The sequence below is a fragment of the Saccopteryx leptura genome, chromosome 2 (genome assembly GCF_036850995.1).
Source record: "Saccopteryx leptura isolate mSacLep1 chromosome 2, mSacLep1_pri_phased_curated, whole genome shotgun sequence".
NCBI lineage: Eukaryota > Metazoa > Chordata > Mammalia > Chiroptera > Emballonuridae > Saccopteryx > Saccopteryx leptura.
Genome location: NC_089504.1, coordinates 227,020,389 through 227,092,477, shown reverse-complemented (window position 1 = coordinate 227,092,477; position 72,089 = coordinate 227,020,389). Strand labels below are relative to the sequence as shown.

The window sequence follows — 72,089 nt, the reverse complement described above, 5'->3', positions numbered from 1 at the left end:
ATATGAAGAGAAACAACATCTACATAATAGGGGTTCCTGAAGGAGAAGAGAAAGAACAAGGACTAGAGAACCTGACTGAAGAAATCATAGCTGAAAACTTCCCTAAATTAATGCAGGAAAAAAGTCTCACAAGTTCAAGAAGCACAGAGAATTCCATTTAAATGGAACCCAAAGAGACCTACACCAAACACATCATAATTAAAATACCAAAGCTAAGAGATAAAGAAAAAATACTAAACGCTGCAAGAGAAAAGCAGTCAATTACCTACAAAGAAGCCCCCATAAGGATGACATCAGACTTCTCAACAGAAACACCTGAGGCCAGAAAGGAATGGCAAGAAATATTCAAAGTAATGCAGAACAAGGGCCTACAACCAAGACTTCTTTATCCAGCAAGGCTATCACTTAAAATTGAAGGAGAAATAAAAAGCTTCCCAGATGAAAAAAAAAACAACAACAACAAAAAACACAACTCAAGGAATTTATTACATCCAAACCAATGCTGCAAGAAATGTTAATGGGCCTGTTGTAAACAGAACAAAGGGGGGGGGGGGGGGAATCTAGTAAAAGAGGAATGTAGATTTAAAGAATAAAATGGCAATAAACAACTACATATCAATAATAACCTTAAATGCAAATGGATTAAATGATCTAATCAAAAGACATAGGGTAGCTGTGTGGATAAGAAAACAGGCTGTACATATGCTGTCTACAAGAGACACACCTCAAAACAAAAGATACACAAAGACTGAGAGAAAAGGGATGGAAAAAAAATATTTCATGCAAATAGAAATGAAAAAAAAGCTGGGGTAGCAATACTTATATCTGACAAAATAGACTTAAAAACAAAGGCTATAGTAAAGGATAAAAATGGTTACTACATAATGATAAAAAAAAGCATTCCAACAGGAAGATATAACCATTATAAATATCTATGCACTTAATATAGGAGCACCTAAATATATAAAGCAGGTTTTGATGGACAAAAAGGGAGAAATCAACAGCAATACTATAATAGCAGGGGATTTCAATACCCCACTAACAGCACTGGATAGATCCTCAAAAAAAAAAATTAACAAAGAATCAGCAGACTTAAAGGACATACTAGATCAACTGGATTTAATAGATATCTTCAGAACTTTTCACCCTAAAGCAGCAGAATATACATTCTTTTCAAGTGCTCATGGTACATTCTCTAGGATAGACCATATGTTAGAACACAAAATAAATCTCAAAAATTTAAGAAGATTGAAATCATATCAAGCATCTTCTCAAATCACAATGGCATGAAACTAGAAGTCAACTACAATAGAAAAACTGAAAAACACTCAAATATTTGGATACTAAATAGCATGTTATTAAATAACAAATGGGTTAACAATGAGATCAAGGAAAAAATCAAAACTTTCCTTGAAACTAATTAAAATGAATGTACAACTCAAAATTTATGGGACACAGCGAAAGCAGTCTGGAGAGGAAATTTCATAGCATTACAAGCATACCTCAAGAAGCTACAAAAAGCTCAAATAAACTATTTAAACCTGCATCTAAAAGAACTAGAAAAAGAACAGCAAGTAAAGCCCAGAGGAAGTAGAAGGAAGGAAATAATAAAGATTAGAGTGAAAATAAATGAAATAGAAACTAAAAAAAATACAGAGGATCAATGAAACTAAGAGCTGGTTCTTTGAAAAGGTGAACCTTTAACCAGACTCACCAAGAAAAAAGAGAGAAGACTCAAATAAATAAAATTAGAAATGAGAGTGGAGAAGTAACAATTAACACAGTAGAAATACAAAGGATTGTAAGAAAAACTATGAAGAACTGCACACCAAAAAATTAGACAACCTAGGTGAAATGGACAAATTCCTTGAAACATATAATCTTTCAAAAATCAATCTGAAATAATCAGTAAACCTAAACAGACAGATTACAACAAATGAGATTTAAACCATTATCAAAAAACTCCCCCCCCCAAAAAAAAGTCTTGGACCAGATGGCTTTACAGGTGAATTTTACAAAATATTCAAAGAAACTAACTCCTAGCCTTCTCAAGCTATTTCAAAAACAATTCAAGAGGAGGGAAGACATCCAAGCTCCTTTTATGAGGCAAGCATAATCCTCATTTCAAAACTAGATAAAGACACTACAAAGAAAGAAAACTATAGGCCAATATCCCTGATGAGTTTAGTTGCTAAAATTCTCAACAAAATATTAGCAAACTGGATCCAGCAATACATAAAAAAAATCATACATCATGATCAAGTGGGATTTATTCTAGGGAGACAAGGCTGGTACAATATTTGCAAATTAATCAATGTGATTCATCATATAAACAAAAGGAAGGAGAAAAATTACATGATAATATCAATAGATGCAGAAAAAGCACTTGATAAAATCCAGCAGTTATTTATGATCAAAACTCTCAGCAAAGTGGGAATACAGGGAACATACCTCAACATAATAAAGGCCATCTATGACAGGCCCACAGCCAACATCATACTCAATGGGCAAAAATTATCATAAAAACAATCCCCTTAAGATCAGGAACAAGGCAGGGGTGCCCCCTTTCACCACTATTATTCAATATAGGTCAGGAAGTCCTAGCCACAGCAATCAGACAAGAAAAAGAAATAAAAGGCATCCAAATTGGAAAAGAAGTAAAACTATCCTTATTTGCTGATGATATGATACTGTACATAGAAAATCCTAAAATCTCAGTCAAAAATTACTGGACCTGATAAGTGAATTCAGCAAGGTGGCAGAATATAAAATTAATATTCAGAAATCAGGCATTTTTATATACCAACAATGAACTGTCTGAAAGAGAAATTAAGAAAACAATCCCCTTTACCATTGCAACCAACAAAATAAAGTACCTAGGAGAAAATTTAACCAAGGAGGTAAGAGACTTGTACTTGGAAAATTATAAAACATTGACTAAAAAATCAAGGAAAATACATACAAGTGGAAGCATACACCATGCTCATGGTTAGGAAAAATAAACATCATTAAAATGTCTCTATTGCCCTGGCCGGTTGGCTCAGCGGTAGAGCGTCGGCCTAGCGTGCGGAGGACCCGGGTTCGATTCCCGGCCAGGGCACATAGGAGAAGCGCCCATTTGCTTCTCCACCCCTCCGCTGCGCTTTCCTCTCTGTCTCTCTCTTCCCCTCCCGCAGCCAAGGCTCCATTGGAGCAAAGATGGCCCGGGCGCTGGGCATGGCTCTGTGGCCTCTGCCTCAGGCGCTAGAGTGGCTCTGGTCGCAATATGGCGACGCCCAGGATGGGCAGAGCATCGCCCCCTGGGGGGCAGAGCACCGCCCTGGTGGGCGTGCCGGGTGGATCCCGGTCGGGCGCATGCGGGAGTCTGTCTGACTGTCACTCCCTGTTTCCAGCTTCAAAAAAAAAAAAAAAAAAAAATGTCTCTATTACCCAAAGCAATTTATAAATTCAATGCAATTACTATTAAAATACCAATGACATACTTCAAAGATATAGAAAGAACACATATTCCAAAAATTTATATGGAATCAAAAAAGAACACAAATAGCCTCAGCAATCTTGAAATGGAAGAATAAAGTGGGAGGTATTATACTTCCTGATATAAGTTATATTACAAGGCCATTGTACTCAAACCAACTTGGTACTGGCATAAGAACAGGCATATAGATCAATGGAACAGAACAGAGAACGCAGAAATAAACCCACATCTTTATGGACAACTGATATTTGACAAATGAGGTAAAAGCATACAATGGAGTAAAGACAGCCTCTTCAACAAACGGTGTTGGGAAAATTGGACAGCTACCCACAAAAAAATGAAACTAGACCACCAACTTACACCATTCACAAAAATAAACTCAAAGTGGATAAAGGACTTAAATGTAAGTCATGAAACCATAAGCATCTTAGAAGAAAACATAAGCAGTAAACTCTCTGACATCTCTTGCAGCAACATATCTGCTGATTTATCTCCCCGGGCAAGTGAAATAAAAGACAGTATAAATAAATGAGACTATATCAAACTAAAAAGCTTTTGCACAGCTAAAGACAATAAGAACAGAATAAAAAGACAAACTACACAATGGGAGAACATATTCAACAATACGTCTGATAAGGGGTTAATAACCAAAATTTATAAAGAACTTGTAAAACTCAACACCAGGAAGATAAACAGTCCAATCAAAAAATGGGCAAAAGAAATGAATAGACATTTCTCCAAAGAGGATATACAGATGGCCAATGGGCATATGAAAAAATGTTCAACACCACTAGTCATTAGAGAAATGCAAATTAAAACCACAATGAGATATCACCTCACACCAGTCAGAATGGCGCTCATCAACAAAACAACACAGAATAAGTGCTAGCAAGGATGTGGAGAAAAGGGAACCCTCCTACACTGCTGGTGGGAATGCAGACTGGTGCAGCCACTGTGGAAAACAGTATGGAGATTCCTCAAAAAATTAGAAATGGAACTGCCTTTTGACCCAGCTATCCCACTCTTAGGAATATGTCCCAAGAACACCACATCACAGATTCAAAAGAAGAAATGCACCCCCATGTTTATGGCAACATTGTTCACAATAGCCAAGATCTGGTAACAGCCCAAGTGTCCGTCAGTGGATGAGTGGATTAAAAAGCTGTGGTACATATACACAATGGAATATTATGGGGCCATGAGGAAGAAAGTAATCTTACCTTTTACGACAACATGGATGGACCTGGAAACTATTATGTTAAGTGAGATAAGCCAGGCAGAGAAAGAAAAATATCATATGACCTCATTCATATGAGGAATCCAATGAACAATGTGAACTGAGGAACGAAATAGAGGGAGAGGCAGGATCAAAAGGACCAGAGGGAAAGTGGACAGAAGGAAAGGGGATGATAGGAAGGGATCAGAGAAAAGAAAGAGATTGGTAAAATTATATATATACATATAACACAGCGTTATATAGATAGAGCAGAAAAGCAAACCCTGGAGTGATGGGAGGAGGGTGTTGGGCAGAGGGGAGCAAAAGGGATGTTGAGGAGAACATGGGGGGAATGCATTTGGGGGGACATTACAATCTATGTAAACACAATAAAGTAAAATCAATAATAAAAAAAGAAAGCTATTAAAACAAAACAAAACAAAAGAGCAATAAGAAGCTCTGAGATGGTCTCAGACTGCTGCAGGTACTGCTCTGCTATTGGACCTTCCAGCACAATGGGTTCAGTGGGGCTCATTGTGATCATGGAAGGGAGGATGGTGTTTAAAGTTTCCACAGGTCAGTATAGGTGAATCCCAGCATAGGCTTATAGGATTTGGGAGAAAATCTATAGTCCTCTGTAGACTTATATTATCCTCTGGAGAAACAGCTATGGATCGTTACTGCATTCTTTTTTTTTTCTTTTATATTTGTTTTTCCAGTTTTATTGAAATATAATTGACATATAACATCATATAAGTTTAAGGTGTACAGCATCACAATTTGATATATGTATAAATCATAAGATGATTGCCACAATAAATTTGGCTAACACTCATCACCTCCCATAGTTACAAATTCTTTTCTTGTGATGAGAATATTTAAAATTCTACTCTCTTTGCCTGTTTCAAATATACAATACAGTAGTGTTAACTACAGTCACCATTCAATATATGACATCCCCAGGACTCATTCATCTTATGACTGGAACTTTGTACCTTTGACACCCTTCACCTCTTTCCTCTCCCCCCCAGACCCCCTCATCCCCACCTCTGGCAATCACCAATCTGTTCTCTGCTTCCATGAATATGTTTTCTTGTTTGTTTTTAGATTTCTGAGTTTTTAACCATGAATCACCAACTTGAACTGCCCATTATGAACTAGATAATGTCTGGCCCTCTGAGCCACACATCCGAATTGAAACTTTACCTCTCCCATCACCAGGAGAAAGCCATGCGTATGAGGTCCAGCCTGGGGAAGTTCAGAAGCACACACAAATTACAGAAGTAAGTGGCTCAGACTCGCATGATCTCCATTCCCCTTTCTCAACACACACTTATGAACTCATGCTGATTTCTCAGCGGAAGGAAGAAAGAAACCAGTCCTGGCTTATGGATGATTCTTCAAGATGGTGGCAACCCCTAAATGTGAACATCTGCAGTATGGCAACCCAAATCAGGCATGGTCCTAGCTGGCAGTGCTGAAGGACAATTCTCAATTGTTTTCTACCATAATATCTAAACTCAACCTGCCTCTCAACACTTGTTTATGTATAGGTGCTTGATCTATCTGGAGCCCATATCCCTAAATTAATAGTTATGACCCCCCTCAAATTCAAGTCTCAACAAAGTCTAGCCTATGACCTTGGAGTCAAACAAGATTTTCAATGCTTTGCTTACCTGTGAATTAAAGTATATACTCTGGTGCAGGTACAAGATAATGAACTAAATAACTTTTTTAAGGAACAGGGAAAAAAAATAAATGATGCAAGCAACAAAATGGCATTAACTTTCAGGAGAACCCAGCAATACAAAAACCAAAAAATAAAATGTGATTGGAGTGGGTGGTATTTGCTCCTGAGATTTATATAGATAACAGCACAGCTGTGTTGATTGGGTTTTAAACCTGCATACAAGATGAAGGGTATTATTAGCAAAATCACCGGAGGAAGGAGGTGCTCACCTCCCCCCGTGATGTCATGCGGGATGGTTACGAAGATTAAATTCAGCATTGATGTGAGCAAGGTCAATGAATTCAGTGCTTTGCTCTTTCATTTAAAACACATCATCTGTTTAGGAGCATCCTAACCCACCAAGAAAACAGTCCCAACTTTCATGAATAGGTGGGAGTCTTTTTTATCTAAAGAAATGGGATTAATGGGATTTTTTAAATACAAGTTGGTCTGTATGAACAGGTCAGGAGTGCCTGTGTTTTGGCACACATACAGAGAGCCTGCATCAGACACACTCAACATTTAATGTTCTCAGTTGCTGAAACAGAAAGGACCCAACTGTGGCTATAGCCGGGAACACAGTTATGCCTGTTGCTTTGGTACCTTTACAATCTTGTGCTGTGATTATGCATGTGGTTGTGATACCTATGAACTTGACTACTGACTCCAATATTGTCATATTCTCAAAGAAGATATGTGTCCCCTGGTATCTGCTGAATATGTGCTACGGAGGTTATTCTTCGATGAGATGGATTCTGTTCTACAGAGCCTTTTTATTGCATCTGTTGTACAGTTTGTGTTTCTCATAATTCAATCCTAAATAATTAGTATAGAATATTAACTTGACCATGCATTCACATCAGTGTCCAAGATTAACTACTTGTTTCTCTTTCAAATTGATGTTTCGGTATTTTTTTTTCATGATTATATACCAGATATAATCAATTTTGGTATATTTCATGAGTAAGCAACTTTTGGCTCGTTTTCATTAAACTGACTTACTCTGGCCTGGCCAATATTGTTAGTTGTTTTTGTGGGTTTTTTTTTTACTTTATTGCTCACTCACTTGTTCAATAAATATGTATTGAGTAATTGCTATGTTAAGTGTCCCCATTAGATCTGAGTGTTACAAATGTGAAAAGATGTGTTAAGTTGGAAAACAAATGTATAAAGAGCCATGTGTACTACAACGTGACCAGTGATATAAAGGTCAACATCTGGGCACACCAAGAGAAAGCTCATGTCTGCATCCAAAAAAGAGATGTGGGAGCAAAGGGAGGAACCAAGTGTGTCCTCACTAAGGGCCGCATTTGAATCAACTCGTGCTAGAGGAGACCATCCTGAGTGCACGGCTGGCCTGAGGAACAGAATGTTCATGGGCTCAGAAAAGCATCGGATTGTAGAGCCATCGGTTGGTGTCACTCCCAGAAAGTAAAAGGAGGAAAGAAAGTGGCAAAAAGTGAGAAACAAGAACAGAAAGACCATGTATACCTCGCCACGGTTGCCCCAGGTGCTGTTCCTAAACGTTATCATTTCTTCAGAAATGTCTGTTTTATAAAAAATCATATGACAGCTGGTTGAAAAAGCAAGAGGGCCTAGGAGTGTAACCACAGACCAAAGGTCATTGAAGAGAGGCTATTCAGAGCAGCGGATGTGGGGTCTCAATAGAAGGAAGCAGTAACTAAGATTTTATAGAGGACCAAGATCAATTAGATACTTAAGAGAGAGAAATGAAAGGACCAGTGTATGTGGCGTGAGGGCAAAGGGTAAGAAGAAAGGAATTCAGGAGAAACACACAATGAGCCCCTGACTGGGGACAGAGAGCTAGATGCTGACCCGTGGTCAATGAGACAGGCATGTTGTCTCCCCTTGTGGGAGGTACAAACCGAAGAGATGACAAAACATAAAATAACAGAAGCTTCAGAGATTACTTAGGGAAGAGTCTCTCCAGCCCCTTGCCATGTGTGGGGATGGACCCCAAATTCCATCCACAGGATTACCAAAGAAGCAGCCAGTTTAAATATGATGCCCATGCTCTGGTCAATTTTGATGGGTTCAGCTCTAGCCCCTGGAACAAGATAAACCAGAAAATCCACAGGATTTGAAAACAGGGACCTCTGATTTTCTATTTGATAATGCTCCAAGGACTCACCCTTGGGATCTGTTAGCAGCTTTGTGTTCCTCCTTGTAGGGTTAACAGCTCATTATAGGGGATCTACCGAAGTAATCTGCTGCGTAATCCTTTATGAGTTCTACTCAGAGACAATTTGTTGCAAAAATAGTTTAGCTTTTCTAGGACAATATTTATTACCTTGTGAGGAAAAAGAAAACGTTAAATAAAGAACACTTCTAAAGAGTGAAGAGGTGCTTTTGACAATGGAAAACTGAACAAGGGACCCATAGAATTAGCAGCAGCTATAGGGAGCTGGCTTTCTTTCATTTCTGCTTCATTTGCAATTTATTTGTTAGTATTTATGTAGGAGACTTCCAATGTGTGTTTTTCACAGCTGTCATTCTATCCTTAATGGATCCATGAATATTTGGTAAACTTTGTTTACAGAGCCTAGAAGACAGAGGGTCCGTGCTGACTGCTCTCCAAATGACTGTTAACATGTCATTGTCGTAATATCCAAACAGATGCAGACACGGGAAATACACTGGGAATGAAAACATAAATTTTTAACAGAATACTCGGTTTTCATCCCAGGAGAAATCCTTTGCCTTTATTAGCACACACTTCTGCCATGCCACAGCAGTGCATAACGAAGCCCAGGATGTCTTTAGGAGACATAATATCATAATTTGAATTATGTGCAGCAAACTCCAAACCAAAACGTGCTGCTGAGCGAAGCCCCCTGAGGGCTGCCCGAGGCTATTAGTCAGGGGAGTGGCAGTTTTAGTCACTGACTAAAAGAGCTGCACCATGTCCTGGAGCCCTAATAACCTGAATTGATTTATAGTTTCCTTGTTTTCTTCTACAAACTCTGTTAGTGATAAAATGAGAGATATAGGGGAAGCTCTGGATGGCAACTGGGAGAAATAACCCCCTAGGACCTCAGTTGACTTCGTCCTCGCACGGTATTCCTGCATAGGGCGAGGAGGGGGTGGATGACCTCCACAGCAATGGGGACCCTGATGCAGGAGTACCAACTGGTAACGCTCAGTATGATTTTTTTTTTTAACTTTTTATTTTTTTATTTTTTTATTTATTCATTTTTAGAGAGGAGAGAGAGAGAGGGAGAGAGAGAGACAGAGAGGAGAGAGAGACAGAGAGAGAAGGGGGGAGGAGCTGGAAGCATCAACTCCCATATGTGCCTTGACCAGGCAAGCCCAGGGTTTCGAACTGGTGACCTCAGCATTTCCAGGTCGACGCTTTATCCACTGCGCCGCCACATGTCAGGCCTCAGTATGATATTTTGACCATAGGATATTGTCAGAGAAAACCACTCAAAGAGACTTCTGGCTGCTCGCATATGAAGTAACCAGTTGAGTGAATTTAGAAAGAAAAGAATAAAATACTCTTGACATAAGATACCATTTGTCAGGGTGTGAACAATCCTAATGTTTATTCATTGACGGGAGGTGGTCGGTAGTTGTTGAGTGTGGCCCACGTGTGTGCCTGGCCTCAGTACCTGCACTCACCCTCACTGCTGTGTGCTGTCTCGCCGTGGTTGGTTCTCCATAGAATACAGGTGGCATAAACAAAGAATACTTCTATAGTTAATTTTTTTTTTTACTTTTTCCATTGAAAAGTGGAAAAAACATAGATAAGTCTCTGAGGAGTCAATCATAAAATCATTAAAAAAGAAAAGAAAATACAGTGAAAACCTACAATATCCCCCTTGCTGTGAGGGAAAACATGGTACGTGGGAATTGATGTGTAGAGAGTGACCCACAGTCCTTTGGACAGATCTATTTCACAAGATATATTGGGAAGAACACCCAAAGAGTGTTCTGGTACCATGCCACTCTGAAAGGTATGTCCTCAACCCTTGAAACTTGTCTGATTTTTTTCAACAAGCTCTACCAAACAAAACCAGAAGTAGCACAATATTAGAGCCTTGAGCAATTTACAAGACGTCTCCCTCCAGGCTGATATGGTCCTAAGCTATATGATCATAGTCTAGCAAATGCAGAGGGGGTCATCTCAGGCACCACTTGATGGGCACCCTTGGGTGAGCACCCTTAGGAAGGCACAACCTGTCCAACATACTCTGAGGTACCACATGGAACACACACAACTATAGACAGGTGTTGTTCAAAAAAGTCCTTTCAGGCCTGGATGGGTGGCTCAGTGGACAGAGCATCGTCCCTACACGCCCCGGTCATGAGTTAGATCCTCAGTCAGGGTACATATGAGAAGCAATAAATAAGTACACAACTAAGGGAAACAATGAGTTGATGCCTCTCTCTCTTTCTCTCTCTCTCTCATTCTCTCTTTGTCAAATCAATGGAAAAATAAAAATTTTAAATCCAAACAGCCATTTCAGGTTCTTCTCATTTATCTTCCCTGGACACAGGGACCTTAGCAGCAAGCAGGTCTACTGGATTGCATTTCTCATATGAGTCTCTTTATGAAGAGCATTATACCAGCAAAAGATAAATCGAGTTAAGAACCACAGTATAGAATAAGTTATTTTTAATGAGCTGATTTGTTATTTTAAAATAAACATAGTATAAATATAACAGCACCTTGATTGTGGCAGGATTGGCCTCTTGTTAACTTCCGGCTCTATGTTCTAGGAAATCAGCAAGTTTCCAGACCAGTTGTAGCAAAGGGATGAGTCATTGTGCTGGTCCTTTATCAATTTATTTCTTCTCTGGATGCCTGCTCTTTCTTAATCATGCTTTATGCCTCTTCAAAATGCCATATTCTGTCTTTTAAATTCATTCACTTCAATTCTCATTAAGCTAGTCAATGCCTTGTGTAATTTCTGACATGCTGACGATAGAACTGCTGTTTTCAGACATCACTGATTCTCAAGATTTCTATAGCTCTTGCTACCCTGATCACCATTATTTGGACTGTGTGACCAAGCCATGCGAGAACGGAAAGGTGACTATTCTGCTCAGAAAATCTTTGGAAAGTTTCCTGCTACAGATGCATAGCAGAGGCCTGCCCTCCCACTCTCCCATGCTGCTGGGCCACGGGGACTTTGTGAAGATTACAATAATATTTTCCCCAAGAGACGAGGGGAGCAACTTCCTGGTAGAATTCATCCTCAAAAATACTTCCCAGTCACTCAGCTTTTTCTGATCAGTTCTTTAGGACAACAACAAAACCTTGTTATTACCTTCTTGTTACAGAATTGAATATTTTCCACCCACAGGAATTGTTTTTCCTCCACTTATTGATGAACCAGGGAGGCAATAATGAAAAGCCTCCATAAAGTTGGCGGATCCTGTCGTCTTGTAGACATGTAGGTACTTATCATTTTCCACAGCCCCGTGCAGTGGGCAGCCGGGTGTTTCAATTGTTGAAATCTTAACACATACACACACACATAAATAAATGTGTGTGTATCTAGCTTCTCTGTGCCCTCATCTCTGAATATTTCTGATGGGTTTTAGGTGACACCACTTTGCTTTTATATTTTTAAGTTTTAAGCTTCTTACACAGATTATGTATTCCCAACATCTTAGCTTAGAAACGCTGGATTTTGTATTCTCTTCATATTTTTTTTCTGTGAGTTTTAAAAAATGCAAGTGGAGTCATTATTTTTAGGAACAGTATCTCAACAAAAAATGAAATCCAATCATCTCAGCTAAAAAATACACCAGCACATACCCAGATGGCTGCTTTCAGCTTGATGGCAAGAGAGGGCATTAAGAAACAATGTGGAGAAAACTGTATTTGAAAATGCTCATCTTTCTCCTGATGTAAGGAGGTTACATCTGCTTTGAATATAAAAGAGAGAGCGGGCACACCCCTGTGCTTAGCTGAATTCTCAGCACAGGAAAGAAACGTATTCAGCCTATACATAAATTGATGGATTCATTTATGGGTTATGAGTTTTTCATTTTAAGCTATAGGAGAGGTGGAGATTTATAAAATTCTACCTTTTTTTTTTTTTTCTAATTGGACATAGAATTCTAACTTCGCTACAGAATTCCAATGCCATTTTAACTTTTTTTTCCTTCATAGGTACCAGAATTAGCTATCCTTTTGACACCGATTAATTTGGGCTTCTGCCTGAATCAATGATTTCCAGATTTGTTTTGGTCTCAAATAAGTGCTGTCGTTTCTCATTTTGAAAGTAGGTGACCAGGACTAAGGACGTGCACTTCTCAGGTGTAACAAAGCCCGCGGCCACAGCTATAGGTACAGCCGCATACTCATTCCCCAGGGTGTTTCCTTGTGTGGCAGGCAGCCTGCTAAGACACCTCCCCAAAGGTCTCCACCTCCTGGTACTCACACCTTCACACCCTCCTCTCTTTGAGTGTAGGACGGGCTTAGTGACCATCTTCTATTAGACAGAACACAATGTCATGGGATGTCCCTCCGAGATAAAGGTATAGAAATCTGGGATGCCTTGCTAGGATTTTTCATGACTCTTGTAATGCATGCCTTGGTGGCCAGATGGCAAGGAACTACAGTCACAAGTCATGAACTTCAGCCCTAGGGACAGCACTTGAAGAACTGAATTTGTCCCACAATCATGTGAGTAAGTGCGGAAGAGGGCCCTCTCCCAGTTGAGCCTTTATTTGAGACAGTAGCCACAGCCAGCCCTAGTTAGAGCCTCATAGGAAGCAGGGATCCCAGCTAAACCCCACAAAGACCCCTGACCTCCAGGCACAACAAGATCATTAACCTGTGTGATTTTAAGTGGCTACACGTTGGTGTAATTTGTTACACAGCAATAGATAACTAATATATGTTAGTAGTTGCAACCCATGATATCAAGAGTGGAGATCCCACTTAGACACCAAAGAACAAGTTGTTTGTGTTTAAATGCCATTTTTTCCCCCAGAAGGTTATATATTGATCTTCAGAAGTGATGTTCATGCATGAACAGTCACTTAGCTCTGGCTAGGTTGGAGCACTTTTTAAAATTGGTGAAGAAGCCCATTTGTGCAGCAAGACTGACTTCCAACCTATACCCACTACTTCTCAGGATGTCAACCTCTGTCCCACATTTGTTTGTCTGTGCTATGTAGGTAATGGCAGCCCCTGATCCAACATGTTATTAGGATTCAATTTCTCAGTACATGAAACACATTTAAAATCCTGTCTTGTATTATGAAGGGTTCAGTAAGCGATGGCTAGCTTTATTCTTAAAAATCTAATTACCTTCGATACGGACACCACAGGTACCTTGTAATCCATTGCTAGAAAGTTTTCCTATTTATTCTTAGCTAATTGGTGAAGGCTTCTTTCCTGAACCTTTTGTGGAATGAGAGAGGAGCACGCGGTTCTGGGCACCAGACTGATCCTCTGCATTTGGTATTCATGACCTCAGTGGAACTCACTGTGAGTTTGGCAACGACAACCTATACTGAGTCCCACTATGAGTGAGGAATAAGTCCAACAGCTCAAATGAATGACAAAAACACAGCCTGCCTTTTCAGAGGCATAAGTGAAAACAGATTGGAAATGGGAGAGATGTCACTACATAAGCACAGTCATTTCCATAGCTGGGTGTTCATTAAAAGCACCTGGGAAACTCAGAGTGTGTAGACAGCCATGCCAGAGCCCTGCTCAAGGACAGCCTAATTCCACTGGGGTGGAGCCTCAGATCAGATGTTTTTCACTGTCCTCTGGGAGGTTATAATGTACAAGCAGGGTCAGAAACCACCAATTTAGAACAAACTCTCTCATTAAAATATTAAGAAGTAGAGAGGTGAACCTCAGGTGACACAGATAGTTAACGTTAAAGCCAGAACTAAAATTCAGATCATCTGATACCGAATAAGTAATTGTTTAACTATCAGACAGGTTCCTAGTTTCTCCACATTTATTTATGCATTTGATAGTCACAAAACAAATAACTTTCTGAGCAGTTCCTCAGAATGCAGGAGATGGGGATACTCTAGTCAGGCTTTTAAAAATTATACCCACAGAGGTAGCCCTTTCTCGCCTCTCTTCCTCCACAAAAAGATCAATCTCTCTGAGTTTTGCAAAAAATATTCCTTAAAAAATTACTGGGGGAGGGGAGTAAGGAGGGACACATATATGGTGACCAGAAATTATTTGACTTTGGGTGATGGGCACACAACACAATCAACAGTTCAAATGCTATAGAGATGTTTACCTGAAACCTATGTATTCCTATTGATCAATGTCACCCTATTAAATTTAATTTCCAAATAAAAAAAAGTATGTAGTTGATAAGGGTAAAAATAATAACCAGTTGTTTTTCAACCCCTTGACTAAGTGCTTTGCATGCATTATTCCATTTGATTATTGTGTTAAATGGGTCCTGTAACTCCCCTCTGAACAGCTCTAAAATACCTTAATCCAACTCGGCATGACTCAGTGAAGGCTCAGCCAAAAGAAGCATCTTAGAAGATGCTTTGTTTTAACCCCCTCATCTCACCAGTGACACTCCTGCCCATGGAGTGGGGTCAGCACTTGCACAATGTCCAGCCACTCCCTCTGTGGACCTCGCAACCTAAGCATAACATCTGAGAAGCACGAAAAATAGGTGACAGAGAACAGAAGTCATACTGTGAGTGACACTATTCTATCACCCAAGGTGATGCATGAAGACCAAGTGCTGAAGGCAGCTCTAACCCATATTTCAAGATTCGGTGGGTGGAAGCAGGGACCCAGTTTCACCGCTGACAAGTGCCTTCACGAGAAGCAACACTGTGGAGCTAGAGACAGCCAGGATGGAACCTGTCAACAATTAGACTAAATTGTGATGCACTGGAGCTGATCATTTAGTTATTCAAAACCAACATTCATCCTCATCAGGTCCGTTGGGTTCACACACATACAGTTGATTATCTGAGTGTAACTGTGCTCCTCCAAGTCACAAAGAATGCATCTGTGATAGTCCACTCTGGTAGGTGGCAACATGCCCTGCACTAGGAACCTGCTCGTGGGGACCAAGGGGCACCAACATCAATCTACATAAAGGTAACCTAGAATCAGTCACATATTACCTAATAAGAGCATATTTCGATCCCTTTTTAGTACCTAAAGCATCAACTGCATGGATTTGTGCTTTCTCCCACGTAGTCAAAGCTTTGAACAACAAAACTGTGGATCTCAATAGGTTTTATTTACTGCAAGGCATAATATAAAACCATGGAAATAAATGTCAGGGTGAGGAAAGATTCCACAGAGCAGCCAGAGTTAAAATGTAGACTTGTTGTTTGGCAAAAGAACAAAGATAATTTGGGGTGATGGGAAAACATGAATAAACAAGAGAAGGCACCCCGGCTGGATAGCTCGGTGGGTTGGAGCATCGTCCTGAAGCACAGAGGTTGCTGGTTCAATCCCAGGTCAGGGCATGTACAGGAACTGCTTGATCCTATCTTTCTCCCTCCCCCTCCCCCACCAAAAAATCATTAAAAATAAACATTAAAAAAAAAGAAGAAGGCAAAGGCAAAAAGTTGTCCAGAGGGTTTATGAATGAACTGGTGTGGCTGCTATGCAGAACTTGAGGATACAAAAGTGTGACAGACGCTGATGTCATGGATGCAAAGCTCAAGTGGCATTGGAGACCTCCTAAAATGCTATTAGGTGAATCACACGATGATTGTTCCACTTTTCAACAGTGTTAATCTGACAGAGTTCATGGGAAAAATGAAGGAGAAAAGATCGGACCTAACAAGGTCAGTTGAGAGGTCCTTGTTTTAGTTACGTTATGATGACTCACAAAGTCACAGATGAAACTGATGGAATAGGGAATTTTAGGGGTCCCTAAGAGCCTCAATTTTTCTGAGACTGTGCACCTATAAATGCTTTAGAAGGTGTCTATGCCCCTATTTGCTTGAGGGACTCATTGGAACGATGCAAAGAATGAGGTGATTAACACAAAAGGTCTGCTTGTCGTGGTAAATGTGGCCAGTGCAGAATAGAGCTGTTGCCACAGCAATGACAACTGTAGAAGAAAACTAAAGTTGCCAGGTAAGTATCAGCTGAAAACAAAAAGAGGAAGCCCATTTGCCATATATTCCTCTTTCTAAAGTGGAGTGTATTTGTTCAGTTAGCAGCAATTCTCCTCAATTCATAACACTGTCCTGTACTTCCTTCCAAAGTCATGAGACCTGTAAAATGGAGCCACCATTCAGGCATCCCAGGAGATCTGTTCTAAAACTACAGCAGATGAAAGTGTTCGACTACAAAGCACATTGTTCAGAGACACCAGCTCATTCCAGGGAGGCTTGTGAATTTCCTGCAAACTGGCCTCAGCCTCCCCAGCCACACTGCCCAGGAGCGATCCAAACTGTATTTTGGACAGTTTAACCAATTAAAAAGTAAAGGAACTGCCCAGAGGCCCATGTTCTGCAGTCATCTCTCCGGTAGGATATAATAAGGACTTTAAAGCAGATACTACCATTCTTCCCTCTTTGGTCTTCAATGCAAACTCTCTTGTTTGAATGGCCTAAGGCTCTACAATCAAAACCATGCAAGATATAAAAGTTTGAAATTCCCTGATAGTCTCTGTTTACCAGAGAATATTGATTGATTTCAGACAAAAAATGAAACGTTGGTTACCCACCTTTCATCATGATAAAGCCCTTGGACTCTAGGTCATCGTATTATAACACCAGGAGCATGGTTTTACTTCATAGGAATTGAAGGGGATTTAAGAGTTTCCTTTTCTTATTGTTGATTGATTCCAGAGAGACAGAGAGAAGAAGAGAGGGGAGGGAGAGAAAAAAGAGAGAAAGAAAGAGAGAGAGAGAAGCATTTGTTTGTTGTTCCACTTAGTTGTGTGGTTATTTCCCATATGTGCCCTGATTGGGGAATCAGACCCACAACTTTGGCATATCAGAATGAGGCTCTAACCAACTTAGCTAACTGGTCAGGGCCTGAGAGCTTGCTTTTGCTCATGTCACCAACTCCTCCTATGAACTCTGTTGTTATACATGGGACTGAGTAGTGTGCCATGTTCCCAGAACTGGGAATACAGGGGTGAAGTGATGCTCATGAGAAAAGGAAAAGACCCTGGGAAGGAAGGGGACACAAACAAGCCATCAGCTGCTGGTTCTGGCTCCTGCCTTCCTGAGAGGTGTCATGTTCACATAACAGTTTCGTACTGGGCAACCCAAGTACTGCACACCTCAAACAAACATCTCCCTAGTGGAAGTGGGGAAAGAGAAAGAGAAGACATAGTCCAACCAGCCCCCCCTACAAACAGGCTAGGCCCAAGTGGGGACTTGCACCTATAAGAAGATGCAAAAATTCAATTTGCCTCTAAATCACAAAAATGATGCCTGACCAGGCAGTGGCACAGTGGATAGAACTGTGGATTGGCCAGGGATGCTGAGGACTGAGGTTGGAAACCCCAAGGTCACTGGCTTGAGCACAGGCACATCTGGCTTGAGAGTGGTTCACCAGCCTGAGCATGGGATCATAGACATGACCTCATGGTTGCTGGCTTGGGCTGAAAGGTCTCTGGCTTGAAGCCCAAGGTCACTGGCTCGGCTGTGCGCCCCGCCCCCCCCGCCGCCATCAAGGCACATATGAGAAAGCAATCAATGAATAACTACAGTGCACAACAAATAATTGATGCTTCGCATCTCTCTCCCTTCCTGTCTGTCTGTCCCCCCACTCTCTCTCACACAAAAAAATTAAAATAAAAATAGACATAAAAGATGCTAGCTAAAATTTTAGATTTTCTAAAGATTATCACCAAAACTCAAACCCATCACACACTTGAGAATATAAATGAGTTGAGAAGGGAGAAGAAAAGAGACATTTATACACAAATTTTCTAGAAAGTTCTGTTGACATGTTGTGAGTGCCCACCCCTAATGCACCAAAGGAGAGGACTTCTCCCTCCTTTACTTCAAACTTGGTGGGAGAGGTATGTGGGATGGCTTGGGGAGCATGAGTACTCTCGGCTGCAGGTGGGAAACAGACAGAACCAGTCCTGATGGACACTGAGACAGCAACAGCCTCCTGGGGCAGTGGTTGGAGGTGGGAGTTTTGGAATCTGTTTATGTGTGTTCTGCAGAAACCAGGTAAGGGCACATGGGAAAGAGCCTTCATTTGTCATCTATCCATTTGGGTCTTAGAGGACACAGCAGAAGCTGTAGGTGAATTTTAGATTCCCAAAGGCTGGACTCACAAGTCAGCACCATGCAGAGGACAGACTGGAAGAGACCTAAGCAAGAAAGAAGATAGCTTGGGGGCAGGGGAGGGGCAAGACCGAGGACCGAGGCAGAAGGACCAGAAGGAGATGTAAACTAAAAGAACATAAATATGGCTGTACAAAAGTGCAATAGAATCATGGGTGTACCAACCCATTACTTTTTAATTAAACATATTTTATTAAATGATATATGCATAATTTATTTCTCTATATCATTACCAAGAGAGAACATACAAAAATTAAAAGTGCTGTGATAATGTGGGGATAGTATTAGATTGTTCTATTGAAAACACATTTTTTTCCCTTTGCCCTTAAAATATACTAAAGCTTATCATTTGGTTTGGTATCACCAAGCTGCTCAAAATACAGTCTGTGTATCTGAATCAGCCTGTAACACAATGAGTTTAGTGTTTAAATCCCAGAGTAAGAGACTTGTGAGTGAAAGTATATTCAGTGCAAATAGAAGAATTACTTTGGAGTGGCTGAAATAATAAGGACATCGTGTCTAGCAGGAAAATTATTGTTTAGAAACAATAATGGGGTTTTTCAAAATCACATTGTTGAAAACTTTATTTTTGCTTCTACTTAGGCACCAGAAATAAGAGTCTACAAGGAGGAAATAGAGACATAGGTAGAAAACTTGAAAAGACAAATGGAACATTGTCTTTGTTTTAAAAGCAGCAAGTTTCTTACTAAAGAAAAGATGAAAGGCAACTTTGAAGCTTCCTGAGAAGGCTTTGTGCACACAGCTCATCGAGGTCTCTGAGCTAAAGACAAATGCTGGCTCTCCTGCTGAGGAAGGTGAAACTAGTTCTAGACAGAAGTGACACAGAGCTGTGCGAAGCAATAATTAGTAATCATTGACAATTTATAGGAAAAGTCTGGTGTTATATAGTTTTATTTTCTCATTCTTGCTCAAAATTGGATGTCAAATTTCTATTTTTTTTTTAGCAAGAGAAAGAGAGAGAGAGAGAGACAGACAGGGACAGACAGACAGGAAAGGAGAGAAATTAGAAGCATTAATTCTTCATTGTGGCACCTTAGTTGTTCACTGATTGCCTTCTTATATGTGTCTTGACTGGCAGGCTTTAGCCGAGCCAGTGACCCTTTCCTCAAGACAGTGTGACATTTGGGCTCAAGCCAGTGACCATGGGTCATGTCTATGACCCTATGCTCAAACAAGTGACCCGTGCTCAAGCTGGTGAACCTGTGCTCAAGCTGAATGAGCCCACACTCAAGCCAGAGAACGTAAGGTTTCAAACCTGGGTCCTCAGCATCCCAGGCCGATGCTCTATTCACTGCACCACCACCTGGTCAAGCAAATTTCTAAACTTTTTTATTTATTTTTTTAATTGAACTTATTGGAGTGACATTGGTTAAAACAATTATATCAGTTTCAGGTGTACAATTCTATACTACATTATGCATATACTGCATTGTGTGCTCACCACCCCAAGTCAAATCTCCATCACCAGCTATCTCTCCCCTGTACCCTCCTCTACCTCCTCCCACCCCTTTCCCCTCCTGCAATCCCCTCACTGTTGTTTGTGTCTATAAGTTATTTTTTTCTTTGCTTAATCCCTTTACCTTGTTCACCCAGCCTCTCAACTCCCATCCCCTCTAACTACGTCAGTCTGTTCTCTGTATCTATGAGTCTGTTTCTATTTTGTTTATTAGTTTATTGTGTTCATTAGATTCCACATACGAGTGAAATGTAGAAGGGACTTGTCTTCCTTTGACTGGCTTATCTCACTTAGCATGATGCTCTCCAGGTCTCTCATTTAGCATGATGCTCTCCAGGTCTCTCACTTAGCATGATGCTCTCCAGGTCTCTCACTTAGCATGATGCTCTCCAGGTCTCTCACTTAGCATGATGCTCTCCAGGTCTCTCACTTAGCATGATGCTCTCCAGGTCTCTCACTTAGCATGATGCTCTCCAGGTCTCTCACTTAGCATGATGCTCTCCAGGTCTCTCATTTAGCATGATGCTCTCCAGGTCTCTCACTTAGCATGATGCTCTCCAGGTCTCTCACTTAGCATGATGCTCTCCAGGTCCATCCATGCTGTCACCAGGGTAAGGTGTGTTTTTGAATGCATCTCCCTATGTGTTTTCTGGCCATTCAGTTCATAAGATCATAACCAAGAAAGCACCATCCTTATCATGAATACTATATGCTAACTTCAGAAAAGAAAAAAACTGGTTTTTAACCTACAGATCAAATATATAGATAGTGGGGACAAATATCACAGGCTTGAAAATCATCCAGTATATTCTTGAGTATAAGTGGAAAAGTTTTTGCTAACATTTGCTACTAAGGAGAAAATGTCAAAGATTACTATATGAATGCTAAGAACGCTGATTTCTAGGGTTTTAAATCATTCCCTAAGAAGTAGGTAAGATTAATATAAGTATATAAAGAAGAAAAGAAACATTATTCCTTTTTTAAAAAAACACTTGCTGGGCACCTACTCTCTTCAAAGCATTGTTCTGGGCATTTGAGATACATTAGTGAGCCAAACAAGCTAAGATCTATGCCTTCACAGAGTTTATACTATAATAGTTGTACTAGTGTCCTGTGGCTATCATAACAAATAGCCACCAGCTCAGGGGCTTAGAAGAGCAGAAATTTACTTTCTTGCCGTTCTGAAGGCCAGATGTTTAAATCACTGTCACAGGACTGAAATCAAGGGGTCCAAAGCCCTTGTTTTATCACAAAGCTCCGGGGGAGAATGTTGTTTCTCTAGCTCCTGGTGGCTGCAGGCCTTCCTTGCTGTGCCCTCGTCATTCCAGACCCTGCCTCCCTGATCACCCTACCCCCTCTTTACCTGTCTGTCAATTTTACCAGGACACACAATTGCACTTCGAGCCCACCACGCAGACAGTCCAGGAAAATCTTTCTTCTCGGGGTCACTCACTCAGTCACATCTACACAGACACGTTCTCTAAACCGGGTAGCAGTGCACAGAGTCCCGGCAGCAGAACCTGACCTCTTTGGGGGCTGTTCTTTAACCCTCTCCCACTGCTGAACAGAGACAGGAGACTGCTACAGAATGATGAGAAAGGGGTGCAACAGGCAGCGGTAGTCATTTATGACAGGACAGCAAGACAAAGTGGGATGTGCTCAGAGCTGGGGGACAAAGGGAGATGTTGTGCAAAGCACTCCTTGGACAAGTGTCCCTGGGCAAAGGGCGGGAGGTCAGGAGCGAACCACTTGGATGGGTGGCAAGGGCTTCTGAGCTGAGCCAGGTCTTAGAGAAGGGGGCTGCCTCTAGCAGCCTGGAACCAACAGCAGGGAGGCCTGCATGGCTGGAGAGGACAGTGACAAGAAGTGCAGGGATGGGAGAGTCGAACCTGTGGGTTCTGGCAGGTGTACAGGCTTTCCCTTTCCCTCTGAGTAAACATGGAGACTTTCAGAGCTCAGACCAGACACAGCACAGAACCAAAGTTCACTTTGGCTGCTGTGTTAAAAATTCACATCGGAATGGCCAGAGCAGACACGAGGGACCTCTGTGAAGCACTGGGCAGTAATTTAGCTGAGTGGCAGTGGTGGTGAAGACCACTAAGATGAGAATTCTGGACATATTCTGAAGTTTGGCCAAGATCATGTTCTGAGGAGTTGGATATGGAAGGTGGGAAGAAGTGGGCTCAAAGGTGACGCCTAGGATTTGACCTCTCAGAACTGGGAGGTTGGTGTTAACATTCACAGAAACAAAGGAGGCATCAGATGAGATGGATTTGAGGGGGAGGAAACTAGGAGTTCAATGTCATACCAGATATACATGAGGTGTTGATTACAAATAACACAGAAATTCCATGGAGGCCGCTGGCTATGTGAATTGAGAAAAAGATAAAAGCCAGGGAAGTAAATTTGTGAGTCATCTAGATTTTACAGATGGTACTAAAAGTTATAAAACCAAATGAGCCCTCAACATGATAGAGAGGCAGATAGAAACAGGGAAGCTGGAAGGTCCAAGGATTGAGACAAGGAGATCATAATACTATGACATTAAGACAAGGTAAGGCATGAGACAGGAGACAGATTTACCAGGGAAGCAGGAGGAGGACAGTCTGAAAACAAACATTCCAAGAGGAAGAAATAAGAAACTACTCGATGTTGGTGACAGGTCAAGTAGGCTAACTGTAGGCAGCAGATCTTTGGATTTAGCGGACGGAATCTGAGATGAACCTTACAGGAACAGTTTGACGGGGACCCAGAAGGAAACTGCAAGGAGTTCAGGAGGTTCTGCTGAGTCACAGCCCGGCAGTCACACGAATCCATCCCACAATGCTGTCTGAGCAGAAGATGATCATTCCTCCACTGTGGAGTTCATAATTGGCCCCTTCAAGACCATTCTAAGGAAAAAGAGCCAAATGACTCTTTTCTACTTGAAGTGTGTGTGTGTTTCTGTCATGATTTTCCAGATGTTTGATTTATTTTCTACCCTCCTTCCAGCCTGAGTGTCATCAAGAAGACGTTCTGCTCTGCACACACAGCTGTAGGATTCTGAACACTGATGAGAGGCTCGCCCCCTTCGATGCACTGTGAGCGGCACATCCCTGCCCCGGCAGAGGAAGCCCATCTACAAGGGACAGGACAATGACGGCATGATTATGTTTATCTAAGGCAGAGCAGTGTCTGATGAGGACATTTTGGGATAGCTCAACAGAATAAAAACTATGCTAACCACCTCCAAAGATGTATGGAGACAGGAGACGGGAGACAGGAAGCAGGAGCAGGAGCAGAACAGGCAGTGGTGGCATTCAAATAATTTAACAACTGGTTCTCTGCCCTAATGACTGTTTTAAGTATAAAAAAATTATAAACCAAAAGGTATATATTTGCTTAGGTATATATATATGTTTATTATTTCATGCATTTAATACTTAAATAAGAACAATAAAAGAGGTACACAAAACTAGATTATATTATAGAAAAGAGTTTTAAAATATTACTGAAAAAATATTAAATAATACCTGACAAAAAAACAATAAATCTGTTAGTTAAGATATTTCCACATTGCTTCTTAATTGACATCCTCACTTGCAATTTTTTCACTTATTTATGGAATGAACATTCCTACAGGTGCTTAGACTATGCTGTTGTGCAGATGAACATTATAAAAGAATATGGAATATATATTTGTCATTTCCCCATTGGGTGGCTGCCCAAGCACCCAACTTAGAGAGAACCCTGATTACAAGTGCCATTTAAACAACCAGTTCACCGAACTCAACAAAAAATTAGGTATCGGTTCTGCTGAACCAGTGCACACCAGCGGAATCCCACCACTGAGAACGGGCAACCCTACTCGGTCTTCCTGTCTTTTTCTCCTGGCAAAGTGATAGCTGTTTTCTTCCTGTTTTGAGACTTAATATGAGAACCCTTTATCAACTGTTTAATGCCATCATTTCCATAAAAGATTGTAAGCTATTTAAAATATATACTAACCCCAGGTGGGAGGTGGATTTCATAAAAGAAATATGGACTGGATAAAACATCAAATATAAAGGCAATACTAGGGGTTATATTTCACTGTAGATAAGCAGGCCTTAAGCAACTATAGTTATTATAGACATCTTGAAATTTTTCTTCAAGAGCCTTGAAGTCCAGCAAGAAAAGGGCGTGAGTTTTCAGGCACCCCTTGTTGCTAATTAAGGTAAACCAGAGGGATGGTAGGGTTAGCTTCTAATTGTCAACCTCAAGGACCCTAATCAAGATTCTGAGGTGAATGAATATTTATCACATCTTGAAATGGAACTTAAGAGCTTTTCCTTAAAGGAAAATTCTGGAACCTCAAATAAATATGGTTCCCAAATTCTTCATCTGTCATAAAGAAAAACAAAATTTTATTGTTCTTTTTAAAAGAGCGTGTAAATTTTCTTTTGTTAGAACGACTTAGCAAAATAAAATTCTGGTTTATTGTTGGACAACATTGTTTCATACATATATCAAACAGTCCAAAAAAATAAATAAACAGCAACTTCTTAGACAAAAAAGGGGGGAACCCTTTTACTTTTGGCAGTTTTACCCATTTCATACAAACCAACGCCCTGTAGGACAGCTAAGTACATACACAAAGAATGTCATTGGAATGCTCCGGATAAGATTTTGTTATTGTTGTTTTTGCTCTTTCTATAAGGCTTTTTTCCTCCTTTGAGATTATAATGGACACAGTCACCCCACAAGTAAAGTCAGAAGTAGGGCAGAGAATGCTACCAAGGCTGGTTTGGTCACTCTGAGATCATTAAAAACAGCTGATCCCTGGGTGTACAAAAATATAAAATCTAAATAAAAATACAAAGAAATTTTCTACTTTAAAGTACTTTTTAAAAAAAGATCAGGGCATTGGAAGTTTTGGAAGTTTCCTGTGCCAGCTGAACCCAAGGACAGAAGAAGTCAGGGGGACAAGAAAAACCCAGTCAGAGCCAGGCAGACCCAAGATAGAACAAAACAATAAAGCCAACCAAAGAACAATCCCAAATTCCCCTACATGCTCATTGTGAAGCATCAGCATATTGAAAACGCACCTGGAAAGCTGGTGAGTGTTCTACTGAAACACTCTCCTAAGTAAGACTCACCCTGCAAAGAAGAGATTAAAACCCTCACAACAAAGACCCAGGACTGACTTGTTCTAGAGCAGGGGTCTCAAACTCACGGCCCGCCGAACAATTTTGTGCAGCCCGCAGACTAATCCACGAAGTTCAAAATATTTTGGATAAAATTAAGTAAGCCTAGGGGCCTACTTGTATTTTTCATTTCTCTAGCATCCTAGCTAGATATTAGCTTAGTTAACAGCAGTTGTGATGCAAACTACAGTTTCTGGTAGTTTTGTGACACTGAGTAAACTGCATGTACGATTGTGCTTGTTGTACTGATTTTTTTTTTGTTTTCAACTGCAGTGAGAAAAGTGTTGCGTAACAGTTGCCTTTTGTAGACCTAGTGCGGCCCGCCGAACGGCTGTGATCTTGCTCTGCGGCCCACATGCTGAGTTGAGTTTGAGACCCCTGTTCTAGAGCATGCCCAAACCTCATCTCAGGAAAGAATTTTCCTTCCTCCTAAGGGTCCCCACAAGACTTGCAACCAGGGGAGCAGTGGGCAGTGGTAGCTTGTCCCCGGGTAATCTCTTAAACCTGTCTCCAAGGCCCCCTTTTCTCTGACTCTCCACTGAGCTGACAGCATATAACATTTCTAGGGAGCCAAAGCAGAGCCTTGTTGCTTCTTCTACCCTAAGACCTTCCCCCAGTTCACTGTCCTCAGTTTGAGTAAGTATACCCTCAAAACTACCTGGATTCGTGTTGTGAATCTTTCCTGCATGAAGTCAAGAACCCACACACTACAGGCTAGCCTGAGGCAGGATGCTATAGGCCCAGTTCTCATTGGTAACACTACAACTAAAGACATAAAGAAGAAGCCATATTAGACTGGTAGGAGAATTGGATATGTGGAACCGGCTAGTCCCACACCCACCTGTAGTGGATAAGAATTGGGAGGGATATCTCAACTGTAGAAGTCCCCCCTAAGGAGCGAGGAGTTCCCAGCCACACGCCAGGAACCCCAGCCCAGGTATCCAGTGCTGAGAAGAGAAGTCTCCATAACTTCTGGCTATAAAAACCAGCAGGGGCTATGGCTGAGTGAGATGGAGGATGTTGGAGTCCCACCTGGGACAAACGTCTTGCTCTTAAAGGGCCAGCACATAGCTTTACTCAGTGATGGACCCACTTGCTCTCAGCTCCAGCTCTGGGGCAGCAGCTTGAAAGGCACCAGGGACAATGGGGAGGAACTGAAGAGTCTGGCTTCCAGATGAAACTGGAGGGACAGCTTTCTACCAGACAAATGTGCTGGAAGAGGCAATGTTTCTTTGATGAACACCATATCTTGAGTCTCCATTAACCTGGCTCACACAGTTTTCCCTGCTCTGGTGATTCCCTGAGGTGCTGCCCCACCCCACTTTTGGCCTCACCCAAGCTATTCCCAGAGGCTTTTTCATACAAGTGGCCTGTCTTGACCTCATTTTAGCTTGATTATATGCAAAAGTCCTACTTCTAGGTCAGGTCACATTCTCAGGTACTGGGAATTAGGACTTCAACACCTTTTTTGGGGGGGTGCAATTTAACATAACACCTACATAATCTGTCATGAGTGGAAAAGCAGTCATTTTGCTGTTAATAGTAAAAACCATGCCAACATCTAGTCACTGTAGACCAGGGGTCGGGAACCTATGGCTCGCGAGCCAGATGTGGCTCCTTTGATGGCTGCATCTGGCTCACAGACAAATCTTTAATGAAAAAAATAATAACATTAAAAATATAAAACATTCTTATGTATTACAATTCATTCATTTCCTACTGCTCATGTTCATGGCTGCAGGTGGCTGGAGCCAATCACAGCTATCCTCCGGGACAACACCTAATTTTTATTGGATAATGCATAACGTACATGGGTCATTGTATGGCTCTCATGGACTTACATTTTAAAATATGTGGCGTTCATGGCTCTCTCAGCCAAAAAGTTTCCCAACCCCTGCTGTAGACCAAGGAGGATTTGCTATGCTAGGAGACAGTGGTGTGAGTAGTGTGCTAGAAATTGCTGTTCTCTTTCCATCTATGGCAAATGTCACAGCCCTGTGCTCAGAATGATCTGAATAGAGCCCTTCAGTAGAGAGCCTGACATCAGCAGGATTCCATAAAATCTCTACAAGACTCAGTTACAGAAGTATGGCTTTCTGGTAATAGTATTTCCTGCAACACAGAAAAGAAAGGCATGCTGGAGAATGGTAATGGAATAGCTCGTTTCTGGAAGGTTCCACTCATTAATCACAACAGCCCACTTAAAACTGGAAAACATAGTTATTAGAAAACCTAATTCTTGATTTTATAGTAGCATCTAACTATGAAAATGTTCACCAATTGGAATCTTTGAACACTGTTGGTGGGAATGTAGGATGGTCCCCACTACAGAAAATAGCAGGGAGGTTCTTCAAGGAATTAAAAACAGAATTACCAAGTGATCCAATAATCTTACTACCTGGTATTTACCTAAATGACTTGAACTTGGGATCTGGAAAAGATGTCTACCCTCCCACAATTATTGCAGTATTATTGATAATATCCAAGATGTGGAAAAAAACCCAACTGTCTGTCAATGGGTGAATAGATAGGGATACATGGTACATATACACAATGGCATGTTATTCAGCCTTTCAAAAGAAAAACATCCAGTCACTTGTGACAACATGGGTGAACCTGGAGGGACATTGTGCTGAGTGAAATAAGTCAGTCACAGGAGGACAAATACTGCATAATTCAATTACAAGACGGTCTAAAATAGTCATAGAAACAGAGAGTAGAATGGTGATAGCTGAGCCTGAAGGGATGGGCAACTGGCTGTTCTATGATGCAGTGAGTTCTAGAGATCTGCTGTGTAGTAGTCTATCCATAATTAACAGTGCGCTATTGTGCACTTGCAAATTTAGGAGTGTAAATTTCATGTTAAATGTTCATACCACAATAAAATAAAAACAAAAAACCTTGGCCATCGTTGGCTACACTGGTCCTTTCTGTCCTCCAGCTAAAAGCTGACTGTCAGCTTTGTGAACCTGCTTGGATCATAGCTCTGCTATAGTCCAAGATATCTTTCCTTGTAGGTCACATGTTCTGGGGAATACTGATTGAATCACAGGCACATACAGGCATTAGAGTAGAGAAAGAGCACCTGGTGTAAAAATCCTCTCTAGATGGATCCTTTGCTCTCACAGAGGAACTGTGGGTGCACAGCCACTATGAGCAGTTTAGATAGGTTGTAGGTACATTTAGACATATTACATCCCATGCAAATACAGCAAATCTGAAATGGAGTCTCAACTATATTTCAGGAAAATGAATTCTTGCTTAAAGATGTACCCTCAAAATATGTTTTATGAATAGTAAAAACTCAACAGGTTTTTGTGACAAAACAAGAGTGACTATGGTGTCATCTCAGCAAAGTATAACCTCATTTCTAGGACCCTGCTCCCCCCAGATCAATATTTCCCAGAGGGGGGACCATGGCCTTGAGTGTCACACAGATTTTCTTCAAAGGCTTATAGATTTTAAAACTAGAGCTATCAATTTCAGCTTATTGACAACAGCAAAGGAACTTGCTGAGATCACTGAATTCATTAAGTAACACTTATTTCATCTTCTCATTTTTTATAAATCAAGGTCATTGAAGCCAATAAGAGCTTTGTATCAGCATAAGATAAAGCTTTACTGCCATAAATTGATTTTACTCTCGTCAAAGTGAAGAACCACTTTCGGTGCCCTTTCAACACAATCACACAGAAATATGTATGATATCCTAAAGGTGTTTATAAATGTTAAAAAAAATAATTCACAGATTCCATTACTAATTTAGCAGACCCTTATAGATTCAGAAACTTAAAGTTGGAAAATACTGACTAGCCAAATGTCTAATTTAAAAGTTTTAGTTTTAAAATCAATGTACAATGATCAGAAATATCACTATTCAAAAGTTTTTCTGAATGCAAACCTTAAGAGACGTAATTTAATTCTATGTTTAACCACAGTTTTTATCTGTGCCAGCCATCATCTTGTTCTGTAATCCTTATTATGTGCAGATAATCTGTCTGTGTGATGCCTGTAACTGACCTGCTCAGGTATCGTTATTGGTTTAGCATCACTCTTCTAGAAAAGCAGGCCCCTACTCATTTGTTCAGTTCTGGCCTTTCTTCCTGTAAACATATCTTGGTAAATTCCTCAACCTCCTCCTCCATACTGATTTCCACCTCAAGTTGACCAAACTCTATCCTTCTATGACCTCTGAAGTATTCTTGGTTGTTTCTATCCCATCTGTCCATAGTTCTTGTGAAATAGAAAGATTCATGCCCTCTTAACTCACAGTCACAGGTTCCAAACCAATATGACATATGTGATAGGCAACATTATTTACTTGTGATTTTTTTATCCATTGTATAATTTTATATATACATGTACATACATATAAAGTATATGTATAAATGATATCCATATTATATGTCATCTGGGATTTCTGACGTTCCTTAAAATAATGTACTGACTATCCATAACAAATATCCTCTGCTGTTTATAGTGGAATACAACACACTAAGTTCTGAGCAAACAGTTCAACTTGATACTCATGTGGCCGCTGTTTGGATCCTGCATCCACACTGTCTGAACATCTTTCTGTCCAATGCCACCTGCATCCTTGAGACATGTTGGAGATGTGATGGTTGCCTTGTGACTAGGGTTGTCTCAACTCTGCCAATGTGGCCATTGCAGCCGTGAGTAACCTTTCTATTAACCCCAAAGTATGATTCAACCAGTGCAAGCTCGATGGCACTGCCCAGGCTGAGAGCATGAAACTCTCAGTGAGGGGGAAGCCCAGCTCTATCTTCGAGGAGGGAGGTTCCGCTAATACCAAACACAGTAACACTGATGCTAGACACTGGTGGAGTCTGCCAAGCCATTATTTGATCATCATGAATGATCACTGTGCTGCTCTCGATAAAATTCAGAAATTTCATACCCACGAGATTCATTCATAAAATTACACCTGCTTCTTTTACCACAACAGCTCTGTCCTACCCCCAAAAAACCACTAAATTCTTAAATTATGTGATGGTAAAATTTTTATATTCTTCCTCCAGTTATTTTCAATTATTTTTTTACCAAATATACCACTGACCCTTAAACCAATTTTTATTTTTTGAATCTATGCTCTTTTTATAATAGCATCAAATCTAGATTATACATTTGGTCCCCTTTGGAAAACTGCATAACTTCTATATTCTCCATCCTTCAAATTAGGAGAAACAAAGTATAAGTATTAAACTTCATTTATCCACAAAAAACCCCAAAAAATAAAAATAAAAAATTTATTACCACACTACTTTGTAATTTATATTTATTAAATTTAATTAATCTAGTTCTAGAAAATAGTCACATAAAAAAATCTAATGCTATCATAATATTAATGGAAATTCCATTAGTTCAAAGTCAGTGTTTATTAATGTGTACTTCAAAAGTGCATATAATTTATAGTATTCATGTGCAAGCAACATTTAATAACTATAGATTTATGTATATAAACATTTAATTTTGACAGTAGACCATTATACTGAAAATAAATCCTGTGTCCTTTGGATTTCCCTTCAGTCTTGGAGGAGATCTCTTCTTTTTATTTTCTCTGTTAGCCATCCATCAGTGTGGGTCCTAGTGTATTTCCACTCATATTTCTCTCCATCTCTTTCTTCAACCCTACTTTCTGGCAGAACTTTAATTTTATGCATGTATGCGCGCACGTGTGTGTGTGTGTGTGTGTGTGTACACATGTGTATATATACATACATACATATATAAGAGAGAGGAACAGACAGGAAGGGAGAGAGATGAGAAGTATCAACTCATCATTGTGGCATCTTAGTTTTTCATTGATTGCTTTCTCATATGTGCCTTCACTAAGGGGCTCCAGCTGTGCCAGTGACCCCCTTGCTCAAACCAGCAACCTTGGGCTCAAGCCAGCAACTTTGGGGTCATGTTTCTGATCCAACACTCAAGCCTGTGACCCCACACTCAAGCTGATGAGCCTGTGCCCTAGCTGGATGAGCCCACGCTCAAGCTGGCAACTTCAGAGTTTCAAACCTGGGTCCTTAGTGTCCCAGGTCGATGCTCTATCCAGTGCACCACTGACTGGTCAGGCAGAATTTTCAAAATATACCTCTTCACCAACCATTCTGAACCAGTTCACCATTCTAAGTCATGGTGATCTCTCAAGTTATTTGTTAAATTCATACATAAGCAAGACACCAATCATTCTTCTTAGACTGCCAACTTAATGCCCTGTCCCCATAAAGTTGCTCCACCCTGACTTTTCCCTCCTTCTCTAACATATTGGTCTAATTTTTCAAGCCTCGTTCAAGTTCCCCTTTCATGGAAACTTTCTGTGTCCACTAAACTCTTGCCAATTTCCCTGCTGTGTCACACACAGTTACATTCCACATTTTGCTCTAGAGATAATAGTCTTGATTCTCCAAATATGTGGTGAGTTCTTTGATAACAGCAATTACAGAACATGTACCACAGTGGTGACCAAGCACATATTAATTGCTCAGTGCATCGCTGTTGATCTTGTGCTGAACCCAAGTGGGAGCAATATTTGTCATCAGTCACTTATTTGGTGGCATCTGTTGAAGATTCAGAGTTTCTGGAAGTGTGGTCCACCGGCCAGCAATGTCAGCATCACTTGGGGACTTGTAAAAATAAACAAAAAATTTTCACACAACCCTAGACCCACTAAATCTAAAACTCTAGGGGTGGGGGCCCAGAAATCTGTGTGTTTCAAACTTTTGCAGGATGATGACACATGCTATTTTTTGAGAGTCACAGCTTCGGATCAGCCTAATGGTAGCAGCAACATTTCCAGTAAAATAATACCGGGCAACACACATGGTCAGTTTACCAAGGTCTTATTTTTTAGAACATTCTGACCTGTGTAAAACAAGGCAAACGTTGATTAACAATGTGCTTTCTCTGACTCACAAAGCTAAGATGATAATGGAAAAACAGCCTATTTGGGCAATTGTTCTTCTCTATCTAGAAGGCTTTGCAGTCAAGGTTAATAGTCCATGATGTGCCTTTTAGCTTTTGCCCAATGTTCTCCCCAAACAATGGCTTAATGTGCAGTTCTGAAATTGGAATCTTAAGTACAGAGTTGACTGTTAAATGCTCTGTTGAATGCTGTCTCGTTGTCCCATACTTTAGAATAACTGGAACGATTTTAAGACCTAAACATGAAATTTCAGTTACCTCATCCCCTATTCTTTATGAATACCTCATCTTAGGGGCTCTGAGTGGGGTGAGATCAAGCACAGGGGCTGTAGACGTCGACACTCAGCACCCCATTATATGACCAGAAGATTTTAAGCATAATTTAGAGAAATTAGTGTTGATCTTTAATCTGTTCAAGGACCAAAGTTGCCCAAAGGAAATCCATGAACCCCAAAGACTTAGTCATTAATATCATTTCCACCTAATTGGATGATATACTAGTCAGGGTTCTCTAAAGATGCAGAACTACTAAGAGATGATAGATAGATAGATAGATAGATAGATAGATAGATAGATAGATAGATAGATAGATAGATAGATAGAGATATATAGATAGATACATAGATAGATACATAGATGGATGAATATATAGATGATAGATAGATAGATAGATAGATAGATAGATAGATAGATAGATAGATAGATAAGGATATATAAAACTTCATAAATATATAGGACATAATAGAAGGTATAAGAGAGAGATTGTTTTAAGGGACTGACTTACAGGATTTGGGGGGCTGTCAAGACCAGAATCTGCAGAACAGCCTGGGACACAGGGAAGAGTTGATTTTACAACTCAAGTCTAAAGGCATCTACAAGCAGAATTCTCTCTTCCTCAGTCTTTTCTCGTAAGGCCTTAAATTGATTGGGCGAGACCCACCCACACTGCGGAAGGTAATTTGCTTTACTCATAGACTACTGATTTAAATGGTAATCTCATTTTAAAAATATCTCCACAGAAACATCTAGATCAGGGGCAGTCAACCTTTTTCTACCTACTGCCCACTTTTGTATCTGTTAGTAGTAAATTTTCTAACTGCCCACCAGTTCCACAGTAATGGTAATTTATAAAGTAGGGAAGTAACTTTACTTTATAAAATTTATAAAGCAGAGTTACAGCAAGTTAAAGCATATAATAATAATTACTTACCAAGTATTCTATGTTGGATTTTCACTAAGTTTGACAGAATAAATCTTTATAAAACAACTTACTATAGTTAAATCTATCTTTTTATTTATACTTTGGTTGCTCCACTACTGCCCACCATGAAAGCTGGAATGCCCACTCTTGGGTGGTAAGGACCAGGTTGACTACCACTGCTCTAGGTCGTGTCTGACTGAACATCTGGGCTCCATTTTCCAGCCAAGTGGGCACATAAAATTCACCATCGTGGGGGTGAACTGCCTGGGGGCCTTGGCGGTTGGTATAGGGCAATTCAAGTTCTCCACCAGAATTAATATTTAACTAAGGGGTACTTTGGAGCTTTATTCTTAATTGGAAAGTATATCTGTCTAGGTGACATAAAGAGAAAATATTTGGTTTTATCAGGGAAGATTTTTCTCAATTCTCTGTCCTGGGCATAGTTATTCTCACCAGGTTTTGAGGTAAGAGGGAAGAAGCTCTTCTCAGTCATGGAGACACATTAAATTCCCTGGGGATGCTTTTATGCAATCTCAACAGCTTTACCCCAGACCAGTGAATCAGTCTCTAAGGGGTGGAGTCCCAGCATTGATGTGACTGAAAGTTCTCCAGGGCCTACCAGGCAAGTCCTACAGATCCAGCCATTAGCCCAATCTGATGTTGCAATGTCTGAGAAGAGTGATCTGCAAATACCAGGAGTTTGGTCCGAGCACAGAATGGGCATCCCGCTGAGAAGCTGACATGATGAAACTCCTCAAAAACTGAGGCGTCATTTGAGCCTCTCCAGACTACTTTCTCCCTCCAGCCTCCTCCTCCTTCTAGCCTCCTTCCTCTAGCCTCCTCCTCTAGTTTTAGGGATGGCAGCATTGCTCACTTAGAGATAATAGGAAAGCTTTGAGCCTTGGTTTTGGAAGAAACAGGTAGGCCTCTCCTAGGAGAGTCAGGAGACTGATGGATGCTGATTCTAGATTCCCACTGAGGGGTTGGATTCTGGGGCTAGGACTGAACTTCATTCACTTGGACAGCAGAGGGGAAAGGTTGGGGAAGGCTTGCCAAGGTTGGTTTTCTTGTGGAATGGAACTGGATATCTTTCCCACTTCCCAGAAGGAAGGCTACTCAAATCTAGTGCAGGGATCAATGCAGCAAAGTCACCTGGGAACTGGTTCGAAGTGCAGTTAGTTCTCAGGATGCACCCAGTTCTACTGAATCAGCACCTCTGGGAAGGGGGCCCAGCACTCTCACTTTCATGATCTCTCCACTCAATCACCACCCACGCTTGTGTTTGAGAACCACAGGTATCGAGAAAATAGGGGAGCCTCAGCTCTCCCCTCAGGCAGCCCGATTTCTAGTATATGTTCTGCCAGATTTTATTTGTATTTATTTATATATGTATTTATTTATAACTGACTCCTTTGATGAAGTCATTGCTTATTTCTAATATTTTGGTGGCTCCATTAAGCTTTCTGGATCAATAACTCAATTGCAAATTATATTATTTCTCATGAATTATTCTGTTTTACACAAGTTCAGCATTTTCATTTTTTTTTAGAATTTTTTTAATAAGATATCTATACATCTTTGTGTCTTTCTTAATGTTTATCCTGAGAGTTTGAGAGTTACATCACAAAAATTATTCTCCCCATTTCCCAAATGTAGGTAATTCAGAAAAGCTTTTTAGGCATTTTTCTGGTATGTATATATGTTATAAATCTGATTAATTGTAGTATTTTTTACAAATTAATTTATAGGTTATTATTTTTTTACTTGTTTTGTATTTTCTATGTACACAAAAATATAATCATTAAAAAGATAATTTTTCCCCAATGTTTTGCCTGTTATTTCATTTTCTTCCCTCTCCACATTTGATGAGGATTGTGACAGGTGCCAAATCTGCTCAACTTTAACTGAAATTGCTTTATTATTTTTCTGGTATAGCTAAAATGTATTGGTTTTGTTTTATATTATATTGCTCTATTATATTTAAATGGTTTTTCTTATTTTCCATGTTAAGTATTTTTAAGTCAGAATTATTTAACTCTGTCAAAGATTTTTTTTTCCTCATTGATATATGCAATCAACATCAATCTCTACAATGAATATGTCATTTATAATCATCACTCATGAGATAGGTGGTACACATAAATTTCCAGACACCAGACTGGTGGTCTTACAAAGCTCTTTGCTTTGAACAAAAACTATATGAGTTTTGTTCACCATATGATATTGGTCTCAAAAATGCATTTCCATTGCAGAAATATATTCATCTCAAAATATGTCCTCCATGACAAATTTCCATGATAAAATGTGTAATTATGTTTTAATGTCTAGTTGCACTGATTTAAACACTGGTGGCATTTCAAGTCTCTTAGAGTGAGCTTAACTCTCTGATTACTAGTGCTGACTCTCCTCCCTTCAAAAGATCCCGAGTAGTGATTTTCTGACTTATTTTCAAATCCCCATTTGTCAGCCTTTGCCACAATTTTTAAATTGCCATATTTCAGGAAGAGGATTTTTCTACTTTGGAGTCCTTTTTTCCTTTTTAATTCCAGCTACCCCAAGGTTTGGGGGGGAAATGGGTTTTCATAAATTGTTCTATTTTCAGGCCTTCCTGTCTTCCTATAAAATTTTAATTCAAAATTAGACCTAAAAATATTATAGTATTTCATCACATTTTTTGTTAATACAAAATCTAGGTCCTTTATAGTCCCCTTAAATATGGTCACAACACCTTCAAAAGTATAATCACTAACATGTCATTCAGACCCTCATTAAGGGTCCCGTGTTACTTTCTACACCTGATTTGCCTGTAATCAAGTTTCTGGCAGCCACCAGGCCTTGCTTCATTTAAAACCTAAATTACACTACTCATTCCCAGATTAATTTACAGGTCTTTATAATGTGGAAATTGTTTTTAAAGCCATAGAGACGTGCATCAGAATACTGGCTCCCCCATGCACAAACTGTACAAACTTGAGAAATACATTTTTTTAATATTTCATTTTACTTAGAAAATTACCTATACCATGGTGACATTGGTCAATAAGAGTCCATAGGTTTCAGGTAAACATTTCTATAACATTTGAACTGTTGTTCATGTTGTATACCCATCATCCAACGTCAAATCATTTTTCATCACCTTATATTTGTCCCTCTTTACACCTTTTCCCCCATTCTCTACCTATCTCCCTCCCCCACATCCCTTTCCTCCTTGGTCACCACTTCATTTTTATCTACGTCCATGAGACTCAGTTTTATATCCCACCTATGTGTGAAATCACACAGTTCTTAGCTTTTTCTGATTTACTTATTTCACTCAGTATAATGTTCTCAAGGTCCATCCATGTTGTCATAAATGTCACTATGCCATCATTTCTATGGCTGAGTAGTATTCCATTGTACATATGTACCACATCTTCTTTATCCAATCCTCTATCAAGGGACACTTTGGTTGTTTCCATGTCTTGGCCAAGAAATATTCTTATAAATAGCATCAACTAAAGATATGTGTGATGATAATGCATACTCCATGTATTTATTCAATTCTATTAACTGAACACTAAGACATGGAAACAACCAAAAAGCCCTTCAATAGAAGACTGAATAAAGAAGATGTGGCACATATACACTATGGAATACTACTCAGCCATAAGAAATGATGACATCAGATCACTTACAACAAAATGGTGGGATCTTGATAACATTATATGGAGTGAAATAAGTAAATCAGAAAAAAAACAAGAACTACATGATTCCTACATTGGTGGGACATAAACACAAGACTAAGAGACATGGACAAGAGTGTGGTGGTTACCGGAGTGGGGGGGAGGGGGTGTGTGGGAGGGAAGGAGGGAGAGGGGAAGGGGGAGGGGGAGGGTCACAAAGAAAACTAGATAGAGGGTGACAGAGGACAATCTGACTTTGGGTGATGGGTATGGAACATAATTGAATGATAAGATAACCTGGACATGTTTTCTTTGAATATATGTACCCTGATTTATTGATGTCACCCCATTAACATTAATAAAATTTTATTTATAAAAAAAAGAACGCTAATAAAGAAAGCAAATATAACCAAATCCTGAAAAAACTACAAAAAACAATTGAGATTCTTATTTCAAATTTTGGAACCACCAAAAGATTAGTATCATAGAAAAACAGGTGATGTCTGAAAAGTATGACTATTTTTAAATATATACGGAACTTAAAATCTTGCAACTGAAGATTTAAGTGAATATAAATGTTGATGATAAAATATCTATCACTAATTATAGAGAACACATCTTAGAGAGTTGTGTGAATAAATTTATTAATTAATCTCTTAAAGCTCTGATTGCTGCTTTCTCTTTGCAACCTCCCAAAGAGCAGAGAAATTCATTCCAAGTTCTCACAATGGTACATGTTGTGCAAATTGCCTATGAAAACATTATTAAACCTGAACAATCCCACAATATTGGTAAGATATATTATCCACATTTTCACATGAGGAAACTGAGTTTTAAGGAGTGATTATGTTACTAGACCAAAATATCAAAGCTGCTAAGTAGCAATGCGTGATGCCATTCTGCACAGTACTCCTGGCAGAGGAGCACATCTGTCCTTGGAGAATTATGGTAACAATTTGTCTATTTCTCAAGGCAACTTATAAGGACTAGAATAGACTAGTCATCATCACATTAACCTCTGACCACACTTCAAGTTCCTCTGCAAAGACTTGACTGATTCGATTCTATTTCCCCTGCTCTGAGAATTACATTCAGTGGAGACTCCTAGAAATCCAGACACACTGACTCTAGCCATGGGCAGGATGCCTCAAGTGGCACTGCAAACCAGCTCTTCTTCCTTTCTCAGTGGCAGAATCAGGTGTCATTTTTTTCTGACTTTCTAGGACATATCATCCTTAGCTAGGTTGCTTACCCCATTTTAAATTAGTCTTTACTTAGATAATTATAAATTTTCTATAGCACAAGTGCATGATCAAGATTAATTAATTAAACCATGTTCTGAATGCACCACTTGACTTGGACTTTTCCAGCAAGTCGAGATCCACATTCTTGAACAAGTATAGGACAGGGACACTTACAAGGCAGACAATTCTATCTTCACACTCCTCCACCCATTAGAAACATTTTTTATCTTGAGAACTCTATTTGTCTTTAAGTTCTACCCATTGGACCTAGTTCTCTTCAGCAGAAACCTAATCATCTGCCATATAAAAAGCCGTTGAAATATATGCAGAGACATAAGTATAAAGAGAATATGGTAGAGAATTCAGAGACAGACTCATATATATGTAAAAAAAATGCATGGTACATGTGCACCAGCAATCATGGACACAGGACAGGCCATGTCACAGGCAGTACTAGAGAAACTGGCTCAATGTCGTGAGCCCTGAAGCTGGAGCACCTCCTGTAAAGATGGGCTCTGTGTATGTTATTGGTCTAAATGAGAAATGCAAGGCTCCACAATTAACGAAAGAAAATGTAGGATATCTTTGACAGGAAAGTAGGGCACGTCTTCTACAACAAAACTACAAAAATCACAGATCATAGGATTAACAACTTTTGTTCATTTTGCACACAAGGACATAGATAAACAAATTGTTGTTGGCCGTGTCTAATAATGACGTGGGAATAATATCAAGAATATACAGTGAAATCCTATCAATAAGAGGAAGAGAGAAACCCCAGTAGAAAAATGGCTGGTGGATATGGAAGAGAAAAACAAAGTTTAAGGCACATTTAAGAAATAAAAAGTATTTAAATTTAATAGTAATTAGAGAAATGTAAATTAAAACACAATGATTTCACTTTTCACTTACCAAACAAGTCAACATTAGACAGTTAGATAATACCTAGTTTCAGTGTATGTCTGAGTATATGAGAGCTGCAATCCTAGCGTATGGATTGGGGGAGCATCCCAGAGAGTAACCTGGCGGTATTTAGTAAAATTGAGTACACACGCCATTTGTTCTAGTGGTTCAGAACTTCAGTTGGTTCTCATAGAAGCCCACACGAGAGCCTGTGCTCACCACTGTAATATTGTCGTGAAGGGAGCCCTGGGGGCAGTCATGTGTGGATCACTCAGGTAGTGAGTGAACACAGATTTGTAGGTAAGCTGCGTGGAGTGCCACACAGCAATAGAAGTAACATTCCAGAGGTCAGCCTGGCCACATCAATGGATCTTTCAACACAAATCATGCAGAGTGAAAAATATATTTTAAAAAAGATGGATAATAATACCATTTGTATAATTTGAAAACAGAATGAACAACCAACTCTTCTGAAACATCTGTGGAATGAAGCGAGATCCTTGCATATAAAATAACGTAAATCACAAGATGGCTGCAAATGATGGGCATGGGAATAGAAACAGAAGAGAGTAAAAATGATTAGCAAAGTAAAAGTAAAAATATGTTGAGCCAGAAAAACTTAAAAAAAAATGTAAAAAACAGAAAGGAACCCCGTGCAGACAAATGCTAACACAGCATGAACGGAAGTGTACACTCAACTCTCTGCACTTGAAGACCAAATGTATGTGGGGAGTCAGCCATGTCCCTGCCATGAATCAGAGTGCTCTGAAGGCATAGGTCCATCTACCTCAGTTTGTATCTGTTTCCCCTGATATCCAAGACCTATGGGGTTCTGCACAAACATGTTGACTAGCACAACCCCTGCCTACAACCTCTTTTTCTGAACCCACCTTCACCTAAGAGCAGCCACGGGCACAGTCATGGCCAGAAAGTGGTAGGCAAATGTCTTTTGTAAAGCATGTCCCTTCCCCTGTCATAAGGCAAAGTTTCTTAAAAAGGATAGATGCTGTTCTCACTCCCTTTCCCTACCCGAAACAGCAGCATGACATCGGTCCTTAACAGCACCCACTCTGAAGCCATGAGAGTGACAGTCACACAGCCAGACTGGGAACTGGAAGAGAAAGGGCCCTGGTCTTCGCTCATTTCCCTGAGCCACACTACAATAGCCTTTGTCTCCACGCTCTAAGATTTTTTTTCACATGTTTCAAAAAATGCTAAGGTTAGTATTGCTGCCCCTTCCTCACCAAGACTAAAACCAGTCACTTCTGTCCCAGCCCATTAAATAGTCTCCTTCTCATAACTCTCCTGTTCTAATTCTTTATCCACAGAAGCCACAAAAGGTTGGCATGATATTTGTGTTTATATCCAGATATAGTGTAATAAACAAACATACAATGGATTAATAAATATATAAAAGAACCAATATTTGAATTCAACTAACAAAAACACGTAGATTTACCCTAAGTCTTACCCTTAACCCAGCTTCCCAGGAGGCTACCAACCCTCAAATCAACAACAACTCTGATATAAAGGAAACCAGACTAATTCGGAGAAAAAGCCTTTTATTAAGAAACTACTAATTTCACTCCATTTTAGTATACACCAGTTGTATAGTGCTGCACTTGTGCAAACAGCCATGGTACAGAGACAGAAAAAATTTATGTAAGAATTTGCATTTGAAAACCTATCAGAATAAGATCTTCTGTCTTCAGTAATTGGATGAAACTACTCAGTCTTCACCAATTGCAAGCAATTTCTTCAAAGTTAAATCAGGTATCTGACAGTACTTCTTTGGTGTGAAATTAGTAAATACGAGGATTTCACTTAAACTTGGACTTGGGGTGATCATTTCAAAGGCATAGCATGGTCTATAGTGATGATGAGCAGCAAGAGCAACTTGTAGAGAAATGGTTAGTAGCCCCCACAGCCAGAGCCATATCCACAGCCATAGCGGGAGCCATAGCCACAGCCATATCCACAGCCAGAGCCATATCCACAGCCGTAGCCACAGCCATAGTGGGAGCCATATCCACAGCCGTATCCAGAGCCATAGCCACAGCCATATCCACAGCCGTAGCCACAGCCGTATCCAGAGCCATAGCCACAGCCATATTTAGAGCCGTAACCACAGCCATACCCGCCGCCCCGGCAGGAGTTTCCGTAGTAGTTGCAGCACATGGTAGTAGGAGGTGAGGTCTCAGGTGAGGGGTAGGAGGATATTCCAGAAGTCTGAGTTTCATCTCCTCTTCCAGGACCTGTATATATATACTTCCAATGATGAATGGGTCATGCCTCACATGGTCTCTTGTTCTCCCATTTCACAACTATTTGGCTCAAATGAGGTCAGTCTGTGTACAGTAACTTTACTAGGATGCCATTAGGTATTCACTGCTGTCCTAGACATTTTCTCAAGCCTTAAAACAAAGTACAGATACATTTCTAAGCACCCAAGCTTAGGCAACCATAATTTTTTCTTTCCTAATTGCACTAAGTGACCATGACATAACACATCACCAAAATATACTTGGCCTATAAATACGTGTTTATTACAGTACTTTGCTCTTTCAACATTTCGGGAATTATCTATTAAACACGAAGTTATACTAGCCTGCAATTAATATCCTCTTCATCTCATCACCACTATCATCATCATCACCGTCATTGTATTATCTTGTTGTTGTTTTTTTTCTTCCTTTCCCAATATTTTGGGGGTTTTTTTCATCATAATCACTCTTAAAGTACTTTTCATGGATTTTGGACAAGGAATTGAGTATTTCCACATATTATATGCACTCCCTGAAACAGTCTTCTTCTCTCTGAAGGGAAATTTGTCCCCTACTATTTCAGTCAGATTATGAGGAGATGTCTTCCTTTAGGGCAAAAACTTTTTGAAAAACTCCTGATAATTAAATTATGCAAAATCTATTATTATTTGTTTCAATAGAAAGACAAACTTTTCTTAGAATTTCAATTTAGAGTGAAGAAAATGCCTCAGTTGGACAAGGTCCTTGTTAAAGTTCAGTTCTGAAATGTGCGTCTGCTTGCGGGTTTCTCAAACAGGGCTCATGTCTGTGGCTGCCAGTCTGTGCTCCCCCTAAAAAGGACTCAGTCACTATCGACACTTTCAGACTGTGCAAATTTTTCTTGATTTTATCTTCACCTGTCTTCTCCAACAATGGTTTTTTATTTCCAACAATGTTTTGATAATGACATTTATTTATACAACTTGTGTTGGAAACCTTGCAATCATGACATTACTAACATTCAACCTTTCCATGGAATTTATTATTCATCCTTACTTTTAACTTGACGTATTTTCCTACAGCTTCCTTGATGAGGGTCTTCTGCCCCGTGATGTCTCTTGCACTGACAAATATTTCTTCACTTTTCCTAGGTTTGGGACTTTCTGTGGTTTTTCTCCATCTTTGCTTTTCCCTTTACACATGGGTATAAAACTAAAGGTGTCTGTCTCTGTCTGGGTCCAGTCAAGAGATAGAAACCACACAATAGGGGAAATGGGAAAAGTTTAATATAAAAAAATTAATAAATGATGATAGAAGAACAACTGAAGATCTGAGGAAACCTGAAATGGGGCCCTGAGGATGGGGAAGAATAATCAGAAAAGAGAAAACTTAGCAGGGGCTGTTCTGCCTAGGGAGAGCAGAGGAGCTGACCAGTGTGGCCAGTCAGGGAGCAAGCAGCAGCTGGCCCTCTGGAGCACAGACGGTGACAATGAGCCCTGGTGGTGCGGGTGCACAGAGGGCCCAGGAAGGCTTGGTGGACCATGGGCGGAGCTGGAGGGGAAGCTGGGAGTCGGTGTGGCCAGGAGGCCCACAAGCACTCATGGATGACAAGTCTTCCAGGTGCAGAGTTTCATGAGGAGAGGGCCAAATAAAAGGTCATCACCAGGCTGACGCGCCAACATCACCGAGGCTGAGTGAACTTCCCTGGCTGCCCTCCCAACCGCACTGCTCACACCGTGTGCTGCAGCCAAAAAATTCGACAGAGCGGCCCCCTCCTGCAACGTCCCCCAGCAGCCCCTACTGTGAAGGCTTAGCAATGCACTCACATTAAAGGAGAAATGCTTGAAGGAACCCCTCCCGTTATCACAGAGCCCGTGCTGAAAGGTGAATGCGAAGCTGAGCGGAGCTCGTTGGTAACTCCTGCATCTGAGTTTCAGAGGCTCTGTGGTAGAATTTGGTAACAGAAGGAGATTTCACTCTGGGTGGCAGGCACACAACGCCATCTACAGATGCACTATCATAGAACCGGGCTCCTGAAACCTATTGTACAATCTTATTAACCAATGTCACTCCAATAAATTTAATTTTAAGAAGTGGAGGAGAAAAGTATCTTGAAATTAAAGCATTATCAGACAAGAAGAAGAAGAGGAAGAGGAAGGGGAAGGGGAAGAGGAAAGGGAAGGGGAAGGGGAAGAGGAAGGATGAGGTAGAAGAGGAGGGGGGAGGAGGGAGGAGGGAGAGAAGAACAGGAGGAAAAGAAAGAAAGAACTTTCCATGACAGTTTGATTCACGTCCTAGCTGAGTGACATACTAATTATTTGACCATAGAAAATGTCCTCAAATTTATAAATCTCAGTGTCTGCAATTGCTAAGTAAAAATACCTCACATTACTTGGAAGTTTGTCCGGAGGCCCCCAGAGAAGGCAGAGGAAGCACAGAGCGGAAGCACAGCCTCACTAGGTGGTGGAGACACATTCTGTTTCCTTTTCCCTGTTCTTTCATACCAGCGTCAGCATTCCCAAATGTCTACCTGTACTTGTACTGATATATTATACTAAAAATTTAACAATACTTATTTTAATATTGCTGCAGTTTTACGAGTGTGTGTGTGTGTGTGCATGTCTTAATTAACATGTCTCATAATGACCTTTCCAAAGTGACCCAACTCCCTTAGAAAATGAACTACTGTGTCTGTGATTGGCCTCACCGCACCTGCCTGAATGCAACATTTTAAAAAATATTTTTGTAAAAATGCAGAATCCAGCAATCTGTCATAAGGCTTGGCTTTGTGGCTTATTCTGAAGCTCAGCAATCAGGAACAAATATTGACATTACAGGCACCCAACTTAAATACTGTCTAGCGTATTTGATAGGGAGGAAGCACCCTGCGTTCCAAGAACGTCAGAGGATCGCTATGTAAAAGTAAAGCCGGTCTGTGCAGAAGCGTGACCATATTGCAGTTGAAGATTTCAACTGAGTGTACACGTGAGTGATTTGTCATTCATTAATAAAAGCCCTTCCTGACTTTGGAGCTCACACTCGCAAAGGCTTGTGAGAAATACGTTTCCCCTCTCTTCCCTTTGACCACTTAGATATCAATTCAATCTGAGTCAAAATGTGATTTGGTCCAACTCCTCACACAACCAGGCAGAATGCTTGATCTGTTGTAAAAAAAAAAAAAAAAAAATCAGATGTCTGTATTTGAGCCTTACAACCCTTTGGTGAAACTAGGGGAGTCTGAATGATGAATGTCATTTAACAGAGGCTGAGGCTAAAAAAAGGGTCATTTCCAAATCAAAATCACATTTCCAAATATTCTTGGTCTAACATATAATCTGTAATATATCTCCAAAGATATGCAAGAGACCTTTCCTTGAATATGTTCAGTTTAGGGGAACTCTCAATTTCTTGTTTTAAATTGTCCCATTTAAAAAACTTTTTTATTGGTTGATTTTATAAAGAAGATGAGAGGGGGAGAGAGAAACATCGACTTGTTGTTCCACTTGCCTATGCATTCATTGGCTGATTCTAGTATGTGCCCTGACCCAGGGATGGAACCTGCAACCTTGGTGTATCAGGAAGATGCTCTAACCAGCTGAGCTACCCAGCCAGAGCTAAATGATTTTGTTTTATTGTGTGCCTGTATTTTGTTAGTAGCTTCTACACAGCCTCAGACTCTCAGAATCCCCATCAGGAGGTCCTAGAGTAAGTGAAGATCCTTTCATCACAATATTTCTTTCCATGGGCCCTCCCCGGGCCATCCCCCATGAAGTCTCTATGGCAGCCTTTGGTTGCTATGAAATGCTTCCATGGTGCCTTCTCTAGGGTTAAGCTTCTGTGACACTATAACCCTACTTTGCAAAGATAGCTGCTATTACCTCACTTCAGTCACCATCCCTTGTCTTTCCTGGGGGCTAAGATACTGAAAATACACTCCTCACCTCTGGCCATCTCCCACACCATAATACATTGATTTTTTTCACCTCTTTCCTATTGTTTGTTGAGAACCTTGCTAATTTTTTTCAGTGACTCTCACTCTGTGCCTTGCAGACATTGTTTAAATTTATAAAATCAACTTATTAAAATTAGAGTAGAAATGAGTATTAAGGGTCAGACAGATCTATCTAGCTCCTGTGTGCTTTAATTTCTCGATGACAGCCAGAATAAGTAGCGCTGTCACTCATATTCAAACACCCTCACAGGCAGATAACCCCTTCTGGCACCAAAATCCATTTTAGGCTCTTTAATACTTATAAAACTGTCACATATTAAGAAGATAACCTCCTTGTAATTTCAAACATGTTACTCTAATTCTGGCTCCTGGAACTGGGAGACCAATATTAATCTGCCTTCTAGGTAACAATTATTTAAATATGTATTGGGGGGCTAGTGCCCTTCACACAAAAAGTTCCTTATACTATAAAGTCATCTGGCCCCTGCCTACCTCTCCAGGCTCGATGTCTCTGCTGTGCTGTCCCGTGGACCCCCTGACCATCCCTGAGCACACTGAACTCTCACCAGAGAACCTTCCGCTGGAACAGGGGTCGGGAACCTATGGCTCATGAGCCAGATGTGGCTCTTTTGATGGCTGCATCTGGTTCGCAAACAAATCTTTAATAAAAAATATTAATAATAACGTTAAAAATATAAAACATTCTCATGTATTACAATCCATTCATTTCCTACCGTTCATGTTCATGGTTGTGGGTGGCTGGAGCCAATCATAGCTGTCCTCCTGGACAACACCAAATTTTTATTGGATAATGTGTAATGTACAAGGGTCATTGTATGGCTCTCATGGAATTACATTTTAAAATATGTGGTGTTCATGGCTCTCTCAGCCAAAAGGGTTCCCGACCCCTGTGCTGGAACATTCTTGCCCAGTTCTCACCCCTACTCTTTTGTCGAATTCAGCTTAGTTTTCACTTCTTCAGACACTTAATCTGATCTTTCTATCTGAAGCAGCACCACATGAGAATTTTTTATGTTAAACCACAGTCTTTAGAGCAGTTTTACATTCAGAACAAAAGGGAGCAAAAAGTACAGATTTTCCATATACCCCCTTCCCCTACCCATGTACAGCCTTGCCCCTTTAGCAACTTCCTCCACCAGATGGTACATTGGTACCATTTTCATAGGTTTATCTGCCAGCTATATAGTATCTTTTTAGTGGAGTGTATAGTCTTCAGCCATTTTTCAATCAGGTGGTTCGTTTTCTTATTGTTGAGTTTTACGGGGTTTTTGTATGTTCTGTCCTTTATCATGTGTGTCTTTTGTAAATATCTTCTCCCAGTGTGTGATTTGTCTTCTCATTCTTGTGACAAGCAGATGTTTTATTTATTTTAATGAAGTCCAGCTTATTGAATTTTTCTTTCATGGATCATGTCTTTCATTTTTGTATCAAAAAAGTCATTGCCAAAGTCAACATTATTTGGGTTTTCTACTGTGTTCAATTTCCCAGAAGTTTTGTCATTTTTCATTTTATATTTAGGTCTGTGATCCATTTTGAGTTAATTTGTGAAAGGTTCAAGTTCTGTTTCCAGATTCAGTGTTTGTGCACACAGATCGGTGTCCAGCTATGCCAGCACCTTTTGTTGAAAAAGACCAACTCTTTAAAAAAAATTTTTTTTTGCTCCTTTCTCAAAAATCAGTTGGGCCCTGGCCGGTTGGCTCAGCGGTAGAGCGTCGGCCTAGCATGTGGAGGACCCGGGTTCGATTCCCGGCCAGGGCACACAGGAGAAGCGCCCATTTGCTTCTCCACCCCTCCGCCGCGCTTTCCTCTCTGTCTCTCTCTTCCCCTCCGGCAGCCAAGGCTCCATTGGAGCAAAAATGGCCCGGGCGCTGGGGATGGCTCTGTGGCCTCTGCCTCAGGCGCTAGAGTGGCTCTGGTCGCAACATGGCGACCCCCAGGATGGGCAGAGCGTCGCCCCTGGTGGGCATGCCGGGTGGATCCCGGTCGGGCGCATGCGGGAGTCTGTCAGACTGTCTCTCCCTGTTTCCAGCTTCAGAAAAATGAAAAAAAAAAAAAAAAATCAGTTGGTTATGCTTATGTGAGTTTATTTTTGGGTTGTCTATTGTGTTTCATTGATCAATTTTATTTTTTTAGCAGTACCGCCTTGTCTTGAGGACTGTAGTTTACAGTAAGACTTGAAGTCAGCTACTGTCAGTCCTCCAACTTCATTCTTCTCCAATATTGTGTTGGATAATTCCTGGGTCTTTGCCTCTCTGTATAATCTTATTAATCTGTTTGTCAATATTCAAAAAATAACTTGCTGGGATTTTGATTGGGATTGCTTTGAATATATAGATGAAGTTAGGAAGAATTGATATTTTGACAATACCAAGTCTTGCTGCCCATGAACATAAAATAGTATTTTTTTTTTTTTCTGTATTTTTCTGAAGCTGGAAACCGGGATAGACAGTCAGACTCCCGCATGCGCCCGACCGGGATCCAACGGGCACGCCCACCAGGGGGCGACGCTCTGCCCACCGGGGGGCGATGCTCTGCCCCTCCGGGGCATCGCTCTGTCGCGACCAGAGCCACTCCAGCGCCTGGGGTAGAGGCCAAGGAGCCATCCCCAGCGCCCGGGCCATCTTTGCTCCAGTGGAGCCTCGCTGCAGGAGGGGAAGAGAGAGACAGAGAAGAAGGAGAGGGGGAGGGGTGGAGAAGTAGATGGGCACTTCTCCTATGTGCCCTGGCCGGGAATCGAACCAGGGACTTCTGCACGCCAGGCCGACGCTCTACCACTGAGCCAACTGGCCAGGGCCAAAATAGTATCTTTTGATTTTTTTAGTTCTTCCATGATTTCTCTGTTAAGAATTTTGTAGTTTTTCTCATATAGATATGGTACATATTTTTAGACTTATATCAACGTATTACATTTTCAGGCTGCTATTGTAAGTGGCATTATGTTTTAAATTCCAAATGCCTGTGTTCAGGGCTGATATGTAGAAAAGCAAAAGACCTTTGTATATTAACCTATATACTGCAACCTTGGTGTAATCTCTTATTAGTCCCAGGAGGTTTTTTGTGGATTTATTTAGATTTTCTAAATAAACAATCATGCCAACTATGTAAAAAGATATATTTCCTCTTTCCTATCAGTATAATTTTTTGTCTTATTGCATCAACAATGACTTCCATAATGATGTTGAAAAGTGGTTTTTAAAAAGTATTTAAAGAGCCCTTGCCTTTTCCTGATCTTAGCTGAAAAACTTCTAGTTTCTCACCACTAAGTATATTAGCTTCAAGGTTTTTGTAGATATTCTTTATCAAGTTGAGGAAGATTTTTTCTATACCCAGTTACTGAAAATCTTTATCATTAATGGGTTTTGGATCTATTGAAATCATTGTGTGATTTTTCCTCTGCAGTACGTTAAACTTTTGTCTTACACCCCCAGTAGGATATGCCCTTTTTGAATACAAAGATAATTGTTCTTGTTCAGCATTGCATTAAAGCCCACCACAGAAATCGGAAAAGACTTAAATATATCCAGATATATACCATGTCCAAGGATTGGAAAACTCAATACTGTTAAGATTCCTAATTCTCCCAAAATGTATCTATATTCAACTCAATTCCAATTAAAATCTCAGCAGAATATATTTATGAATATTAACAAGCTCAACTTAATGTTTTGATAGAAACCAAAAGAACTAGAATAGCCAAAATAATTTGGAAAAGGACTGTTGGGGTATGCACAGTACATAATCAACTTACTACAATCCTGCAGTAAATAAAGTTATGTGGTATTGCTGAAAGAATGGGCATATAGTGGATGAAGAAATAGATAAACTGAAGGATACACTAGCACCGTGGTTGCCTAACTTTGCAGAAAGGTCACAAATACTAACATTAGTGATGATACCAGCTCCAAAGATACAAATACTTCCAGAAACAAATGACATTTATTTATTGAAAAAATGTGTATAACTTCATCCAACTCTAGAGTATTTATGCCCATGCACAATATACCACCATGAAATAGAATGACCAAAAATTAATATTTTGAACATAATCAGAATCAAGTCTTCTCTCTTCAGGTCACATAATGGGAGCATTCAAAATTCCTCAAACACAAATAGGTTCTTCAAAGTAAATACAGGCGGTATTCCATCCTTACTTAAATGTAGAGATGAAAATGGATCATCCTTTGGAGGAAAAGTATTTATTATTAAATAGTATGTTAGAGGCATAGGATGTTCTAAGGCAATGTTCTAGTAGCAATGGAAATAGCATCGTCTGTAGCAAAATGGCTGGAAGGTACAGCAGCCACAGCCATAGCCAGACCCATAGCCACAGCTATATTTGAAGTGATAGCCAGAGCTGTACCCACAGTCATATCCACAGCCATAGCCACATCCACAGCCATAGCCACAGCCCCCATAGGAATTCCTGTAATAATTGCAACACATGCTGACAGAGGGTGAGGTTTCAGTTGAGGTGCAGAAGGATACTTCTGAAGTTTGAATGTCACTTACTGCCCTGGAAGCTTTATGTACTTTACAGGTAGGGCCAGGGAATGTCATTAATTTTGTGAGTCATGTAAGACACTTATTTAATACCTGGTATGTGCAAATTTATAATGAGAGGACTTGGTATTTTCATAGCTATAATATCTGCTTTCAATGTATCCATTAGTATAGAGTCTCCAATTTTTACTGAGGAATCATGTTTGTTTTGTGTGACCTGGGCATTGTCTTGAGCTGATTACAAATCTATAAGGTAAGTTTCCACCAATTATCCAGTTATCTGAACACCTGATTCTAAAGATATATTTTATATAACAAGGCTCTGTGGAGGATAGGGAAGTTTATGTTTGGAAATGCAACTATTCCAATGAGTTTGACCAAGTCCTCAACTAGCTAACTACACACTAATTACTTTGTATGTTATTTCATTGAAATGTTATGCTGCCCTACACAGAAACTTCTCAACATTTTATGTCATTGACTTCTTATGAATCTAAATGCTTGCAAATATAATATTCCAATGATATATATTTTACCCCAAGGGCCACTCCTCTGTAAATTTTTATCAGTTCTAGGTATTCATTTCCATCAAATCAAAATAATATACACAAAAAAATTCTCCATTATAACACTGTTGAATTTCTTTTTTAAGTCCACAAATTTCAGAGATTTTGATCTATTTGATTACAATGAAATTACAAAAGCAGTAGGTATCTTACAATATGGAAAATGGGATAAAAAGAGGTTACAAAACTTATGAAGAATTTCAGTTAATTCATTATCAAGATCAAATATTTGCTCCTCTTTGTTGTGCTACATAAAGACTCGCTTTCTAGTCACGGGAGGTTTGAGTACTTGCTGTGACAAGGAGCTTACTGTTTCTGATGGTGACCTTGTTTGTTGGGAAATTACTCTGTTATAAAGTCCCCACATGCTTCAGAGTCACTCGTGATTCCAGTGTCACTTGAAGTCCCAGGTAAACTTTAGTTCAGCATTTTGTTCACAAGCTAGTTCCAGCAAGAAAGGCTGATATTATAGCTATGAAAATACCAAGTCCTCTCACTCTTTCCCTGCCACTCCAGGGTGGTCTATTCCTGACATCCATCCCTATGACTGCTCTCCAAATCTCTGCTGCTATGCAGATATGATATCCAGGTCATCCAAGTCTGTTGGAGTCCAACCACAACAAGTATATTCCGGGGTCTCGAATGGGAAAAGGTATAAAATTTAAATAAATGATAGACAGGGACTTAAATATATATATATATTTAATATGCCATATATATATATATATATATATATATATATATATATATATATATATATATATATATATATAAAGGTTCAGGAGGACGCCACGGCAAACAGTCTCTACTGTTCCTTAGCCATAAAGCCCGTGCTCCCAGAAGCACATCCACTTTTATTCATAGAACAAAATGTAGTCCATCAGCAATTCAATTAAGTTTCCAAGGCAACTCAAAGACAACCCCCACCATACCATCCAAATCTACTTTACACTAATAAGAAACTAGCTTCCAGCCTCCTCCGGAGAACATGGGTGGGATAAATGAGAATCAGGTGTAGCTCTTTGTTAACTAGGCAGATGAGGTGGAGTTTGGGCCCAGCACCTCTGTTCAGATTGCAAAAATACCCTGTTTATTTATTCGGTCCCCAACACAAGTCAACCAGAACTCTTGCCAGATACTTTAGAAAACAGTAGAGAAGGCCTGTTGTAAATGACCACATCAGGAGCAGCTAAGAACAACACCCACTTATTTCCTCACACTCTTAGTGGATCTAGGGTCTAAGACCCACCTAACTGTGATTGTGCTGATCAGAATCTCACAATATTATAATCAAGGTGTCAGCCAGGACAGATGAAAAATCTCTTTACCTTATAAAGTAAACAGAGTTGCCACATTTAGCAAGTATGCCCCAAATATTGCATGCACTGTATTTGTACTAAAAAACTATCTTTTTGTATCTGAAATTCAAATTATCCATCTGTGTTTTTATCTGTCAACCCTAAATACAATTTAATCATAGAAGTGACATCCCAACATCTTTGCCAAGATTAGAGCAAGTTTATAGGTTGTTCCCACCACATAGGTGAGGGGGGCATAGGGGCTCTATGTCCTTGGGGATCAGCTTAAATTTCTCATGACCCACACCTATGAATTCACTCCTTAAACCCAATTAATGATTACATTTCCTCAAGGATACATGGTAAGCTATTGCAATAAGGTTCTAGTATATGAACACTTTTCAAATATATTTCTACTCTCTCCCCTGTTCAGAAGGCTATTCCTCTTCTATGATAGACCATCTCCAATTCACCCTTCATATTTAATCTAGAATTTTGTCTTTTTTTTTTCAGCAAGGTTCCTGACCTTTCTGTTTACTTACTCTTAGTTCCAGCCTTTCTCACAATGTTTTCCTCTGTACTTCCCAAACACCTCTATGTATAATTATATTATAGCAATATCCTGATTTGTAACTTGTGAGCTTTTTTTTCTTTCACATGGTTTAGAAAGCAGTGATGACATATTTTAGTCCTGTCTTCATAACACATAATGAAATAGTCTTTATTAAATGCTCAATAAGTGTTTGAAGATTGAGACTACTCATTCACCTAATTCATAAGAAGTGGCTTTATTTCTTCAAGAATAGCAATCAATATATCTATCTTCTTTTGCCCTTTCTCTACTCAAGACTTCAATTTCTTTCAAGATTCAAGAGATTATCAGAAGACCAAATTACACTAAATTTATTTAACCAAGGGTAGTTAAACTTTGACTCGTTTTTGAAGTCTTTTTTATATTCTGCATGAAGACTGGCTTCATAAGCCAAAACATATTATAACTGGCTTCTCTACCCAAATATAGTAACAAAAAGGTTCCAGTTCTTTATTTTCCTTGCATCATCCGCACAATTTGCACAATCAAGCTTCAAAGTTCAAATTCATTTCTAAACCGTGGTATCCTAGGATAGCGGAGGGAGAGAAGTGGATACATATAATCAGTCGATTTCACTCCTCTCCCTGAGTTTGCAATTTCCCCCACCATATAACCTAGTACGTGATCATGCACTAGACACATCTAGTGTGAACACACCTAATGAGGATGTTGCTCTTATTTTGGATGGCGTCCCACATTGGAAGGAGCTCATGAAAACTGCATGTTGGCCCTGGCCAGTTGGTTCAGTGAATAGAGTGTTGGACTGGAATATAGATGTCTGAGGTTCAATTACCAGTCAGGGCACACAGGAGAAACAATCATCTGCTTCTTCCCCCTCTGTCTCTCCCTTCTCTCCCTCTTCCCCTCCCCACAGCCAGTGGCTCAGTTGTTCAAGCATTCGCCTCAGATACTGAGGACAGCTCAGTTGATCTGAGCATCAGCCCAAGACAGAGGATTGTCAGGTGGATCTCAGTCAGGGTGCATGCAGGAATCTGTTTCACTGTTTCCCTTCCTCTCACTTAAAGAAAGAAAGAAAACTGTGTCATGATCATCCTCACCTGCCCTATTCAGTGCATCTACAAAGACAGGAGCCCACTTGTGACACTCGACTAGAGGACTTTGAACTGCCAACTGTTCAGGTTTATAACCACCCAAATTCCCCACATTTCTAGGCGCTAACAAGAAATGTATACTTTTTAGAAACCTCTCTAGGTTTCTATTCCTTCTTCATTGCTGATGTCTAAGGTCTTACAGGTTCTCCCTTCACAAGGCCCATGATGCTCACCTGTCCCTTCACTATCTATGCCACCATCCAAACCCAGCTCATTCAGCTAGTGTCCAGGTCATTCATACGCCTAACCCATGAGCCTCCTGTCTCCCCTTCCCATGAACCATTAGCATTTTCTCAAAGTAGATTTTTCTGAGGCATTTGATTGCATGTATGTGCATGTGTTAATGAGTGTGAGGGCTGACTAATATGGAGAGAAATGGGTAGACCCAGGATCATGGGACACATATCCTTAAGAGCAAACCCTTGAGTAAAATGAATTAAGAACAACATTCAGGCAAGAAGAAGCCATTATTTCAGAAATGAAATCCAAGCTGTGTAACTTTCAGTGTGTCAGGTAATGACCACTGGAACAGAAAATAAACACACATAATTGGGGTGAGCAGCTGAGTATTCATCTTGCCGATCTCAAAGGAGGTCACAGAAATAGATGAACACGCAATTCAATAGCACATCTGACCCAAAAGGTACACACACTTGTTAGCACCAGTGGAACATGTTTATTTGGATCATCACAACACAGAAACACAGAATGAGAAGGTGGTGGTTTACATTTGGACTAGGACCAGAATGAGGGCTTCTGTGTCAGGGAACATCATGGAATGACTTGGGCCCCAAGCCTGGACTTGCAGGCAGACAGCCTGCTTCCTGAGCCTCTGACGACTCTGTACTCAGTGGGGTTGTGAGACATCGAAACAGAAAAGGCCTTGAAATTATTGTTTTCAAGAAAAAGGTATGTAGCTGTTACATTCTACCAGCAAGAAGAATAACATCTTCTGTAGCAAAATGGCCGGTACCCACAGCCGCCGTAGCCACAGCCATATCCAGAGCCATAGCCACAGCCATAGCCACCATAGCCACAGCCGTAGCCACCATAGCCACAGCTGCCATAGCCACAGCCGTATCCAGAGCCATAGCCACAGCCATATCCAGAGCCATAGCCACAGCCATAGCCACAGCTACCACATGAGTTCCCGTAGTAGTTACAGCACATGATGTTTAGAAGTGGGGTTCGGTGGTGCAGTAGGAGCAGGTGGAGGTTTCTGAAGTCTGAATGTCATCCTCTGCCCCGAGACCTTTATATACTACCAGAAGTGGGTGGGGCACAGACTCTGTGGCCTCATTACCACAGCAATTTTCATTTTTTAAAAGCTCATCATTCTAAAGACAATTTTTTTTTCAGGTGTTATGCCCAGGATTTGGCCCTAGCTGGTCATTAGAATTATAACCAGACATTACCCACACATTGAACAAGTATGTCTCTGGAATGTCATGAAACCTAATGTAGACGTTTTCCCCAAGGGGGCAGTAATCGTCACACACGTCCAGGGACACTCGTGGGTGCTGGGGATGCCCGGTACCTCACCCCTCAGCATCCACAGGAAAGCACCTGGACTGGAGGTGAGATGCAGACAGCAGGGCACAGGCGAGGCACCCTCAGGCTGCACCTGCATGAAAGTGGATGGAGTCCAGGTAGAATGGCCACTGCTGCAGGGGCTGTGGCAAGAGACAGAGGAGGCGAGGAAATCTGAACTGGTGCAAAACAGGTGTCTGAAGCAATACAGCAAGGTAAAAGGAACCAGGATTTTGTTCAATGCAACAGAACCTGCTCTATTTAAGACTTATTGGAACGCTGCTGTATGACACTTTCTTGAAATATCTTGCCCACTTCCATCATCTTAATTTTATCTGTCCAGCCTGAGCAGGGGTGGCGCAGTGGATAGAGAGTTGACCTGGGATGCTGAGATCTCACGTTCAAAGCCCTGACATCACAGGATTGAGCACAGGTTCATTTGACTTGAGCACAGGCTCACCAGCTTGAGTGTGGGGTCACTGGCTTGAGTCTAAGGTTTTTGGCTTTAGTAAGAAGTCACCGGCTCAGTTTAAGCCCCCAGGTCAAGGCACGTATGAGAAGAAATCAACAAATACTAAGAGTGATGCAACTACAAGTTGATGCTTCTTGTCTCTCTCCCTTTATGTCTCTATCTCAAAAGAAAAAAACTTTATCTGTCCAAACCCTACTGATTCTCAAAAGCATAATTTCGGCTACAGCTCATATAAGAAGCATTTCTGGCCTGACCAGGCGGTGGTGCAGTGGATAGAGCGTCGGACTGGGACACAGAGGACCCAGGTTTGAAAGCCTGAAGTTGCCAGCTTGAGCGTGGGCTCATCTTGTTTGAGCAAGGCTCACCAGCTTGAGCCCAAGGTTGCTGGCTTGAGCAAGGGGTCACTTGTTCTGCTGCAGCCCCCTGGTCAAGGCACATATGAGAAAGCAATCAATGAACAACTAAGGTGCCGCAATAAAGAATTGGTGCTTCTCATCTTTCTCCCTTCCTGTCTTTCTGTCCCTGTCTGTCCCTCTCTCTCTCTCTGTCTCTGTCTCTGTCTCTGTCACAAAAAATGAAGAAGAAGAATTCCTGGACACAGACAACACACATTAGACAGAATTCCTCTGTTATTCTACAGCCCACTGTGCCTCACTCTATTGTAGTGTATATTGTATCAGATGCTAAATTTTAATTACCTGAGTCCCTCAGTCAGTTGTGAGCTATTTGAGATCAATGGGCCTGTCTTTTCTCCCTGTGAATCTAAAGAACTGAGCACTTACTCACTGTTGAATGAGAACCTATGACATTTCTTCCACCTGTAAAAATTATTATTTTATTGCATAGGATGTAATGTAAGAAATATTATTATCATTGTTTATATTCTTTCCCTCTGTAGCTTTTGAGGTACACTCCCATTCATTACTTCATTAGATTCCCTACAAAAGCAATGTAAAGCAATAAGTTGTGTTTCTTACATTTAGAAACTGCAGATGAGAAAGCAGAGGTCAAGAACCCTCAGCTGTTAAGGGTTAGGGTAGAATTAGTTCAACTCCTACTCTAACAGAAAATCTAGGGCAGAAACCTGTGAATTATTTTCTCCTTCAGGTTTTCAAATGCAGAATGATCACCTCACTGGACTAAAATGATGAATGTTTTGGAACTTCAGCCTCACACATCTATCATGTGGACTTTCTTCCTTTGTGACTGTCACCAGCTGAGTCAAAGCTCAGTGTGAAGTTCAGGCAAACACCTTGAACTTTTCAACTCTTCCCAAGTGCCACATAGTGGGATGAGGGCATTCTCTGCCCACTGAGAGAAAAATCTTCTCAACACCCTGATGTTAGTTCTAGAAACTACAGCGTTTGGGAAGACGTGATGATGACTTTCCTAGACATCTTCAATTTTAGTCATTATAGGAGAAAAATACTGTAGATCAGCATCTTCCAAGGTCCAAATTATAACCTCAAACTCCAGGTCTGCCTTCTAAGTATGACTGGCTCATTTTCACAATTTTCTTTACTAACATGTATTCAACATCGACAGCATTACTGCAAATTCCACAACCCTTTCCCCATTTCACATGCCGCCCACTTTCTCCCCAAAACAGTGGCAGCATGACCATATTTTCTTGGATCATTGTACTGATGGCTTTTCTAGACAGTAGATTTTACAAGAATTTTTGAGGACCAACATCAAGCAAGTGCTATGCCTGGGCATAGACTGTTGAGTTAAAAGCATATATTAAGAGCTCAAGGATGAGCTCTGTGCTTTATAAACTGTCTAGGGAGTATATATAGCTCACCATATTTATTGGCCCCATCTCTACCCTTTCTCCACTTGCTACATGAAAGATAAGAGTATCTTTAACTCTGCCCCCACTTTTGTCAGTACACTGCAAGCAGGATCTACTGTTACCACATCCCCCTAAAAAACTTTGTTTATCGACATTCTCATTCCTTCTGCTGAATCCATTAGAAACTCTTCCAGCAACTAATAGAATTTGATGGTAAAGTTAAAAAGCAGGAAGAAATCATCAGAAAATAAGTGACTCCCTTAAAACCCACTCATCTGTTACTAAAAGTGCATGGACAAATGTGTCGGTTTACCTGCTGTGACAGCGTGTGTTGGAATTCGTAGCTATGAAATCCATGTATGATCTATGCTCCAAACATCAAACATGGGCATATGCCAATGCGTTTGACATGAGAGAATTGAGATTATTGATTAAAATTCTGGGAGTTGTCCAAATATTGTCAATAAACATAATATAGAAGGTTGAGACATATAAGATTGTCATTTTTTTATATGTTATATGTGGTTAAATGTCAGCCATACCTTACTGAGCCACCCAGTAATGAATATAATGACAAAAATCTATGGAGTGGTCACAGGGATAGAGCATTGCATATTTTATTTATTTGTGATGCACAACAGTCTTTGATGGAGCCCCATTTTATCATTTTACCACTGAATGTGCTGAGGCCAGAGGAGTTTGTGATGTACGCACACTCACACAGCCGGTACCCAGTGAGGTTCCAGAACACAGGTGGGGTGACTCCGACATCGAGTCTCTTCATTGTTATCTACACAATTTCTTTTTGGAAATGTGAGCATTTCAGTGATTGGAGGAAATTATACCTTGTAGTAATGAGGAGAGTTAAAGACAATGTTTAATTCGCAGAACTTGGACATCAGCTTAGAATAGGCTGTGAAGTTTTCTGGCCATAGAGCAATATTATAGCTTTTTTTATTGAATTCTGTGAATTTTTCTTTTTTAGGCTCATAAGTACAGTAGGTCCTCAAATAATGTTGTTTTATCATAACATTGATGAGACACTATAGAACTTAGCTGTTGTTTATATCAATTAGCTCATGGTAAAGCTGTTTTTGTTATATGTTTTTTCACTTGAAGTTGTAGAACCTATCGACAATGTCAAATGAAGATTTACTCTAATGCATTCCTAATGTAAAGCTTTAAAAGAAATTAATTTCTTCTCAGAGACAGGAGGGATATGGGCAGTGACTTTCTGTTAATTGACTTCACTGATGGTAGTGTGGAGTTGAGGGGGGGCATCTTATTTGCCAATGTCCATGGTGTAAATACTTGCAGTATGACTAAGTTCAAACCAATGGTTTAACACTTGGCTTAAGATGTCTGACAGTCTCTACCATTGTCTAGTACTTTGATACTTTAACTTTAATGTTTAGAACTTTAATCAATATAGAATTTCTTTCATGTATAATGTGAAGCTGGCATCTATCTTTTCTATGTCTAAACAGACAGCAAAGTGATCAATTCCATGCACGGAATAAACTCTCAGATGGAAATTCTGTCTTTGGGCACCATCCTGAAGTCTTTAGCCCTGGCCAGTATGGCCTCCCTGCCTCCAAATGATCTCCTGGCACACTGTGTTAACATGGCTAAATGGCCAGGTCTTTGCTTTTCTTGCTAGCCAGAATCTTCTACTGAACAATTTATGTAATATATTAGAAGAAAACTGTACAATAGAACTAGATCATGAAACACATAGAAAACTTTAAATGCCCAAGTATTCACATTTGAAAAAGATAAAAAGGTGAGTTCATATTACAGCCTATTTTATTTAGCCTAAGACATCCACAATATTATCATTTACTATGTAATTAATATTTTTAAATTAGTCCATAGAGTTGTCATTCTTTTTTATATGCTAAGTCTTTAAAATCAGGTCTGTATTTCCCACTTGCAGTGCCTTTTATTTTGGACTAGCCACGTCTCAGGTGCTCAAGAGCCACACCCTGCTAGTGGCTGTTTCACGGTTCAGAGCAGCCTGAGAGAATCAGCGTGTTTCTGTTTCTGTCTGGACGTGGTCATGGATTACAGGTTTCCCAACAGAAGTTACTGCGCTGGGAATAAGCTGCAAGCTTATATGTTCCTTTCCCCAAATTCCTCTGCCTTGAATTCTCTTTTCCCTCTCACAGAACTGACAGGTTTCAACATACAGTATGGCGTGCATTTCTGAGCATTGTCGACATTTCCTGCATTCTGACCAATGTAGCTTCCCCGCTGGAGTTCCTCCCTGGTAGCCCCATGACACCTGCAAATTCCTAGTATAATGAGAGTGAGTGAAATACTGTTTTGTGTCCAGCAAAAGACTCTCTGTGTCCCCAGCACCAATCATAACACAAAAGTCGGAACACAAATCTTTGTTTGTTAAATGACTGAAATAATAAGTCGCCAACTTTAAAATTTAGAACTTGTAAAATATGCAATAGCTCATCCAAGGAAAGAAATTGTACTTCCTCGTAAAGGAGTTTTAACACTTAAATCATTTCCTGACTACAGACAATACTCGCTAATCTCAATGGTCTTCTTTCCCTCCCTATTGTGATTAGAAGTATGATGTATACCAGGTTTTCATTTTTCTCAACCTTCACCAGGACCATACTACACACATGTGTGCACACACACGCACATGCTTTTTCTGTTTTTATCACCTCCTTTTCTCTTACATTAACACCATTTTCACATTCTCTTTGGCTAAAAGTCTCAAATATTCTTTGGCTAAGGGAGTCACAATATTTCAGACTGACAATCTGTTAAATGGAGTTTGTAAAGACCCTTTCCTAGATATGTAAATCATCTTACATATGCCTAAAAAATGATCCTTTTTTCTCCATCAGAATGCCTTCCATACCAGAAATAGAAAACAATCACTTAAATTTTTGAAGAGCTGTACTTGTCAGAATTCCTGTCCTCACAGCACATTCTGCCCTCAGATCTGACTCCCCGATATGCCTGCTGTGACCCTGTCCCACCCCTGAAAGAACTCCTGCTTCTTCCTCACGGCCAAACCACAGCCTGGGCAGTACCTCGCTCCAGGGCTATCCCTGATGGTGGGGCCATCTTCCTCAGAGGTGACCATTTTGTGGGGTCTCCTAGCTCCAGAAACCTCAGGGTCAGACTTTGTGCAGTGACCACTGTCATGGAGATGACACAGTGACACATTTATCACTGGTGGTTGAACCTGAGTCTGAAAGGCCTCTTCTGTTGCTGGATCTAAATGTTATCATTCTGGAAGGTCATGTGGGAAAAAGACAGTAACATCAATCCCCAACAAAGTAAGAGGCTCTCCAAATCAGAAAGTCAACCTGCCTTTTCCATCCCGTTCCTGTATCTGCCTCAGTAAGGCACTAGAGCCCCATAAAGAAACCAGACCTGGCTCTTTTCAAATGAAAAAAACACAGAACCACCTGAACAGACTAAAAGTTCAATGGATTCCTCTTCACCTCTTACACTTGCTACCATTCCTCCTCTCTTTACAACAGGCGTCCTGTCTGTCACAACGTCGAATACCCCTGCACTGTGTCTCTCACACTTCAACCTTCCTCTCCATCCCATCAGCCAGGTTATTTCCCTTCAGAGCAAGAATAGGTCTTCCTCAATTTAGCTTAATTATTTTCACAGCTGTTTTTTATCTTTACCTTAATAATATAGAAACACTCTGAGTAGACAACTTCTTTGTCATGTTCCTGCTTTGTCTTTAGTGTATAGGATGTGGCCCCTACCAAAAATATCTGTATGTTAGGTGACAAATCAATGTGATCCATCTCCACATACACAAACAAATATATTTGTACTTTCATCTAACGCAGATGGTATAATAGAATATTTTTCGTCTAGTGTGTCTTTTCTTTAGTGCTTTAATCCTCATGCCCAACATCTTCATCTCATTTCTTGATAGCCCTGGAAACTATCTCATCCTTTCTATTACTCCTTTTGGTGCACAGGCCACTTCTCCTCTCCCCAGGACTTTGGTACATAACCCCTCCCAAGTAACTATCATTTCGCCTTTTCTTTCCCTTTTGGATCCATTCTAGACACAGTGATATTTCCAAGCACAGTTCTGATGTACTGTGATTTGTGCTCATGTGTGTGAGTGCCTGCAATTGTGAGATAAGAGAAATAGGGGGAGAAAACATTATTTATGATTCAGATATAAGAAAAAAATTATTGTGCTATAACAAGGACAAATTCAAAACTGAACATAGTATAGATCAATTTTCAAGAGAGCCCATTACATTTCAAAAATGAAAAATTCACAAGCAAGTAGACAGAGATCTCTTAAAACCAAAACATCATTTTTATTGAAAGGGTACTCATGGTAGGATGTTAGTATCACCAACCCCGTCACAACAGAGGATCAGAGGTTGAAGAAGTAAATGATAACATTTGGGAAATAGTCAGATGATACCACAGAGCCTCGGGACACCAAGGTGCCATTCTAAGAAATGGGTTGTTGGAGGTCAAGACCTCTATCAAGCATGTGATTTCTTAGATATAGAAATCTTGAGGTGTGGGTGTTGAACCAGCATTATCTTCAGGGGTGCCATTTCAGAAGGAAAGGAGGCTTGGATAGTGGTGTTCTAGCAGCAAGAAGAGTAACACCTTCTGTAGCACAATGGCCGGTAGCCCCAATAGCCACAGCCAGAGCCGTAGCCACAGCCAGAGCCAGAGCCAGAGCCACAGCCGTAGTAGGGGCCAAACCCACAGCCATAGCCACAGCCATAGTGGGGACCAAACCCACAGCCATAGCCACAGCCATAGTGGGGACCAAACCCACAGCCATAGCCACAGTAGTTGCCGTAGTAATTGCCACACATGTTGTCAAGAGAAGAAAACTCAGGTGAGCTGCCGGAGGATGCTTCTGGAGTGTGTGTGTCTCCTACCTGCCTGGACCTTTATATACCATCTGCAGTTGATAGAACATGCCACTCTTCCCCTGACTTAGCCAAGAAATATTTAGACAACTACATATTACGTGCCAGTCATTGTTGATAATCAAAAATGCTTTGCTTAAAAATAGCTCATTATTTTGGAGACTGGTTTTATTTAAAGAGCCTCATTTTGTCTTGCTTTGCCAGAGTTATCTCAGTAGAATCACATGCCCAAAAGTAAAACTAACACCCAATTTTAAAATTTCTTGTTGTTAAATATATACCTTATATAACAAGACTTGGGGGGATTGTAGGAAGTGGTTGCATCCTTTTCTCTCTACTTTCACTCATAATGTCTACCACTGCCGACAGGGAAAGAAATAACTCGTCTTTATTTTTGTTTTGTTGTGACTTCTTTTCCAGCAACTCCACCAATCTTGAACTTCCACACCTCCCCTTTGCCCTACTCCACCCCTGTCCCAAGAAACAGAACAACATCTGGTAACTGAAACCCAACGACATCCACTGAAACAGTGACTACTCACAGGCGCAACACTGTTCCATGTGTAAGTGCTTCCTCTCGTATGTCCTCCTTCCATCTTCCAGGCAAAGTGAGATTTGAGGGAGGAAGGGCAGCCCCCTTTTCTGTAGCATTCTGTGTAGCTATGTAAGCCCTCTCATTGCAAAGCCTTCTGCATTCTAACCAAATTTATTTGGCTGAAGAAGCAGAAATCTTTACTTAGACCAGTAACTAAACTTTCTTCCAATGCAGACATTATCAGAATTTTGCATTATGAGCTATAGGTGCATTCCTAGACTGGAAAAGCCATTTTTTCTGCTCCCAGCACTATTCCTGGCCTAGTCCGTTCAGAAGCTGAAGGAGCGTGGAGGACTCTCAGATGCCCACAGCCGAAGCCCACCCTCTTCACCTAACATTTTCATGACATCAAGTAGCACAGACATCTATTCTGTCCCCTATTTATAAGTACATTTTACTCTATTCATCCAAATTTCTCTAAATTACCTTCATTAGAAGTTCTCAATCTTCCACAAAAAAATGGTTACTATGATTCTGAAATATAATTTGGTCCCTTTCTTCCAAATAACCCTCTCTAACACGCTTACCTTTCCAACATATAAAGGAAGAAAATGAATATCACTTCCTCTGCCATTAATATTTCTCTTACCATACCTAATTCTCAACCAAAAAAAAAAAAAACACCCTCCTATTTTTACACCAGCGCTCAGATCTGCATGTACTCCCTGCAGGACACCTGTCCTGACGGTGGGACTGGGTGTCACAGTGCTCCTTTCTGCCCCTGCAGGCACCTGTCAAGGTTTGTTGAAACTGTGTCATGCTCACTAATTAAACATGGTATTCTTCAGAAGGTACTGTACCTTCCACATAAGAACTTGTGGACAGAGCAGGGGTTTCATCCACATTTTATATGAGAGAAACTGAAAGTTCTGGGAGGGGGGTGAAGGAAGCCGCTCCTGGGAGGCAGAACAGTAGCAAGCTGTTCTGATGCTGCACTGAACAGTCTTGCTACTGAAGGCCAAACATGACCAGGATGCAGGAAATAGTATTGGTGTGTTGATGGTCTTCAAATTACCACCACATCCCAAGAATGTTTAGTATGTAGAATGTATTTCTTAATTTCTCTAAATATATATACCTCTAATTTTATTTTTACAGCCCCAGCTGAACCATATTAATCTGTATGCAAGAAAATGCCTGTAAAATAACACCAGATAGAGAAATGATTGCTAGATGATAGATGGATAGATAGATGCTAGATAGATATAGATAGATAGATAGATAGATAGATAGATAGATAGATAGATAGATAGATGAATAGAATGGAATTTCGCAATTGAGGTACTTATATTACCATATATTAACCTCAATTGCAAAATCCCATGTTCAATGCAGCCCAGCACTCCACTGCAAAATCTTTCTGCTATACTGAAAGCAAGTTGGATAGCCAAGTATTCTAGAGAAAAATATACATTTTTCAATAAACTTCAACTTTAAATTCCTATCATGAAATGATGACAAATTTATCCATAGCCACAGTATAACAAGGACTAGGGTTCAATAGCACTTCTCAGAACTCCTCAGGCTCTTGTAACAACTGATTGTCCTTGCAATGATCCAGGCATTTTAGATGAGTGGGAAGTGATTATAAAAATGCTTGTTTCAAGTTTGCGACATTTGAGAGCAGGTCTAGACATTAGCAGAAAATGAAGTGTTGGAAGAACTGAGCAGCCCGTCTCACCTGCCTGCCTTCCCCCTCTTACCTGGCTCCCCAGGGTACCACACAGCCTCTAACAGTCTTGCACAATAAGGGGCCACGGGAATTAACTAAATGGGAAGATCTCTGCTCTCTAACTTCCTTGTGCATTTGTATGTAATACATCACGTCATCATCCTGCGAGAGCTCAAAGTCTATGAACTTCCATGTAAGAGAATATTTATAAAACTCAGAAAGGACGACACGCACCCTTCCCGTGGGAGGTGGAGGGCACAGAAACAACGTCAGGATCCTGGCCCTGTAATCTGTAACAAATGCCCCCTCCAGGTTTCCAGTGTCCCAGAAAGCCTGTCACCCAACAAGGTACTCCTGGAGTGCTAAATCTAAAAACCATTGAAAAGTCTCCTATCTTGATTGCATTATTTCTAATGTTTCTATTCAGATCTCTGGACTTGGATCCGTCAGGGCAGAAACAACGCTACTCTGTTGTCTCAAAATCACCTGCTCTGAGCGCAGGGCCTGGCACCCAGTGGGGAATCAACCAATATTTCCCTAATAAAAACGGGTGATCAAGTTAACCCATGTGCAGACATTGGTGCCCTGCTTGTCATCTATAAGATGCTTGGATGTGTGCTGAACTTCTCTTTTTCTAAAAGAGAATCAGTCTCTCTTTTCTAAATTGGGTCTCAGCATTTTACGTAAATGTTTCTCATAGGTTTCATGCCCATTTACTGCTTTCAGTGCAGAAATTGTAATCAATCAATATTATTCCTTCATCTCCTTTTTTCACACAATAGTTTTGCATTCTCATCTAATCATCGTTTTTCAAATATCCATATTGTTTTGTACCAAAATGCTGACTGTGTTTGAATTTCATGCAATAACTTTGTAGGCTAAAGGAGGTTACTCTGTCTGTGGTGTACATATCGAGGCTCTAACTTAAAACTTTTTGTGATGAAGAAGCAAATCCCAACAGAACATAAATGTCTCTCCTTGAGGCCTTTTTACGCTATTACTGAGCCATTTTGTATGCTAATTCATTACTAAAAATACAGTGTCAAGATTACATCATGTATATTTTCAAGTTTAGCAGTTAAAGGATGACTTTATGTTGTATTTATAAAGCATATTGCCTGGGCACATTAGGTACATATCCTGTCAAAAATCAATGTGATTTTTCTTCTTCTCATTCCAGAAGGGTCAAAATACAAGTCCAGAGTAGAAATACATTTGAGTTTTAGGACTATGTCTACTTTTTTTTATTAATTTTAATGGGGTGACATTGATAAATCAGGGTACAAATGTTCAGAGAAAACATCTCCAGGTTATTTTGACATTTGATTATGTTGCATACCCCTCACCCAAAGTCAAATTGTCTTCCGTCACCTTCTATCTGGTTTTCATTGTCCCCCTCCCCTCCCCCACCTCTCCCTCCGTAACCATCACACTCTTGTCCATGTCTCTGAGTCTCATTTTTATGTCCCATCTATGTATGGGTTCATATAGTTCTTATTTTTTTCTGATTTACTTTGCAAAAGATCCGATGTTATCATTTCTTATGGCTGAGTAGTATTCCATAGTATACATGTACCAAAGCTTTTTAATCCACTCGTCCACTGATGGACACTTGGGCTGTTTCCAGATCTTCACTATTGTGAACAATGCTGCCATAAACATGGGGGTGCATTCTCCTTTTGGAACAGTGATATGGTTTTCTTGGGGTATATTCCTAAAAGTTGGATAGCTGGGTCAGAAGGCAGTTTGATTTTTAATTTCTTGAGGAAGCTCCATACTGTTTTCCACAGTGGCTGCACCAGTCTGCATTCCCACCAGCAGTGCAGGAGGGTTCCCTTTTCTCCACATTCTCACCAGCACTTACTCTGTGTAGTTTTGTTGATAAGTGCCATTCTGACTGGTGTGAGATGATAACTCATTGTGGTTTTAATTTGCATTTCTCTAATGATATGTCTACTTTGATAGCTTGATTAAGTATCATTGTATAATAAGAGATTTTAGTCAAAGCCAAAGATTTATTGAACAGTAAATTCAATAAATTCAAACAGCAATTCACATGCATCCATATGAAAGATATTTGTAGAATTCCCACAATTTGGGATGTACATAGATTCTCCCTTTATGGTACAGTATTATTTTTCTAATTTCCAATCCACCTAAAATCTTCTAATTCCTTATTAAGCAACGAAACATTCCCTCTAAGCAGTCCCACCTATACAGTATTTGTAAGGTGTCTACACACACTGTCTCCATCATCCTCACAACCCTGGGAAATGAGGAAAGCAAATGATTAACAAATGTGTCTGGAGGGAGACCCTGAGGCTCAGCATCATTAACTCACTAGCTGAGGTCACAAGGTGGACGCATGTCAGAGTCAGATCTTCTCTGTCTTGCTGCTGGGTTCACAAGCACATGCCCTTCCAGGCCTGGACCACTCCGGCTCCTTGATTACCTGAACATGATGCTCTCTAGATGGTCTTTTGAGAGAAGGGAAAGCCCAGGTATCCTCTCCAGATCTGGTGAGTGATCATAGCCCTCCCAGCAGTGGTCACAAGTCCGCAGAAGACTGTGCTCACCTCCTATCTGACGGGCCAATGCCCATTTCACACCTCCTGCATTAATGCAAGTGCCTCTCTTTGGACTTGATCCTTACTCTCATACCTGAAAATAACTACTCTGTCTTTTACAACTCCTATAACATATCCCTATAAAAACAATGATCTCATTTGATTATTAATCTTATTATATTATTCCCCCATGAGATTATGAATTCACTGAGAACTGAGTCAATTTGGATAGACAGATGATGATGGATGGATGGATGGATGGATGGATGGATGGATGGATGGACACAGATAGATAGATGATAGATAGATGATAGATAGATAGATAGATAGATGATAGATGGATGAGAGATTTTTTACATCTACCATAATATAAGCTTTTTTTCTCTTTTCTTAGCCTCTAAATTGGATAACAACTCCTTTCTTACACTACTGATTACCCAGAAGACCTGATTTCATTTGAAGAAAGAGTGATTGAAAGTCATACCAGCCACAATATTTTTTCCTATTTTTTTACCACACTTTGCAGTATGACAAGCTTATTTCTCCCTTTATCCGTACCGCCTACACTTGCTGTAAGTACAGGAGACAGCAAAGGAGGGGTGGGGGGAGGAAAGGAGAGAGAATAACTCCCTCCACTTTCCTGTCTCTGTGGGTGCCAACATCGTTTTCTCTGTCAGTCAGGCTCAACATGTCCAAGTCAGTCCAGACAAAGAGTTCACAGAATTTCAGGGCCACCTGTCATTAGATGACCACTTACACTCATGTTCTACCTGCCGTGATCCTGTTGCAGCTTCCACCACATGGACTTCAACAAAATAGCCAATCTGACTCACACAGCTGCAGTTATCAGAAAGCTGTCTTACATTTAGAAGTCGCTTTTCCTATAACTATTATCCTTTGGTTCCAGTTGTGATCTGGGGACACAAGAAGCAAGGAAAAACCCCTTGCCATACTGGACTTTAAATATGCCTTGATAGCCCACGTCACTTCTTTCCTTACAGGACTAGCTGTTAAAGATACTTTCCTACTCAGTTTCTCTCCCTTGGATATCTCTCTACCTCCTCCCTTGTCAGGTCTAGAATTTAAAGATTCGATCTCCAAATAGTCCGGGAGTCAACCATATCTATTCCTTCATTGGTGCCAAAACTCCACTCAGGCACACATCACACCTTCCCTGAACATTTCTAGACTCATCTCTCTCTCTCTCTTCCAATCCATTCTATAAGAGTTTTATTATTTTTCACAAACACAATCCTGATTTCTGTGCCTACAAATATACAGATGTGCTTTGCTATTTTACACATGAGTAATCACTAAACAGTAAATTATTAGAGAAAAGTATTTTGAGAAATGTTTGGAAAAACCAATGAAGTGACAGGGAAACACATACACACACATACACAAATGTTAAAGGTTTAAAACAGGAAAGTTACACAACCTGGAGGCATTGATGATTTAAGGTAGGATGGATGACACAGACTCGATCAATTCAAAGAAGCATCTCATCAGAAACAGATTAGCCTCATGTTGAGTGCTAATGCTAACGGCCAAGGTCACAGCCTGGAAAGAAAGGGTTCAATTTTAAAGAAAATGATTGGAATTTTATATCCTTTCTTCCCCTGACATCAAAGTCCACCTATGACAAAAAAAAATCATTAAAAGGAATAAAAATAGTCAATGACTATTCCTTGAAACCTCAGCAGCCAAGGATGCTCTGGTAGCGACTTTCCAACAGCAATTGAAATAGCATCTCCTGTACCCAGACACATGGGACCATGGCAACCACAGCCATGACCAGCACTTGACCCGTAAGGCCCCGTCCTGGCTAGGTCCATCAACACCACAGCCCAGCTCTCAGAAGGGCTTACTTCCACACACTGTGTCCTCGTCCCCCGTGGGAATCTCCATAGCACTAGAAGTTCACGGTGTTTAGAAAGTGAGAGTGACCATAAGCTGTCACGTGTGTATGTGGGGATGGAGTGGTCTGCAAGTCTGCATGTCACCCTCAATTACAAGCCTTCTTTGCAGTCGGGTATGTGAGCAACGCCGCGTCTGCCTGGCCGGTCACACAGCCGTTTGCTTCAGATTAGCTCATTTTTGCAGGCTCGCGAGTTTGTTAGAAAGTCTCTGTATAATTTGCTGTCATCCAGGTTGTCTCTCTAGTTAGTAATGAACCTGGAATAAAATTGACTTTATTTTTTCATTGCCCCAATTCTAATAAAAACATAACTCCCATGTGATTCATGCCCTTACACAGAACAAAATGCATACTTTATGGTCTAATGAGATTTAGTGGCTTTGAAATTGTGTGTTTGTGCATGTTATATTGTGCATGTGTGTGTGTTCATCCTTGTGAGGCAAGACTAGTAGTATTATTATCATTGTTGTCATTTTATAGAAATCATATTATAGGGTATTTGGGGGATACATTCCAAGACCCCTAGCATGATGCCTGAAACTTTGGAGAGTACCAGTGTGTGTGTGTGTGTGTGTGTGTGTGTGTGTGTGTGTGTGTGTGTGTGTGTGTACACACTATGTTTTTCCCATACAGACAGGCCTTCTCACATGCAGGATGCACTTTCTGGTTTCTCTCTGGTGTATCTGAACTGCCAGCATCACCACTCCTGCTCAGTGGGGCCGTTACCAAATGAAATAAGAGTCACTTGAACACAAGCCCTAAAACACCTGACAGTTCATCTGATAACCAAGGTGGCCACTAAGAGCCTCATGGGTGGGCTGCACACTCAGTTCGGAGACAGGGGACAGGGGGCCATTCATATTATGGGTGGAACAGAGTGGAATGGTGCAAGATTTTATCACACTCCTCGAGATGGCACACAATTTAAAACATAAATTGTTTATATCTATGATGTTCCATTTAACATCTTTGGACTGCAGCTGTTAACCAGGGGGTACTGAAACCACAGAAAGTAAAACCGCAGGTCGGGGGGACAACTGGACTGCAGCGCTGAGACGTAAACAGAAGTCAAGGGACTTGGCCAGAATCACACAGATGTGTCACAATAGGCATGTAACTACACCATTGGGCTCCAAATTTCATATTTTTTATGTTTGACCTCAAAGGAAAGGCAGACTCTAATAAATTAGCTTCCATTAAAAACATCAAAATGGGCCTGACCAGGCAGTGGCGCAGTGGATAGAGTGTTGGACTGGGATGCGGAAGACTCAGATTTGAAACCCCGAGGTCTCCAGCTTGAGCGCAGGCTCATCTGGTTTGAATAAGGCTCACCAGCTTGAGCAAGGGGTCACTCAGTCTGCTGTAGCCCCACAGTCAAGGCACATATGAGAAAGCAATCAGTGAACAACTAAGGAGCCACAACAATGAATTGATGCTTCTCATCTCTCTCCTTTCCTGTCTGTCTGTCCCTATCTGTCCCTCTCTCTGTCTCTCTTTGTCTCTGTCACAAAAATAGATAGATAGATAGATAGATGATAGATAGATAGATAGATAGATAGATAGATAGATAGATAGATAGATAGATAAAAACAAAATATCCCTGGCCGGTTGGCTCAGTGGTAGAGCATCGGCCCAGTGTGTAGATGTCCTGGTCAGGGCACACAGGAGAAGTGCCCATCTGCTTCTCCACCCCACCCCCCCTCATTTCTCTCTCCTATTTCTCTCTCTCTCTTCCCCTCCTGCAGCCATGGCTCACTTGGAGCAAGTTGGCCCCAGGTGCTGAGGGGTGGCTCTATGGCCTCCACCTCAGGTGCAAAGAAGAGCTCAGTTGCTAAGCAATGGAGCAGCAGCCCCAGATAAGCAGAGCATCACCCCCTAGTGGGTTTGTCCAGTGGATCCTGGCCAGGGCTCATGCAGGAGTTTGTCTCTGCCTTACCTCCTCTCACTGAATAATAAAAAAAAAAATCAAAATGCCCAATATACATACCTCATAAATTATCAACTATGCCTTGCTTTTTCATATTAATAGGTCATTTCTTACATTTCACTTTGACTGTCATCAGTTTCTATAAACTAAATGCAAGTCAATAGTGTTCACTATGCTTCTGGAAGTCCCAAGTATCCCTCAACAAACAGAGTCCCATTTTTCTCCGCTCCTCACACACTAGTGGCTCCAGGTTTTGTCCCTGGAGGCCGGAATTGCCTACTGTCCTTCCTCCTACAAGAAAAGTTAGATAAAAATAGGTTTAAGAGAAAATTAATATGGATATTTAATAAGTGTTTGAATTCTGGATCTAAGCCTGTGTAAAATTATACTAACTTGATTTCATGATCATATAAAATTGAGCCATAAAAGAGGTAAGCAGGGAGGTCATGCGTCCCCAGACCTTCACGATTCCATTCCTATTTTAGGAATTTGTTCCTGACCTTGTCCTGATCCACTGATGCAGTGCTGGGAAGGGACGAGCATGTACAGACCTCACTAGGATGCAGGTACCACCCAGCTCTCACTGCAGGACAGGCCTCTCGGGCTACACCTAACCCTGTGAGTCCTGCTGCAAATTCTGGCTCTGCCACTTACTAGCTCTACAGTCATGGACAAGTCTCTTAACCATCTGTGCCTCAGTTTCCTCATCTGTAAACTGACTATAATGATAGTATCTACCTTTTAAAGTTGTTGAAAGCATTTGTGTTAATACCATGTAGACTGGAACCTGGCCTATAGCAAGTGGTATTTAAGATAGACAGATATTAGGGGATCAGGGAACATGCAGATACTCCAGTACTTTCAGTCTTTTGTTTAGTGCATTTTCACCAAAGCAATAAAAGTTGATTTTGCATCTCATTTGTATAATCAAACTTTCTTTGACTTGTTGTTCACTTTTCTGATGTTCTTGTTTAATGAAAAAAAATCAAATGCTTTTTTTTTATCACTTCATATTCATTTTGAAATATCCCCTAATTTTTGTGAGCAGTATATATAATGAAACACGTGATCTTCTCCTTGGAGTCTAGAACGTCATCTTAAATCATTAACTCTGTAGCTCTTAGTAAAGTCTAACACCATATTTTATAAA

The 72,089-nt window shown here is 40.4% G+C and overlaps 3 protein-coding genes across 4 annotated transcripts; all 3 read right to left on the bottom strand.

Annotated features, from left to right (window-relative positions):
- Positions 1-40,891: 40,891 nt before the first annotated feature.
- Positions 40,892-49,931, bottom strand: LOC136393330 (keratin-associated protein 21-1-like). 2 transcript variants are annotated; one of them, XM_066365942.1, is made up of 2 exons: positions 49,793-49,931; positions 40,892-41,413 (listed from the first exon to the last, which is right to left on the bottom strand). In XM_066365942.1, the coding sequence occupies exons 1-2, from the start codon at positions 49,929-49,931 to the stop codon at positions 41,184-41,186; spliced, it is 369 nt and encodes a 122-aa protein (XP_066222039.1). In that variant the 3' UTR covers positions 40,892-41,183. The 2 variants fall into 2 exon arrangements, with proteins under 2 accessions (XP_066222039.1, XP_066222040.1); XM_066365943.1 differs by lacking the exon at positions 49,793-49,931 and having other exon boundaries at positions 40,892-41,450.
- Positions 49,932-54,286: 4,355 nt separating this feature from the next.
- LOC136393328 (keratin-associated protein 21-1-like) lies at positions 54,287-54,726 on the bottom strand. Its single transcript, XM_066365940.1, has one exon. It carries the CDS (start codon positions 54,724-54,726, stop codon positions 54,484-54,486), a length of 243 nt encoding a protein of 80 aa, XP_066222037.1. The 3' UTR covers positions 54,287-54,483.
- Positions 54,727-61,823: 7,097 nt separating this feature from the next.
- Positions 61,824-62,203, bottom strand: KRTAP21-1 (keratin associated protein 21-1). The gene has a single exon (XM_066365939.1). It carries the CDS (start codon positions 62,201-62,203, stop codon positions 61,967-61,969), a length of 237 nt encoding a protein of 78 aa, XP_066222036.1. The 3' UTR covers positions 61,824-61,966.
- Positions 62,204-72,089: the final 9,886 nt, after the last annotated feature.

Excerpts from the sequence above, each read along its gene's own strand:
- LOC136393330 (XM_066365942.1), bottom strand. The coding sequence starts at position 49,931 with ATGTGTTGCAATTATTACAGGAATTCCTATGGGGGCTGTGGCTATGGC. Across the intron at positions 41,414-49,792 it reads CTATGGGTCTGGCTATGGCT|GCGGGTATGGCTGTGGTTAC; the intron begins GTGGCTGCTGTA and ends CCTGCCGGGGCG.
- LOC136393328 (XM_066365940.1), bottom strand. The coding sequence starts at position 54,726 with ATGTGCTGTAACTACTACGGGAACTCATGTGGTAGCTGTGGCTATGGC.
- KRTAP21-1 (XM_066365939.1), bottom strand. The coding sequence starts at position 62,203 with ATGTGTGGCAATTACTACGGCAACTACTGTGGCTATGGCTGTGGGTTT.